We start from the raw sequence: 72,089 nt of genomic DNA, 5'->3' as shown, positions 1-72,089 counted from the left end.
TTAGAATATTAAAATATAAGACAGATGACCCTATTTCATTCATGGCTTAATAAATTTCATTTCATTCAAATAAGTTGTGGGATGGGGTCATCTAGGTTTTAAAATATCCTTGTTAATAATATTAGTGAATCTATAAAATTTGTATAATCTCTAGTTTGAAGAGCTTGTGACCATAAGAAAACATAAGTGACCATAAAACCAAATGGAGGCATGTAATCCTTCCTTGGAAATCCAGAAACCCTCAGAAGCTTGCAGAACTTTAAGTGATTGGTGGGAATATCGAAGATCATCATATAGTACTATGAAAAAAGAAGTGAGCATTTGATTCTCTCTGGTTGTTTTAATGCCTTCATTCTTTAATGTATCATTTCTTTTACAAATATAGAAATGCGCACACACACACACACACACACACACACACACACACACATATAGGCACACATATGCACACACACACAGCCAAACCTGTAAATACTCCTCTTGGAGCTCTTTATGACATTGTTTTCAGATTGACCTTTGCAAACACTTATTCAACCAAAATTAGATCAGAATGAAATGTGAAGGATGTTCCATCCCTTATTCTTTTAAATTAGCTAGGAACTGACTCTTCAATATTTATGACCGCTCGCTGAAAATACATGATTGTTCTACTGGGAAAATAAGGTTGCTTTGAGCAGAGTTGCAGGAAATCTGATTTGAAAAATCCAAGTTAATAATCTCCACAATTCTAATAGAGCAATGTTCTAAATGCAAGCTCAGTTAATAGATACAGCAAAAGAATGACCTCTGTGGATTCCAATTAGAATAAACACATCAAGGAGGACAGATGGGGGCTCTGGCTAGAGTCATGAATAGTTACCATGGCTTTTGTCAAGAATAAGAAACAAAACTAAAAGCTGAATGGAAAAAGAACTACTCCTCTCTCACTTGTTTTCTAGATCTTTATTATCTGAAGTATAAGTATTGTTGAAGGTTTAAATAATTTTTTAAACGTTTATTTATTTATTTTGAGAGAGAGTGCACACGTGCACACACACATACACGAGTGAGCATGGGGCAGAGGGAGAGGGAGAGAGAATCCCAAGCGGGGCTCTATCTCACATACCAGGAGATCATGACCTGAGCCAAAATCAAGAGTCGGACACTTAACCAACTGAACCACCCAGACACCTCTCAAAGGTTTAAATAATTTTTGAAAGAAACTCAAAATGTTAACAATTGCTAGAACGTGAGTATCCAAGATCAATAGACTCAAATATCAGCTCTGTCACTTATTAACTCAATAATCTCGCCAAATTACCATCTCTGAGCCTCCAAGCTTCTTATCTGAAAAATGGGTCTGATAAGATCCAACTTAGGCCATATGTGAAATGCTCAACACAGACTTGCTTACAGAGCGGGTGCTCAATTGTTTTATTACTCCTTCTTTCTCTTCCTTCTTAGATAGGAGAATTACCTTCAAGAGTGCCCATGTGTCCTGCAACATGAACATGTTGGACATTCTTCCAGGAGTAACTGGTAAATTTTTCCAGTATTACTACTGTCTTTTTGTGTGTAAGTCTCCTGCTAACAACGTGAGCTGGGCAGCCCTGTGAGGCAGCGTGGTCCTGCACGTCACACTTCCTGGGTTTGCACCCTCACTCTGCCACCGTGGAAGTGTTGCTTAATCATTCTCTGTTTAAGTTTTCTTAGTTACAAAATGGAGATAAGTAACAAAAAAATGCTCTTAGAGTTGTGAGAAGTAAATGACCTAATTCATGAAGGAAATTAAAACGGTGTTTTATACATGGCAACTATTTGATTGAATAGAAGCCATTATACCAAAGTTTCAACCCTAGAAAACATAAATGCAGGGTGATTTTCCACAGTGGGGGAGTACACTTCCATTATTATGGAATTCCCACCAAGATCCCTTTAGAACCTGAATCAGTTCACACTTGGTTGACTGGAAGATGTGCCTGCAGCCACAGCAGTGTGCTCAGTGTAGACATAGTTCACCCACAAGCATGCATTAATTCTTGTGGCCACCTGGGGCAAGACCCTGCCATAGTATCACAGTTCCCAACTCCTCACTTTCTGGAGAATTCCACCCAGAAACTTATGTAGCATGTTTGAACATACTCTTATACGCAGGATAGATGTTTTCTCTAGTGTGGACTTATTTTAATGTAAAATGAGTTCCTTCCTCTAATAAAGGTATCAGGTTCTATATGAAGTCAGTACATCATAATGAAGGAATAATCACACTTCTCAGAGTGGGTCTCCCTGTTGGAGCCAATTGTGAGTAGCTATTAATAGGACTCTCTAATAGTTGAATTTCAGGGAATGCTAACATTTGATTTAATCAGCCAGCACTCCTCCAGATTAGTGCAACATGCCAAAAGTGTCACCTTTACGTTTCCATCACATTCTCTCCAGGGAAGGTAGAGAAGACTCCACAAACACTGGAGGCTAGCGAGATGGCAGAGCAAGTAGATTTTAAATCTAAGTTGGCGGCGGGGGGGGGGGGGGGGGGGGAAGAGGCAGAAAAAATGGAGCTCAGAGCTCCCTCTGAGTGTGACTGTTTTGGCAGGGCTGTGCCCACCTCCTTGGCTTTAGGTTCTAGCAAACACTGAGGACCCTGTGCTTCAGGCGTGTCTCTGTTATCTTTATCATCCTCCTCACCCCTTCACGAGATAGGAAGGCAATATATATTGTTCTCATGTGTGCCAGTTAATGAAGCTGTTAACTCTCAGCTCCAATCCATGTTGCTCTGCTCTACTCTGGTGCTGGGGCTGGGATTCTGAAAGCGATGTTCTTCTTTTGCCAGCTGTTCCTGATAGGCTCTTACCAACAGGGGGCACTAGAGGGAGTCGGGGAGACTAGAAGAAAGAAGGTCTTAGTCTTCCCTTTGCTTGCTGTTTCAGTCAGCATCACTCAGCAATGGCTTTTTGCCCTGGCAAGGCAGCTGGTCCCAGGCCCCAGTGTCTTCTTTGCCATCCTCAGACCATCTCACCTTGCCCTCCTCAGAGATCTGAGTGCAATTCTGTGGGACCTCTCCTCCTGGCTTCTAGGTTCTCATCACCCAAACCTCTTCCAGTTGGTTCACCCAGGGCTAATGATATGGAGAACAAAGGCAAAAGAAATGCAGATAAAATTAAATTTCCTTACAACCTGCTGGAATTAACAAATACTTGAGGCAGGCAGAGTATAACATTCTTCGAGAACTCCCAACTGTCTTAATATCAATGCTTTGCTAGAAGGAAAAACAACCTTAGCTTGATAATAGCTAGGCCTCCAGGATCCTATAAGTCTTCTTTAGCTTCTGATAATCCTTTTGGAAACTTCCTTTGTCTTTACTGTCTCCAACTCCAAAGTGTATAATCAATTGCTCCTCATGACCCCAGTGCAGCTCTTCCTGCCCATGGGTCCTGTCCCCGTGCTTTAATAAAAACACCTTTTTGTACCAAAACCATCTCAAGAATTCTTTGCTGACCATCGACTTCAAACCACATCACTTGGGTGGGATTGTTTCCTGCAGTTACTATCTCTGTGATAATCTAGTGTCCCCTTTCCATTTTTTCAGTTTTCTGTCTTAACCGGTTTCTTAGGCTAAATTCTCTGTGTTGAAATACCTAGTGAGATGTCTGCTTCCTTGGATTGATCCACTATATCTGCTCTCAAAGACTGGGGTAAAGAGAGGCGACAGTATGAAGTAAGTGAAAACCATTCTCCATCCTTCCCCATAGCCCTATATATGCTGCCCTCCCACATGAATATACAAGTTACCCAGAGAAAGTGCTCATTTCCAATTAAGGGGTCAACTGATTATGGCTTAAAATGTAAACTCTCAAGTTACTGACATTTTTCAAAAGGCTTCTAGAGTTATGTTTTAAACCGTATGGAAATATTTAGTTAATTGCTGGATGTTTGGCACTGAGTTGGACACTATCAAGGAAAGGAAGAAGTTACAAGGATGGTATGAAATAATGTCCCTACCCTCAAGGAACTGGAGTTAAAAGCGGAAGAGCCAATGTACATATATTAATAAGAGAAATATATGAAACATAATATTATTATAAACTGAGTCGGATGGTACACACCACAAATGCATTAGGAGGTAAGAAATAGAAGAGATGATTGGGGTCGAAGTCACCTTGAGGACCTCACAGTAGATTATGAGGTAGACTTGGAAGGATTCAGAAATGGAAAGAAAATAGGGAAAAGCTGAGAAGCAGAATGAACAAGGCCAAGGAAATTAGACTTTGCTCTGCAAATCCACTGGTGCCAGTTAATGTGAGTTTGCCATTATATAGATTCTCCTAGGTTTGCCACCCAAGGAGAACCCAGACTCCAGTGAACTTGCAGTCAAACTAACTGGAATACCATCTGCCACTTAAAAGGAGCCTGTGTGAAAATCAAAGTGTCACTCAACTGTGGTCATTTAGAACCATAGATCATACATTTTTACCAACAGCTGGGGATTTGATATCTGGGATTAAAATCCTGGTAATCCTTTTGATTGACTTGGAGGTTTGTCCAAGAAGTTTCCATCCTTCACGAACGACTCAGATGCACATACCAAACACAACTGTTCTTGTTGGAGAAATCCTCAGGAACCCACAGTAGCCTGCTCAATTAGAATCAAATCTCTAGGATCAAATCTATTTAAAACAAAATACAAATTGTATCATTAAGCAACAAAACTGACCACTAAGCAGACTGTGACTCTTGATATCTAGTTAGAATCAAGTTTTAAAATGGGATTTTTAAATGCCTTTTGTAAAGTTACCTAAGGAATCAAGTAGATTGCGCCCACTTTCACCAAACACTTTCTTAAATCAGTGGATTCAAGTGAGAGCAGAACTCTTTAAATTATAAGCAAGAGGATAATAGTATTAAATCCTGGCCTTTCCCACAAAAGCAACCAACCACCTCTTCCTCACCCCTACCCTTCTCTAATTTATAGTAATGTAATCCATATGGAAGAAATCCGTGTGTTTGGGAACCAAGTCCTACACTTTCTTTTCCATCACAAAAGCCAGTTGTTCTTCAGAACCATCCATCAGGATCATATTACACTCTGAAGCATTAAAAAGGAGGCCTGAGCTCAGACCTCCTGCTGAAAAGTTAAGTTGTCAGTTGTTAGGCAGAAAATCAATCAGAAATGCATTTGGGACAATGGCCTGCTGCCTGAAATTACACCAGGCTGGAAAAAAACCAACCCAGAGGCAGAATACTAATGGTTGGAGATACCCTTTCTGTCTTAGACAAGGTGGATCAATTTATTCAGACACATTTGCTAAGAGGAAATATGCTGATGCCAAGTCTCAGATTTACATACAATTATAGCAGAACATTTGCAAACTTTTCTCAGAAGGATCAAGATACTCTGTTTCTTAACATGTGCCAGTAACTTCAAAATTGTTATGGATTGCTTTAGCTAACGCACATTCCTACCCCTAGGTCTTGCAATAGGTACAGAGACTTTGCCACAGTTTGGGTAATTTATCATCATTTTGCAAATGCTCATGGAAGACACGTGGATAGCTAGTATTACCACAAACTCACTGTGGCTCCTTGCTGAGTGGGTAGTAGGCAGGCAAAAATCTTGGGCCACACTCAGTGCGTTGATGAGTCTTATTTCTGAAGTGGTAATAGAGTTGGTTAGAATCTAATGCCAATGAAATTGGTCCTTGGCCCCCTAAGAGCAATTATACACTCATATTTAAAATAAAATAATAAAGAACAAAAATGAATGTTAAAAATAATAGCTAACATAATTTGAGCCCTTATTGTGAGCTAAGCGCTTTACATGCTCCTCTAGTCCTCCCAACAATATTACTAAGTAGGGCCTGTTATCTTCATTTTACAGACAGAGAAACTGAAGTCTGAATGAGTCATTTACTCAAGGTCACTTGGCTGATGGGAGGGACCAGAACTCGAGGTCACACGGAAGGATCCCAGGTCTCTATGCTCACCACTTGGCAATGCTACCTCCCACACATAGTGAAATATCCATGCGCAGAGAAAGACTGCTCAAAATGATTCTTAACTGCCTCAACCCCAAGCCAACCACCTCCCAAATGTTTCAGTGCCAACAGTTTCAAGGAAAACCAGAGAGCTTGGCGTTACCACGCTCAGAGTCCTACTGGGTAGGGGTTGTAGAAACTTCCTGTTTGTTATCTTGAGTAGGAAGGCCAACAAGTTATCAACAGCCTTGATTATGTGCTTAGGAAGTTTGAAGTCAGGCTGTGCTCATGTTCCAAGACTCATCAAACAATCACTGAACAACTGGCAGTCCCTGTAGTAGTAAGAAATATGCTGTTCTACATTCTCCGCTCATCTCTTCATTGTGGCCTACTTTTACCTGGTCTTCTGGAATTTATCAAACACAGACGTGCTTATCCGGGCAATCCCTTTCTTAGCACTCTCCAATGTAACTACAGTAGTCTTCCTTATCGGTGGGGGATACATTCCAAGACCCCCAACGGATGCCTGAAACCATGGATCGTACTGAACTCTATATATACTATGTTTCACCTATATATACCAACCTATGATAAAGTTTAATTTACAAATTAGGCACGTAAGAGATGAGCAACAATAACTAATAATAAAATAGAACAATTGTAACAGTACACTATAATAAGAATTATGTGAATGTGCTCTCTCTAAATATCCTGTACTGTACTCACCCCTCTTCTTGTGATGATGTGAGATGACTAAATGCCCGTGTGATGTGAGGAAGTAAGATGAACAATTTGGGGTTGTGACATAGTTAGGCTACTATTGACCCTCTGACCATTTCTCAGAAAAACTATCAGCTACTTGTGGACCTCTGTTGACCACAGTTAACAAACTGCAGAAAGCAAAACCTTCCAGTAATAAGGAACTATTGTTCTCAGGGTAATTGCTCTAAATACTATCATTATAATCTCCCAAGGCTTTCAAGCTTTTATTCCTACTAAAATATATGCCTGTGGGGAAACATAGGTATTTATCTCCACTTTACAGATGGGAAGACTGAGGCACAACACTAAAATTTTCTAAGTGCACTCTTTGAGTTAATGAACTAGAAAAGCAATGGAAGTATCTGGCCATGCTGCTTAGGCTCTCTGAACCAGGGTTTGATGCTCCTTGCTATAGGACAGATAGTTTACAGCCTTGAATGTTTAACTGTTTCTTCTTAAACTCCTTCACTCTTGCACTCCCCTAGTTAACTCATTAATCAAGTTCTTACCCTAGTGCATGCTTTACATGCAACAGCCATGTTTCCTAACATTGAATTACTGCACAGACTGGTCTGGGATTAACATGAGAAAACTTCCCTTCTTAAGAAAAGGCTACTGAGATAGCACAGTGTGGCAGTTACATGCACTGATACTGGAGACAAAATGCTTAGGCTCAAATCTCAGTTTTAGCTGTGAGTGACCTTGAGCAAATTAATTAATAACTTGGTGCCCTGTTTACCCCATCTACAAAATGAAAATCATAATGGTACCTAATTCATAGTCATTGTGAGAATTAAATGAGTTCAAGCTAGCCTCTAAACAATTCCTAATATTTGCTGTTTTTACTATTCCAAACAACCCTCCCTCTTCAATCTCCGAGCAATGACCCTTCTATGCCGACACATTCTTATTCCCTCTCAGTTTCATTCAGAAGGTTCTAATCAAATAAAATTAATCATCTACTACTTCTATATTATTTCTTCAGAAATACCCACTGTAATTTGGGGTCTTTTTTACATACAGCTTAATCTTCCTCCTAACTAAAACAGGCATCTATTTTGTATTCTTTTTAAAGGAATTTACTTATGTACTGATTTTAGATTTAGCCTTAGGTAATAGTTGTTACATTTCCTTGATTCTAATCCTTTCTGTTTTCCCTTTTAAAGTGCATGCTCAATAGTATATAAATTTCACCTTAAGTCTGTATTTTGTTATTTCATGTAAAAGTAGTGACTTCAATTGCCAAAAAATAATTTTCCCCCCAGATGTTCTATATTAATTTGATGTAGGATTTTGGACTTACCTGGCATCCATTTTCTTGATTTCCATGTACTTCATCTATGCCAGAATTCCACATTTCTGAATGATAATGATGTGTATTATGTCTGTGTTATAATCTTATTCATTCCTTTCTTATTTTCAATGATATGACTACTTAGGGATAAAACCTACGTTTGGTGAAGCAAAGTATTCATGTACATTTTCCATGTGTTATATATCTTGTTTCACCAATAAAAAATTTCATTTGCACATTTGATATATGCTATACACCTTTTAATTTTTTTAATGTTTATTTATTTTTGAGAGAGACAGAGTGTGAGCAGAGTTGGGGTAGAGAGAGAGGGAGACACAGAATATGAAGCAGGCTCCAGGCTCCAAGCTGTCAGCACAGAGCCTGATGCAGGGCTTGAACACACAAACCATGAGATCATGAGCTGAGCTGAAGTCTGATGCCTAACCGACTGAGCCATCCATGCACCCCTATGTTATACATCTTTAAATATCCTTGTAGGTATTTCAGTTCACTATTGTTAATGTTTTACTTATAATTTCACTTTTCCTTTCAAAGATAAACCTCCATAAATCTATCTATATGAGATTTATTGTAGGTATCAATGTATGAGTTTTGGGATGGTTTTTTTTGAGTTGCTACTTCAATTCAGGGTGGGGTTTTTTTCCTAATTAAAATTCAGTTTATTTTTAAATGTTTATTTATAAATGGGCAACCTTGACAGTATTATGCTATTGAGTAAGTTAAACAGAGAAAGACAAATACTGTGTGATCTCATGTATGTGTGGAATCTAAAACACCTGAACTCATAGAAGCAGAGAATAGATTGGTGGTTGCCAATAGATAGGGCTGGAGTGTGTGTGAATGGGTGAAGGTGGTCAAAAAGTACAAACTTCCGTTACAAGGTAAATAAATTCTGGGGATGGAATGTACAACATGGTAACTATAGTCAACAATATTGTAGATTTGAAAGTTGCCAAGAGAGTAGACCTTCAAGCTCTCATCACACACACAAAAATTTGACTATGAAAGATGATGACATTAAGTAAATAGATTGCGGTACTCATTATATATATATATATATATATATATATATATATATTTAATATATATATTTATATATATTTGTATATTACATTAGTTTAAGATATACAATATAATTATTTGATATATATATCATTATATTGTATATCTTAAACTAATATAATGTTATATTTCAATTAATCTCAGTAAAACTGGAAAAAAATAATAAAATAAGATAATTTTAAGAATTACTCTCAAGAAGTCAAATCAAATGTTTGATTAATCTTTGATCAACTCAATTTGTTTGGTTTCTTTTATAAACTTAAGGTCCTCTAAACATTTTTTTCCTATATTTACATTTTTAGTATAATTGTCTATTTAAAACCATCTTTTGAATGCCACAATAAGGAAAACGCTTCCAGGCACTTAAAAATTCAACTAAATTCAATATATGACATTTAAAATATGATGAATTCTAAGCTCTTGTAAATAGTGAATACTATTTATAAGCTTAGTAAAATATTTTATGCATTTCAACTTAAAAATCATATGTCTAAATCAGCTACTGAATTACATATTTTAAATTGGAATCGCAAAGCCAATGTGTTTATAATATATTCAATTCTCTTTAAATCCACATGTGTACCTATTTTAGGTAAATTAACAAAAAATTATTAATATTATGGGTCTGGCTTAAATCATTATCTCTAAGACTAATCTATGTTTCCCTTGGGTGAAATGAATTTTATATACTAACAGAAGCAAGTTGGAATTTGTTATCTCAAGTGAATTGCGGTGACTGTCTTGGCATAGTAAGGTTGCTCATTGGCCAAGGCTTTGGCTAGGATTGACTTTCCACAGGCCACAAATGGACAAGTGTAACCCTTTTATAGAACCATCTGCCAAGAGGGAATCCAAGTCCATGCCCTCCAAATAGGTCATTTTCATGGCCCCATGAATTTAAGTTACACATTTTTTATTTCTTCAATCTGATTTGAGTCTCCAAATCCCCACCAAGATTGTTTCAGCACTTAATTAGATTTAACTAATCCATTTACTGCCAATTTCCATTCTGAACACTTTTCATATTTTGCCATGGGTTCCCACCACAAATCTATAGATATTTAAATAACATCTGATTGAATTCTGCGTATTTCTCGTTTCTGTCTGACTTGACAGACCCCAGACATCATATTAATGGTAAGGAGATGAGTAAATCTGGACATCATTATTAGTTAGAACCCACTGATAACAAATACATGCTTGCAAACTGCTTTTACATTTTTTAAATTATTTTCATCAACAATTCACATTGTTAAAACTGATATTTTTGTTGTCTTTAAACTTGTGGAGTAAATATTATCCTATTTTTTTAATCATTTGGGTTTTTATTGTGAAAGCAATGTCATTTTCCCCAGTAGGCAGGGCAACCTGTCTTGAAAGCCTCAGCTTGCCTCCTGTCCACAGAATCCCCTGCCTAACCTCATGAAAGCTGCATGAACTATGGCTCCAGAGTGGACTATTTCATAAAACTGCCTCTCCACATAGCTTTTAGAGGGTAACTTAATTTTGAATAATTTCAGACTTTCAGGAAAGTTTTAAAAATACAAAGAATTCTCATGTGCAATGTGCAATACCAGGATTCCTCAAATATTATCATTTTATCACATTTGTTTTATCATTCTTTTAAATCCGTTGATATATACTCTTTTTTCTGAAACACTTGAAGGTAAGTTTTAGACAGAAGTTTTAGACATTCAAAGGTGAATGTCCCTTCACCTTTAAATGCTTCTATTGTATTTCCTAAAATAACAATATTCTTACACATTATCACACTGCAGTTACCAAAATCAGGAAATTAATATTGATGCAATACCATTACTAATACCACTCTCATTATCTAATTTATAGACAGATCATCTGCAAAGTTTGCCAAGTGTCCACTACTGTGCTTTAAATGTTTCAAGAGCTGGGGCGCCTGGGTGGCTCAGTCGGTTGGGCGTCGGACTTCAGCTCAGGTCACGATCTCGCGGTCCGTGAGTTCGAGCCCCACATCGGGCTCTGGGCTGATGGCTCAGAGCCTGGAGCCTGTTTCCGATTCTGTGTCTCCCCCTCTCCCTGCCCCTCCCCCATTCATGCTCTGTCGCTGTCTCAAAAATAAATAAAAACGTTAAAAAAAAAATAAATGTTTCAAGAGCAAACCAAGGGTCACAGATTACAGCTAGATGTTTTGTCTCCTTGGTCTTCTTTTTTTTTTTAATTGGAGTGTGGTTGACACACAATGTTACACCATTAGTTCCAGGTGTCTTCTTTAGTTTAGTCTTCTTTAGTATGAAATATTTCTTTATGCTTTTTTGCCTTTCATAACCTTGGTAGTTTGAAGAGTTCAAACTAGTTAATTTGCAGACTGTTCCTTAATTTGGGTTTGTCTGATATTCCATCATGATTAGATTCAGGAATGCACTCTTGTCAGAATATCATACAAATGCTATTATGCCCTTCTCAGGAGGCACATAATGTCTAAGTGTCCCATTACTGATGATGTTAATTTTATCACAGGGTAAAGATGATTTCTGGCAGGTTTCTCCACTGTAAAAGATACTATTTTTTTTCTTTGAAACATTTTTCTTTGCTCAAAAGATACTACTTTTTTCTCTGAATCCTGGCCAATAAGTATATTGTTGGGAGATACTTTGAAACTATGTAAGTATATCGTCTTTCATCATACTTTCACCCTCTGGTTTTAGGAGTCATTGGTGACTTTTGCCTGAAACAATTATTACTACAGTGATTGCCAGAAGGTGCTTTTCTAGCTCTACCCATCTTTCTGTCTTTTTAATTCTACTGTAAAGAAGAGCATTCTCTTCTTGCCCGTTTATTGACTTACTCATTTATTTCTATCAGTATGGATTCAAAGACTGTTATTTTATTCTTTGGGCTATAGTCCATTACTATCAAAGGTCATTATGATGTTCAGATTGTTCCATGGAAATCCCTTCAAATTGGCCTCTGTGTTCTGTACACAACCTCACCACTTCTTTGAGCACTTTCTTGCTTTTTGGCACAAAAAATGCTCCAAGTTCATGGTGTACTTTTCCTGCCCTATACCTGGAGTCAGCCACTTCCCCAAGGAGCTCTGGATTCTTTCAGTGGAGAATGATATTTAGAAGTCAAGACCAGAGCCCTACAGGTGTTCATTGCTGCAGAAGTGTTCTCAGAAAGGCTTTTCCTAACTAACAGCTATTTCAGCTGACAGATGACTTTAGGAAGTCTACAAGTTCATCACCCAACAGTCTCATACCCATTGGCTCCACCCACACAGCTATAGTTGGGTCTCCTTCACATCAACCTGTCCAAATGGTATACTCAAGGATTATTCTCAGTCACTGGGCTTCCAAAGGACCATTCCCACCTGAGTGGTGTCATTTATCCTCACTCCAAAAGCAAAGTATGTTGCAGAGGATTCCCATCTCCTCTCTTACTCCCCAAAATGGAATATATTGCTCCCTCCCTGCCTTGAAACTCTCCTTAATGTTTCCTCCTCTCACTCACCCCTTTCTTCATACAAATTTCTTTCGCCCGCTTTTTAATCCTAGTATTATTCTTACAAGTGCACAGAACTTGCTTCTTGGGCTCTTTTTATAGATTCTGGACTTTGAGACTGAAGAAAAAAAGAACTAACATAGACATCAACTCTTTCTTTTTTTTCTTCTTCTCCATCCCTAAAATTCATCATGCATACCCCAGGGAACTGGGAAAATAAAGACAAACTCATCAGATGCTGAGGATTATAAAACTTAAGTCTTGAGACTATTAGAATCAAATCATTTAGAACAGAGTGATTGCAAAAGAAAACAAAGTAAAATAAACAATATAATGGAAAACAAAATACAATGAACAAGAGACTTTCAAATATACTAGACCTAAGAAAGGATGTAAGTGGGGCTCCTACATAGAGAATGTTTAAGGTTTAGAGTTGCTCAATGAATAATGTATGCAGAGATCACATCAAGGAGTACAATTTTCTGTTCATGGGTCAGAGGTCAGACTTGGTCCATTATGGAGAAAGCCTTCAGGGAATCATTCTGAGGATGGGAAGCAGGAACTATAGTGAAAGGATTTTTGTGTAACCATGATGTATCCCAGAAACCAAAGGAAAATTGCAAGGAAAAGTACATGAGGAGTTAACTTGTACATTACTAAATATCTCATTGGTAAAACATTTCTCCTATTTATGTGGATGGACAAATTACTAAATATATATGTATACCTATTTATCTTTTCCACACGTTCACAAAAAAAGCCTTTCACTTTATAGAAAGATAATAGAAAGAAAGAAATGCATATGTTGTGCTTTTAGGTTAAAATATATCTTTTATATTATATATTATTCATATTTTATATATATATATATATATATATATATATATATATATATATATACATTCATATATATAATAAGTCTAAATCCTCAAGGGATTTATAATACTTACTGGTTGTCCAAAATGGAGTCGAGCCCAATGTTCCACATGATTTCACCTTCAGAAACCTGGTGTGCTGCTGACCTTTTACTCAGGCTGAAATTCTCGCTACTCTACCAAGATAGAAGTGAGAAACAGAATATATTCCATTTTCTTCTGTAAGCCACAACTCCTCCTACACCACGAAAATTAAATTTTATGTTCTCTACTCAAGCATAAGAAAAACCCTAGGGTCACTCCTATACATCCCAGAGTCAAGAACAAAATGTGTCCTTCCCACTGCTGCTTCTGCCTCCACATACTCTCTATACCTGCTATAGGAACCTGGGATTGTAACACAGTCCTAGATTCAGGATGAGCTCTCAGGCAGATTTCCCTGGACAGAGTTTTTCCTCAAGCCCTTCTGTCTTTCATATGGTCTTGTTGTTGTTGTTGAGCATGTTTTCACTCTTTAACTTTATAAGCCACAAATATAGTTTTAAAGAAAAGACATGCCTCACTATGAAAATTCAGAACAAAGGACTAGAGAACACTGGATTCTTGACCTTGATGTTCCTTTGTGTATATACCACTGGTCTAAGATTAAACCACACCCAAGTTGGAATACCTAAAAGGATGGGGGAGTCTTGCTGCTCTCATTTTTGTGATGGATAAGAAGGAGAAGGGTAAAAGATAGAAACATTGCAGACAAATATATTGAGGTTAAGTACTGATTACAAATTACTGTTTTATAATCTGAGAGCTCCTACCTGTGATTTATAAAGGCAAGGTATTACACTGCTTCTACTCTTCAAGATAAGGAAAAGTTCATTTCAAAAGTCTTGGGCAATGGGAAAAACTTGGGTTGGCTCCTGCTAAATTTTTACTTTCTTTCACTAATCTTGAATTTACATTAGTCTTTTCATTATTCTGTGTGTGGGCTCTAATAAAAGCCCATTTTTCTGTCCAAGGGTCAGGGGTTAGGCTTGGATATGTCACAGATGGGATTTACATCTGGGTTCAGAAGCTTTTGTCTGTCACTCATTTTCCTTCCCTCAGGAATGATGTCCCTGAGGGAGGATTCTCTTCCATAGCGAGTGGTGAAGGGTTCAAGGCTAAACTCTTTATTCTGAAACTCTGGAAACAGGAGAATCAGGACAAATATATAAGGAGAGTTAACTTAGACTTTTCATTATTAACATTTGAAATAACAAATTTCTTCCCAGTGAAAACCAAAGGCACTTTTGCTTATCTGTCTTTATTCATTTATTGTCCTAATTTGAAAACAAAACAAGATTTAAAAACAACCAAGCACTAAATTTTTGAGATCAAAATGTCATACTCAGTGTCCTAGCTTCTATCTTTCTAGGAGCTTCTACCAGTTGGAGCAAAGGGAGATCCCCTTCCACCATTTTTTCCCTGATTCTTCCCAGAAACAGCAAGGGAAGGTTTACAATCTGGGCATATCTTTCAAACACAGATCCAGAACATAAATGCAATCTATGAATAATCTATTTCCTGTGGTCCCTTTCCTATCCAAGGTCAGAAGTGATTCTCCAAAGAGGAAAGAAGAGATGCTTTCTTTCCGGTATTATGAATCATTTCCACCAAAATCCATAGGGATGATGAGGAGGGAGAAAAGAATGGTCCAAACTCCTCTTACCATCACTCCACTCTCCCACATCATCACTGATGAATGCCATACTTGGGTCTCTCCAAAATCCAGATTTCTGTCATCTACTTCTTGCTCCTGACATTTCTCTGCTCTCAGAGCCCTGGGACCAGCTCAGTTGATCCAGTTGTCGCCAACCATCTCAGACAGACTCCAACTCTGGTGACAGTCCTTAAGGAAGGCAGGGTGGCATCCCTGCACAAACCCTGGGGACTTAAGTTTGTAGCAAGGATGGAAACAAGACATTTAATGCAGACATCTGGGCACTACCCAACTAACCAAGCCAAAATGATAAAACAGTTTTGGGGTTTTTATTTTGTTTTGTTTCTTTGTTTTGTTTTGTTTTGTTTTGTTTTGTTTTGATTGAGAGAGTGAGAGAGTGGGCAGAGAGAGAAGGAGAGAGAGAATCTCAAACAGGCTCCAAGCTCAGCACGGAGCCCAATGCAGGGCTTGATCTCACAATCCTGAGACCATGACCTGAGCTGAAATCAAAAGTTGGATGCTTAACCAACTGAGCCACGCAGGTGCCCCAAAACAGTTCTTTTTTTCAATTAACCAGTACTATATACAGACATTTCTTCATAATAACCCATGGAAGTGATAGAATAGTATGAAGTAAAGGACAAAGTCCTAGGGTTTGGATAGGTTAGAGTGGTGGGGTGAAAAATGTCTAAAAACTTAATGGTTTGGCTTTAGGTTAAATTAAAATGCCCCATAGGTTATGACAAATTTGTCAAAATGACCACATAAAAAATAGATTAATTACTTTTGTAGATTAAGGGGACAGGCAGCATCAGCACAGTTTCATTGCATTTTCCCTACCCATAAACTTGGAGGAAAAAATCTCTGGGCCAATCCCTGAAAGGGGGAAATACTACCATCCAAGCCCTACTGGGTAACCTGAGCCCTAAGAACACTTCAGGCAGAGATACCAGGAATAGGGGATAACTTCAAACCCAAAACAAGCAACACATTTACCTGGGAAACATCCCACATTTTGAATGGGAGCTGGATTCTTACAGATTTTGAAGTTGCATACATGCAATCACCATTTCACACTCAAACTCTCTTCAGGATCCTAATTCTCTAATTCTCTGTACCTCCAGAGGGGAAACATCATGGACAGGGGCCCCCTGTGCAAAACTCCCTCCTTTGCTGAATTCAGGGGTTTCTCCTGCTCCACACTGTGCTGTGACGAACTCTGCAGAGCCTCAAGTGTAGGTCATCAGGGATATGTCAGGATCAACACACCAGATATTTTAATTCCAAAGTTCAAATTTATTTCCAGAATTATAAACAACCACCTTTTCAAAATAAACACGTGTTAAAGGACATATCAGTCTTGAAAAACATTAGAGAAGATAGAAAATGGGTGCAAAAGTAAAATAACTTTTAAAAGCAAAAGAAAACAATCCAAACAACAGCTTATTTGGCTCTCTGCATTTAAGAAAGTTCCTATTCTAGAGAAGAGATGAAGGAAAACATCAGGTGTCTTTTGTCCCATCCCACTCACTACAACTATCAATGAATATCTGAATTCTTATTATAAGAACAAAAAATGTTATATTCCTTCAGAATTGATATCTGATTGCAACATGTCCTTTGTCTTAGATTTAGGGCTGTAGTCCTGGCTCACTTCCCCATGGAAGGCACCCAAACCCTGCTAGCTCTTAAAACTAAAGGTTCATGTGCTGCTATCAGAGAAGAAGTCATGCAGTCCTCTGGCAAAATCAAGTCTGTTCTTTTCCAAACAAAATTCTCCCATCTCCCTTTCTTCTCTGGTCACAAACTCCACTGACCTCATGGATCTGTTTTCTCCAATGTCTCCATGCATCCAGGTGGCCCAGGACATCTCCAGCTTCTGTACAGACCTTGGGAGGAAAGTATATAATATGCATCCCACCTAGAAACAGGGATGCTATTTGGAGAGCAAGAGCTTCTTCTCATCTTCCTTTGCCACAGATGTGGGGCGCTGACACTCATCCCTCCTTCAGACAACTGGAAACATGGAATAGGAGGGAATGTCCACTTCCAAGGGATGAGCAAAATGCCCTCAGAAACATGTCTGTAAACCTGTACTAAGTGGGAAAGGGGACATTTTACATTTTTAATAAGAACAACAAAAAAAAACATGTTTTATGTTTATAAATCCCAATTATTCCTACCTTCACTTTTTGCTCAACCAACCTGAAGAAGACCAAATTTGTGTCCCTTGAGTCCAAGGTGGGTCTTGGGTATATCACAAAAAAAGAAAAAAGAAAACATAGACTCTCTCTGGGGGTATGCATGGGTCTCCTCTTCGTTGAAGCTCTAGGGGACGGATTTTCTCCCGTTCCAGATTCTAGAAGTTTTTGTGCTGCTGTCTGAGATGAAAGTAGAGAATCAAAGACGCTATTTTTTATTGGTCCTCCACTCTAGTTACACATTAGTATAGCAGGGGAGATTTTTTAAAATACTAGTAGCACAGATTCCCAGGGAAATTAAATGAGAATCTCTAGAGGTAGAAAGAACCACTGCTTTAAAACTATTGAAATATTAATTCTCACCTCCAAGATATAAGTCATTGTGCTTTTCAGTAATCTCTATTTTAAAGGACAGTAGAGAAAAAGATATATATCTTTTTAGCAACTTAAGAAAAAAATTCGCCCCAAATCATCCTACCTGATCTATCAGCTCAGTCCTTTTCCTTCTAAGGAGATACCATTCTGATGGCTATATATTTACTCCTCCTCACCTTTCTTTCACAAGTATTTTTAAGGTATATGTAGTACATGTGTAACCCCAAGCTCTTAAATTGTACTGGTAGAAGGGCTGAGACTATAAAACTTAAGGTTATAAACATCCCAGGCCCCAGACAGGTGAATTTCTATCCTTCAACCAACCACCAAAGGAAGTTGCATGACTTTCCCAGCTCTGTATCCTTCCCCAACCCCCATCCTCAGCCCCCTTTATACACTGAATTGTATTCCTCCGAAATTACATATTGAAGTCTTAACTCCCAGTACCTTGAAATATGACTATATTTAGAGAAAAAGCCTTTAAATAGGTTAATCAAGATAAAATTGAGGTCACATGGAGAGTCCTAATCTAATATAACTGATGTCCTTATAAGAAGAAAGATTAGGACACAGAAAGAGAAAACATGGGCACACTGAGAAAGGACCATATGAAGACAAAGGAAGAAGACAGCCATCTACAAGCCAAGGAGAGAGGCCTCAGAATGAAATCAACCCTGCTGACACCTTGATCTTGGACTTCCAACCTCCAGAACTGTGAAAAAATAAATTTCCATTAAGCCTCCCAGTCTATAGCATTTTGCTATGATAGCCCTAGTGGACTAATACAGCCCCTAAGAATTAAATCTCTTTTCTCTTGTGTCTGCCCCTGCCACAGCCTCTCCTGCCTGCCAGCACTTGGTTCTCCATTAGGCTGTCTGGATAGGACTCAGGAGGAAATATAAAATCCAGATATTCTAGAGAGGCAAAACAGGATTTTTCTTCCCCAATTACCTGCTTCCATTCTTCCTTTCTGTATTCCTAGTGAGGAGTAGGACTAGTTAGGACAGTGTGAAGGGATATATTTTGTTGCCATAAAAATGCATAAGAATTATGCTACAACAGAGGTAGGAAACATGGACCTGGACAAAGCAGGAGACTCAACACCCAGAGAGGAAGGATAGGAAGCAAGAAGCCTGGGACCACTAGGAAGAGTTACATTAATGACAAGAACCAAAATCAAATTATGATTTTTAATTCCACCTTTCCTTTCAATAACCCACACTGAGAAAAGACTAACTAGACATCAACCAAACTTGGAAAATATTCCCATAATCTATCAAAAATATGAGAAATAATCAAACGTTTTAGTCAAAAGGAGGCATTTAGATTAGACTCATGAAGAATTTTCCTTTCACCTTCTTAATCATATACCAGTATTAGCCCTTTCCTTTCTCTGCAGGCAAGCTCAATTAAGGAAACCAATTTTCTGCCCACAGGTTGGAGGTCAGAGGCTGATATATGTAAAGGTAGTGAAATCTGATCGTTCCATATGCAGTGTCCCCAAGGGAAAATGATCTTCCAATAGCCACAGGATAATCTAGAAATTGAGACTCAGGTAAAACAGCTCAGGATGCATTAATGTTTAACTGTCAAAATACTGAAATAATAACTTTTCTCAAAACATAGACCAAAAAATTCTTCACTACATATCTAAATTTGGTGAATTTACTGAATGTCTCCATTTGAAGTATAATAGGTAAAACATTAGCTTATTTTTAAAGCCTAATGTCAAACAGGATAATTTCTTAAAGGAAGTCACAGGACCAGTTGGGAGACATAAAAGTAACATAATTATAAGCCCTTTAACATCCTCCTCCCAACTCTCATTTACACACTTGTTTTTCCAGCTCTATCTGACTTATAGGCATGACCTCCCTACTGCCATTTTCTTCCTGGATTGGGGTCAAAGGTCCCTTCCCCAAGGGGCAGATGAAAGATGGGTAATTCTTCTCTCTTTAACCTTCCTAGTTCCACACTGCTCAAATTCAGTGGATCATGTAACCATAGTTCCTCTCCTCAGTCTGCCAAATAAACCTAAACATCACTGTATCATCCATTCCTCATTCCATTTTTTGTTTTCCAAAAAAAAAAAAAAAAAGAAAGAAAGAAAACCAGTGCCCTTCACCTGCTTCCTGCTCCTAGCTTTGTCTTATTCTCAGAGGACTCTATTCTTCTTGGAAGAGACCTGATGGCTCTAACTTTTCCAGGATCTATCAAGCTTGGGCCCTGTGTGGGCCTCTAGAGAATTTATATCCCTTAGAACAAACATTAATGGGAATAAAGCAGGAAAGAAGTGGCTGTGGAAATCTGGAAGGGTGGCAAAGTGCTCATCACTGTTCTTGTTTCTTTCCTTATACAGACTTTTTAAAAAATTATTATAGAATTACTAAACCCCTATGTAAAAGTTGGCAGGAGGGTGGGTGGGTTCCTTGGATTCTGGCCATGTGATAAAGACTGTTCAGTGAGAGCGGGAGACACTTGTCAAACACAGAATAAATGTGTCTGAATAACATTTTCAGATAGTAATTCATGTGAGTCTTTTTCTCCCTGTATTTTCCCTTCTTGTTTTATACTTGTCAGACATCAGAGAGGTTGCTCTTTGTCTCAGAAGAGGTGAGTGGTAGGGTTGGAAGCTGAAAAGTACTGGAAGACATTCTGGCTTTTGTTTTGCAAAAGCTAAATCTTTACGATATGGGAATTTATGGAAGCAGAAGGGGAAACTTGAAGAACCATGAAAGGAGGAGGATTTCTCTCCATATTTACAAGAGATATTCCCAAGCTAAAGAAGGAAAATAGACTGTGGGTCCCAGAGTAGCAGCATCCAAACCAGTCTTCTAGCAGTAAGACCAGAATTTAGAACAACTGTATGAGGTATAGAAGAAGACAAACTCAGAAGCAAGCTCATAAAGATTCCTGAGTCGCAAACATGGTATTGTCACACTGGAAAATCACAGAATTGAGCACCTGAGATTTTAATCTACTTGTAAAAACTTACAAGTTAAATGTTCGCAGTTCCACTCATGCTAGCAGAAAACAAGAGTCTCCTGGGTCAGAGGCAAATGATGTTACTACTCCCAGCACAGCAGGCAGCATGATCTTCATGTTCATTGTTTTTACCTTGTCCCTCAAGTCCTACAGGGACTACACAAAACAGCATGAGCGAATGCTGCACATGCAGGGGGGTTGCATCACAGCTGAGGATTCTCAATTTTAGGAAGCCCCCATATGTTAAAGAGACTTCAAGAAAATCTGCCCAACCTTTGTCCTGGAAGATGACATTTCCTTTATTATAGTGTGCAGCAAACAAATCTCTCTGCTTTGGGAAGAGATCCCATCTCTGACTTCCAAAGCCGCTTGCTATATAAACATCCTTGAAAAGATCATCCATTAAAAAAGCTGTTAATTCGTCTGTTCACAAGACAGTAGAATTCAAAAACCATGATTAGTAGGGAATTGTCTCCCAACACTGTGTAGACAGGAACAATGGATGTCCCACCTGTGACCTGTGTGGTCTGATTATCAGTGATCAGAAAAGAGTCCCCTACCTTCACCCTGAACTAGACATGGGAACTATAGCATAACCCAGAACAGGGTGAGTAGCTATACTAAAAAACAGACAGATTAAGTGAAGTCTGAATACAGAATATTCAGTTCTCTTCCTTCGTCAGGTTACTACATTGACAGGTTTAGCCCCAAGCAGTATATTTGAGGATGACTCTCTGGAAAAAAAAAAAAGGATAATCCTAATAGAAAAGACCTTATATATGTGGGCATTCAATACATGTACATCATCTCTCCAAGAATGGCTATATCCTTGCCCAATAACCTTGCAGTGAGTGGCTGGTCCCACCCCTCTCCCTGACATAACTTCAAGTTTTATAGTACTCGATCTTAAAAAGAATAGGCAGCCAGGGATCATATCTCTGAGGAAAGTCTTTAAAATTCAAGAAAGAAATAGAAATAAATACATAGAAATTCAGAGGAAATTGACAATGAAGAGAAATCAAATACTTTTTTTTAAGTTACAGTTAAGTTTTCCACTTCAAAGATGGAACACACATACTTTTCCCTATCCCTTCCTCTAATACCACTAAAAGTCCTAGACATTATTATTACCCATCTGTTCTTGCACGTTGTCCACTTAGAGTCCTTAGCATATTAATCATAGTTGTCTTAAATTCTAGATCTGATCATTCTAAAATTTCTGCCATACCTGAGACTGATCCTGATGCTTACTCTGTCTCTTCAAACTCTGTGTTGTTTTGGCTTTTCGTCTGTTAGTATGCCTTGTAACCTTTTGTTGCAAACTAGACATGATGTACTAAGTAAAAGGAATCATAGTAAATAGGCCTTCCATGTGATGTTTTGTTTATCTGGCTAAGAATTAATGTTTTCTGAAGCTGTAAGTTTCAGAGGCTAAAATTTCCTCTGGTATCTTTGTTTCTGTAAGCCCCTGTTGTCTTTAGATTTCCTTAGAGATTTCCTCCTAAATAATATCTGAGATGTGCAGGTCATTCCATTGAAATTCCATTATTATACATTATTATTCTGTCTTATTGAAATGTAGTAAAGTATGGTTGGGGGGGGTGGAGAAGAGAAAGCATTATATAATCCTATGATTAGGTCTTAGACTTCTTCTTAGTGAGCCTGTCCCCTTAGGCTGGGACCTTCACAAATATTTCTCAGTTTTTTTTTTTTTTCTCCCCATGGTGAGACAGCAAGGTTACAAAAGGGCTGGAATTTGCTATTTCCCTTCCCTAATCTAGTGAAATAGTTTCTCTTGATGCAGGCCTTGTTAAGAACAGAATGCTCTAAGCATATTTCAAAATGGTTATTCCTCCTACTGAAGTATAAGGAATTTCTCCTATCTTGACTGTGAGAATGTGTTTGAGGTCCTAGAGGTAAAACTCACAAAAGTATGGGGAGCCCCTAAGCCTAGATCTGGAGTTTTAACTCTCAAATTTGTCCATACCGAGCCTCCAGGAATTCACTAATTATACTTTCAATTTTCTACCCTGGTATTGGTTCATGTAGAGATTTCTATTTGTGGGTACTTCTCTGGTTAATTGTGATTCTCTATATGCATCTGTATGCCTCTCTAATTAGGGGGCAGAAGTCTGCCCTGTGACCAAAATTCTCCGTGGGGATCTAAGAAGGGTTGTTAATTTTTAGTTCCACATTTTTTTGTTGTTATAAAGATTGGAGTAACCATTTCTAAGATCCTTGCATGGTGGATGCTGGACTGGAAACCAGAAACCCATTTTTTTGAACTGTTACCATTTCATACTCTCATTCCTTTAGAAATCAGCCCAACGGCTGATTTCAGGTCTAGGTACAGATTACACAGAGGTCTCAGAACAGCAAATCTAGTCTCTTCCCTTTAATGCAATCACTTCCTCCCTTAATGTCTCAGTATAACAAGAGAAAACAGGGAGGTGACAGAAGTCTACACCATAGTACCTTTAAAAATACCAAAATTGGTGACAAAAACCCTTTGCAAATACTGTAAACCATGCTCTAAGGAGAATCCCTAGAAGAAAAGAGACAGTAAGACATCCAATTAACCTGAAGAAAAACGTTCCTAAAACTGCTTTCAGGATGAAAGGGCTTTTTCAAATGTTTTTAGCTAAGAGCAAGAGTCAGATTGGGCTCCTGTGATTTTCAAAACTCTAATCCCTTTTTAGCTCTTAATTGCTTTGTACTTGGGGTGAATTAGGAAGTTTAATTTTCTGTCCATTGGGTCTAAAGTCAGAAAGAAACCCTCGTGATTCATTTTGGGTATCTCAATTCAAGTAAAACATAGAAGAAAATGGGTAATAACTTTTCAAAGCCAAATCTCAGGTTTGGTACATCTTCAGCTCTTTTGAGGAAGACCTACCAAGTTAGGGGAGTAGAAATAACACAAGCGCACTGCCTCTTACCATGAAACAAGGAAAAGAAAATACAAGAAAAAAAAAAAAAAAAGATACACGGTGTTTGTTTTCCCAAAGCAGCCCAGGTGGAGTTCCAGAAAGTTTCCCTGTTCCTCCTGTGGCCTTCTCACAGCTACCTGCCCTACGTGAGTAGAGGAAGGGGTCTCCTGTCTTTATTTTTTGTGATCTTATACCTTCTTAAGTCCAGGGGGATAATTCATTTCAAACACACACACACACACACACACACACACACACACATACACACCTTCCCATATCATAAACCTTACTTCTAATGATTCTAAAGACAAAATTTATTTTCCTCTTCTCTCTCCCCTGACTCATTCCCTGGCTTCCTGTCAGGTTCTCTTCATGGGAGAACTACAATTCCCGCCTAAACAGGGTTTTCTAGACTCTGTCCTCTAAGTGAACCCTTAAGGATAAGATTCTTAAACTCCACAGTGTCAGAAGGAAGGAAGGAAGGAAGGAAGGAAGGAAGGAAGGAAGGAAGGAAGGAAGGAAGGAAGGAAAAGAAAGAGCGAGCAATGAACTGCGCTGATTAGAATTTGTTCATAAGTTGGGGCGTGTGGGTGGCTCAGTCGGTTAAGCGTCTCACTCTTGGTTTTGGCTCGGGTCATGGTCTCACGGTTTGTGAGTTTGAGCCCCACATCAGGCTCTGTGCTGTCAGAGCCTCTCAAAATAGGTAAATAAACCTAAAAAAATAAAGTAAAATAAAAGAATTTGTTCAAAAGGGCATATGATGCCCCTCTCATAATTCACAGGGGTTGACAACCCAAATTAACAGTTAGAAGCCAGAACCAGTGAAATGTGGATTCAAAAAAGAAGTTGATGATTGAAGGTGGGTGATTATTCACAGAAAAATAGTGATAGTAACAGGAGTTTACTGGAATTTTCCCTGGAGGGCACCCCTTGAAAGACAAGTATCTGGAAACATTTTAACCAGCCCCAAGCTTTTGCTACTTTCAATTTGTGTGTGTGTGACTAAAGATTCATGAGTAAAAAAGGACTAGTAAAAGCCATACAGGGTAGAAGGTTGGTGGGAAATGAGGGAGGCTGGAGATCTATGAGAGGTGAGGGAGGAAGAAAAATAGGGGTTAGGAATCTCTTTTCTCCTTCTGATAACACGATTTTCAGACTCCTGAAGACTGTAAGTTTCCCTTCTTGGTCTCCCCTACCAGTCTCCCTCTTTCTGAGCCTGAGGTAGGAGCAGGGGTGGGCAGGTGGCAGGAGGTGGTACAACAGGGTCAGCAGGGTCTCCATGGGGACCTCAGTGCTCTGGCTGTCCTTTTCCCATGGTATCCAAGCGACCCCCTCCCACTCCTATCTCCTACATATCCCCTATCTCCCACCCTCCTTTCACCCTCAATGAAAAGAAACAAAGTGGGGCAATTAGTTTCCTCAGGAACAAAGGCATTAAAACCATTCCCCTTTTCCTCCTGAAGTCCTGTTTAGAATAAATATTTCTATTCCCTGTACTGATTTCCTTCCAGACCAGTAGAGAATCTCCACTACAAAATGGAAAAGATTATCATTAAACCCATTTGTTATTTCATCTCATGTGAGCTTCAAAATAATTCTAAGCTATAGGAAAGAAGGTTTCACCCTCTTTTTACAGAGAAAATGTGTCACCTGCCTATCATGAAACTCATTTCACTCTTCAAATATTAATTTTATTCACAATGCCCCCCTTTTTAAAATTGTTTTAATATTTATTTATTTTTGAGGGAGAGAGAGACAGAGCATGAACAGGGTCAGAGAGAGAGGGAGACACAGAATCTGAAGGAGGCTCCAGGCTCTGAGCTTCAGCACAGAGACTGACATGGGGCTCGAACTCATGAACCATGAGATCATGACCTGAGCCGAAGTCGCAAGCTTAACCGACTGAGCCACCCAGGCTCCCAACAACGCCCCATTTTTACAAGGAAAAAGAACTAATACAGAAATCACTCTAGTTAACATTGGATTCTACCTCAAACCTTTCTAGAAGCCACAAGTTATTGAAGATGTAAAGTAGATTTGATCATGAGTAAAATAGTTTAAAAGGGGCTCCCAGCTGGAGCACCTGCAGGAGAGGAGAAATGAGAATATATATTCCCAAACAGATGAGATAAACTGACAAGAACGTTCTGCCATTGAGAAAAACCTAGGTTGTAGGGAGTGCCTTTCCTTCTCCAACACAGTGACACCTCTCACAGCTATTATTATTTTCTGCTGAGACCTACAGAGAGACAAGCAGGAGGTCTCCCAGGCAGGATGTTTGGGGAAAGCAAATGAGGGCTTTTCAAGTGATGGGACTAAACCGGCTATCCTGAAAGTGCAAATCTGTGACTAAGTTCAGAAACGTGGCTGGCTGCCTAGATCACCAACTTCTAAGGGGCATTAAAACTCCCCAGAGAATAGTCCGAAATGGAAAAGTCTCCACCTGCCACATGGCCTCTTAGGGAGGATACTGGATATGGCAAACAAAACCCATCCCTTGGAGTAGGCACAGTGAGATCCCCAGAGGGTATGCTGGAGTGAAAGATGTGTGCTAGGGAAGGTGAGTGGAACTCCAGAGCTTTGTTTCTGAATTGTTCTGGATACATCCACGGCCAGAGCTGAATTGCCTGGGATAAGAAAGGAAAGTTTGAGCCCCATTCCTGTGTTTTGTCCTTCCCACATACAGCCCTGAAGAACTCAGCCTCCCTTCTAAACACACAATAAATTTTCTTAAAAATGTCCATTTGAAGGGGAACCAAATTAATAGCCTGGACTGCTCATGTGTCTTAGTGTCACCCTGATTAAAGAAATTACTGTTTGGGGAGAATCAGGCCCCAGTGTTCAATAGTCAGTATTTACAGAACACCTACTGTGTGCCAGGCACTGTTCCAAGTACCTGGAATACCTCAATGAACAAATAGACAAAAATCCTTGTCTTTGGGACTTATACTACAGTTTGGTGGAAGGAGACACAGAATGCATTTAAAATATGTTAAAATAAATTCCAAACTATGTTAACTAAAAAGAAGAAAAGTGCTACCACAATAGTAAAACTAGAACAGAGTAAGGAGGATGGGGTGTGTGGCAGGTAAGAGTATGTGTGCAAGTTTGCTTTTTGCACAGGACAGTCAAGAGAGACCTCCTTGAGAAGATGACATCTGAACAAAGACCCAAGAGAGGTGAAAAAGTGATCTGGTTGATTTATGGTTTAATGTAATTCTAATGGCCATGGTGAAAATAGGCTGTAGAGGAGGAAGGTAAAGCAAGGAAACCAATTAGGAGTCCTCTGTAACATTCTGGAGAGGGATGATGGTGGCTAGGAAGCAGGGTTCTGGCAACTAAGATGGTGAGAATTGACCAAATTATGGATTTAATTCTAAATGTAAAGACCACAAGATTTCTGACAGACTGGATATGTAGAAGGAAGGAGGGAAGGAAAAAAGGGAGGGAGGGAGGGAGACAGAAAGGGAGAGGGTTACCAGAGAGAGGGAGAGGGAGGAAAACTCAGGGTTAACTTTAAAGTTCATGGTCTGAGCTGGAAAGATGAAGTTGCCATTAACTGATATGGGGAAGACATCAGGAAGGCGAGTTTAAGGAGAAGATGAATAATTCCATTTGGGACATGTGGATTGGAGACATCAAGACAGTCAAGCAGAGATGCTGAGAAGGCAGTTAAAAGTCTTGAACTTAATGTGTTAGAACCAACTGTTGCATCTATCATTTTGCACTCTCAATCCAAAATATCTCTTGGCAGTCTTCTTTTTCTCAGGATATGGCAATTCTATTCAACAACCAATTGCTTGAGCCAGAAAACTTCGTCATCCAGGACTCCCTCTTTCTGTCACATCCCACACCCAATTACCAACAAATATTCTCAGTTCTAGTATTTTAAATGTATTCAGAATCTATTCATTTCTCACTCTCTTCATTATCACTGTCTCAGCCCAAACCATCATAATTTTTATCTATTAAAATTAATATTCCACTAAAAACAACATAAAATGAACTCATGGGCTAAACAGTAAATATGAAACCATCTCAAAAAGTATTTTTCCTAGGGCTCCTTGGTGGCTCAGTCAGTTGAGTGTCCAACTCTTGATTTCGGCTCAGGTCATGATCCCAGGGTCATGGGAGTGAGTTCCACATCAGGCTTTGTGTTGAGTATGGAGACTGCTTAAGATTCTCTCTCCTTGAAGCAACAGAAAGAGAAATCAAGGAATCAATCCCATTTACAATTGCACCAAAACCCACAAAATACCTAGGAATAAATCTAACCAAAGAGGTGAAAAATCTATACACTGAAAACTATAGAAAGCTTATGAAAGAAATTGAAGAAGACACAAAAAAATGGAAAAAGATTCCATGCTCCTGGAGAGGAAGAACAAATATTAAAATATTGATACTACCAAAAGCAATATACATACTCAATGCTATCAAAATAACACCAGCATTCTTCTCAGAGCTAGAACAAATAATCCTAAAATTTGAATGGAACCAGAAAAGAGCCCACATAGCCAAAGCAATCTTGAAAAAGAAAACCAAAGCAGGACGCATCACAATCCCAGACTTCAAGCTACATACTACAAAGCTGTAATCATCAAGACAGTATGGTAGTGGCACAAAAACAGACATTCAAACCAATGGAACAGAACAGAGAACCCAGAAATGGACCCACAAATGTATGGCCAACTAATCTTTGACAAAACAGGAAAGAAGATCCAATGGAATAAAGACAGTCTCTTCAGCAAGTGGTGCTGGGAAAACTGGACAGCGACATGCAGAAGAATGAACCTGGACCACTTTCTTACACCATACACAAAAATAAACTCAAAATGGATGAAAGACCTCAATTTAAGACAGGAAGCCATCAAAATCCTCGAGGAGAAAGCAGGCAAAAACCTCTTTTATCTTGGCCGCAGCAACTTCTTACTCAACATGTTTCCAGAGGCAAGGGAAAGAAAGCAAAAATGAACTATTGGGATCTTCTGCACAGCAAAGGAAACAATCAGCAAAACTAAAAGGCAACTGAAAGAATGGGAGAAGATACTTGCAAACGACATATCAGATAAAGAGTTAGTATCCAAAATCTATAAAGAACTGATCAAACTCAACACTCAAAAAACAAACAATCCAGTGAAGAAATGGGCAAAAGATATGAATAGACACTTCTCCAAAGAAGACATCCAGATGGCCAACCGACACCTGAAAAAATGCTCAACATCACTCATTATCAGGGAAATACAAATCAAAACCACAATGAGATACCACGTTACACCTGTCAGAATGGCTAACATTAAGAACTCAGGCAACAACAGATGTTAGCGAGGATGCAGAGAAAGAGGATATCTTTTGCATTGTTGGTGGGAATGCAAGCTGGTGCAGCCACTCTGGAAAACAGCATGGAGGTTCCTCAAAAAACTAAAAATAGAACTACCCTACGACCCAGCAATTGCACTACTAGGTATTTATCCAAGGGATACAGGTATGCTGTTTCAAAGGGACACATGCACCCCCATGTTTATAGTAGCACTACCAACAATAGTCAAAGTATGGAAAGAGCCCAAATGTCCATCAATGGATGAATGGATAAAGAAAATGCGGTATATATATATACAATGGAGTATTACTCAGCGACCAAAAAGAATGAAATCTTGCCATTTGCAACTACGTGGATGGAACTAGAGGGTATTATGCTAAGCGAAATTAGTCAGTCAGAGAAAGACAAATATCATATGACTTCACTCATATGAGGACTTTAAGACACAGAACAGATGAGCATAAGGGAAGGCAAGCAAAAATAATATAAAAGCAGGGAGGGGGACAAAACATAAGAGCCTCTTAAATACGGAGAACAAACAGAGGGTTAGGAGAGAGGGAGAGAGGTTGTGGGAAGGTGGATGGGCTAAATGGGTAAGGGGCATTAAGAAATCTACCCCTGAAATCATTGTTGCACTATATGCTAACTAATTTGGATGTAAATTTAAAAAATAAAATTGAAAAAAATAAGATGCTCTCTCTCCCTCTGACCCTCTCCCCCACTTGTGCTCTCTTTCTCTCCAAAAAATTCTTTAAATTATTTTTTCTGTTATTAAAAAAACTAGTAGTCATGTTTTTAAAGTTTGATATTATAGTATAAGAATTATCACTTATTGGCTACTACAGCAACTGTGCTGCATATTTGTAATACTAAAGGGATCTCATTTTTAACTGAGGGTGGTATTTGAGGTCAAGCTCTTCCATTTAGGCCACTGCTGATAGCGATGTCACCACCAAGGTTTTTCTTCTTGTCTAACAGTAGCTCACATAAAGACTTACCTCAACTCCTAGACTTGAAGGTTTGGTTGAAAATGGTGACATATGTCACTGAACCAATCCTACATTGGTTGGACTCGGTATTGCCTGAGAAAGATGCTTTCTGAACAATTTCATAAGCTCTTGTAAGATTGTTGCCCTTGCTGATATCTGAACTTTCCAATATTTTTGCATGCATTCACTGTTTCACACAATCACTTTAAAATTCTGCCCTTATGGAGTGGACATTCCTAATACATAGGAACAGACACAGAGAGTTAAACAAAATGAGGAGACATAAATATGTACCAAATGAAATAACAGGACAAAATCACAGCAAAAGAGCTAAGTGGAACACAGGTAAGTAATGTGCCTGATGGAGAATTTAAATTAGTGGTCATAAAAATACTCACTGGACTTGTAAAGAGTGGAGGACCTCAGTGAGACCTTTAACAAAGAGATAGAAAACATAAAAAAGAATCAATCTGAGATGAAGAATTTAATAACTGAAATTAAAAATACATTAGAGGGAATAAATAGTAGAATAGAGGAAACAGAAGAACAAACCAGCAACCTGGAGCACAGAGTAATGGAAAGTAATGAGGCTGAACAGAAAAGAGAAAAAATAATAATAATAAAAGATTAATATAGACTTAGGGAACTCAAGAATACCATCAAGTGTAACAATATTCACATTATAGGGATCCCAGAAGAAGAAGAGAGAAAAAATGGGGCAGAAAATTTATTTGAAGAAATAATAGCTGAAAACTTCCCAAATCTGAGGAAGAAAACAGAAATCCAGATCCAGGAGGCAAAGAAAGTCCCCAGCAAAATCAACCCAAGGAGGTCTGTACCAAGACACATAGTAATTAAAATGGCAAAAAATAATGATAAAGAGAATTTTTAAAGCAGCAAGAGAAAAGAAAACAGTTACATACAAGGGAAACCCTATGAAGCTACCAGCTGATTCTTCGGCAGGAAAAAGCCTGCAGCCTACGAGACTATCCAGCAAGGCTATCCTCCAGAATAGAAGGAGAGATAAAGAGTTTTCCAGACAATGGAAAGTTAAAGGAATTCATGACCACTAAACCAGTCCTACAAGAAATGTTAAAGGGGACTCTTTCAGTGGAAAGAAAAGACCATAAGCAGGAATAAGAAAAGCGGGAAACACAAAAGTAATAAAATTAAGTGTATTTATAAAAATCAGTCAAGGGATTCACAAAATAAAAGGATGTAAAGTATGATACCATATACCTAAAATGTGGTGGGGAGAGAGTGATAATGGGTTCAAATATAAGTGACTATCAACTTAATATAGACTACTATATGCCTAAGATGTTATATACAAACCTAATGATAACTACCAACCAAAAACCAGTAACAGATATGCAAAATAAAGAGAAAATAATCTGAGTATATCACTAAAGAAAGCCAGCAAACCATGAGAAAAAAAGAGCAAGAGAAGAAAGCAACAGAGAAGAACTACAAAAATAATCATAGGAAAAGTAAGAAAATGGCAAGAAGTACATATTTATCAATAATTATTTTGAATGTACATGGACTAAATTCTCCAAAAGACATAGGGTGATGGAATGGATAAAAAAGCAAGACCCATCTATATGCTGCCTACAAAAGACTCATTTCAGACCTAAAGACACATGCAGATTGAAAGTGAAGGGATGGAAAAGCATTTATCATATTAACGGCAGTAGAAAAAAAGCTGGGGTAACAATATTTTATCTGACAAAATAGACTTTAAAACAAATACTGTAATGAGACAAATAAGGACACTATATAATAATAAAGGGAACAATCCAACAAGAAGATATAACAATTGTAGGGCCCCTGGGTGGCTCAGTCAGTTAAGCATCCAACTCTCGATTTCAGCTCAGGTCATGATCTCTTGGTTCATGAGATTGAGCCCCATGTCAGGCTCAGTGCTGATAACACAAAGGCTGCTTGGGATTCTCTTTGCCCCTCTCCCCACCAAAATAAATAAACTTAAATTATAAACATTTATGCACTGAACAGGAAAGCACCCAAATACATAAAACAGCTAATAATAAACAAAAAGGAAGTAATTGATAGTAATACAATAATAGCAGGGGACTTTTAACACCTCACTTACATCAATGGATAGATCATCCAGACAGAATACCAATAAAGAAACAGTAGCTTTAAATGACACATTGGAGCAGATGAATCTAACAGATATACTCAGAACATTCCAACCTAAAACAACAGAATACACAGTCTTCTCAGGTACACATGGAACATTCGCCAGAATAGATCACATGTTAGGCCACAAAACAAGTCTCAACAAATTCAAAGCAATCAAAGTTACACCATCCATCTTTTTTTTTTCACCATGCATCTTTTCTGACCACAACACTATGAAACTAGAAATCAACCACAAGAAAAAATCTGGAAAGAGCACAAATACATGGAAGTAAACTAACATGCTACTAAACAATGAATGGGTCAACCAGGAAATCAAAGAGGAAATCAAGAAATACATGGAGACAAGTGAAAATGAAAACACAATGGTCCAAAATTGCAAAAGTGGTCCTAAAAGGGAAGTTTATAGCAATACAGGCCTATATCAAGAAGCAAGAAAAATCTCAAATGAACAACCTAATCTTACACCTAAAGGAGTTAGATAAAGAAGAACAAACAAAACCCAAAACCAGAAGGTAGGAAATAATGAAGATTAAAGCAGAAATAGACAAAATAAAAACTAAAAAAAAAATATGAGAGAACAGATGAATGAAACCAGGAGCTGGTTAATTTAAAAGATCAACAAAATTGATAAAACTTTAGTCAGATCATCCGAGAGAGAGAGAGAGAGAGAGAGAGAGAGAGAGAGGACTCAAATAAACAAAATCAGAAATGAAAGAGAAATAACAACTAACATCACAAAAATAGAATTGTAAGAGAATATTATGAAAAATCATATGCCAACAAATTTGACAACCTAGAAGAAATGGATAAATACCTAGAAAGATACCTCACAAAACTGAATCAGGTAGGAATAGACCAATTTCCAACAATGGAATTGAATCAATAATCAAAAAACTCCCAACAAATAAAAGTCCAGAACCAGATGGCCTCACAGGTGAATTTTACATCAAACATTTAAAGAAGAATTAATACCTATTCTCAAACTATTCTTAAAAAAAGAAAAGGAAAACTTGCAAATTTATTCTCTAAGGCCAGGGTTACCCTAATACCAAACCAGACAAAGACACTACAAAAAAAAGAGAATGTGAGGCCAATATCTCTGATGAACATAGATGCAAAAATTCTCAGCAAAATATTAGCAAATTGAACCCAACAATATATTTTAAAAAATCATTCACCACAGTCAAGTGGTATTTATTCCTGAGATCCAAGGGTGGTTCAATATTCAAAAATCAATCATGTGATACATCACATCAATAAGAGAAAGGATAAAAACCATATGATCATTTCAATAGATACAGAAAAAGCATTTGACAAAGTACAACATCTGTTCATGATAAAAACTCTCAACAAAGTAGGATTAGAGGGAATGCACCTCAACATAATAAAGGCCATCTGTGAAAAATCCACAGCTAACATTATACTCAATGGTAAAAAATGGAGAGCCTTACCCCTAAGATCAGTAATAAGACAAGGATGTCTGTTCTCACCACTTTTATTCAACATAGTACAAGAATTCCTAGCCAGATAACCTGGTAACCAGGCAATCAGATAAGAAAAAGGAATAAAAGGCCTCCAAATTTGTAAGGAAGAAGCTAAACTTTCACTATTTGCAGATGACATGATACTATATATAAAAAACCCTAAAGACTCCACCAAAAAACTACTAGAACTGATCAATGAATCGGTTAAGTTTACAGGATACAAAATCAATATACAGAATTCCACTGTATTTCTATATACTATAATAATGAAGTAACAAAAAGAGAAATTAAGAAAATAAGCCCATTCACAATTGCACCAAATAGGATTGAAAAACCTAGGAATAAACTTAACCAAAGAGTTGAAAGACCTGTACTCTGAAAACTATAAAATATTGATGAAAAAACTGAAGACACAAACAAATGGAAAGATATTCCCTGTTTGTGGATTGGAAGAGCAAATATTGTCAAAATATCCATACTACCCAAAGCAATCTACAGATTAAATGCAGTCCCTATCTAAATATGAACAGCTTTTTTCACAGAGCAATAACATACTCTTGAATAGCATATTTCAAGATATACTACAAAACTGTAGTAATCAAAACAGTATGGTACTGGCACAAAAATAGACACATTGATCAATAGAACAGAATATAGAGCCCAGAAATAAACCTACAATTATACAGTCAATTAATCTTTGACAAAGGAAGCAAGAATATGCAACATGACAAAGACAGTCTGTTCAACAAATGATGCTGGGAAAACTGGACAGCTACATGCAAAAGAATGAAACTGGACCACTTTCTTACATCATACACAAAAACAAATTCAGAATGGATTAAGGATATAACCATGAGAATGGAAGCTATAAAAATCCTAGAAGACAGCACAGGGAGTAATTTCTCTGACTTTGGCCATAGCAACATTTTTCTAGATAGGTCTCCTGAGGCAAGGGAAACAAAAGCAAAAATAAACTACTGGAACTACATCAAAATAAAAAGCTTCTGCAGAGCAAAGAAAAAAATCAACAAAACTAAAAGAAAATCTACTGAATGGAAGAAGATATTTGCAAATGACATATCCACTAAGGAGTTAGAATCCAAAACATTAAAGAACTTGTACAACTCAACACTGAAAAAAAAAAAAAAACACAAATAAGTCAATTAAAAATAGGTAGAAGACATGAATAGACATTTTTCCAAAGAAGACATACAGTTAGCCAACAGACACATGAAAAGGTGCTCAACATCAGTCATTGTGAAGGAAATGCAAATCAAAACCACAATGAAATATCACCTCACACCTGTCAGAATGGCTAAAGTCAAAAACATAAGAAACAACAAGCATTGTCAAGGATGTAGAGAAAAAAAAAAAAAACCTTCATGCACTATTGATGGGAATACAAACTGATACTGTGGAAAACAATATGGAGGTTCCTCACAAACTTAAAAATAGAATTACCATATGATCCAGTAATTCAACTACTGGGTATTTACCCAAAGAATACTTTGAAAAAATATATGCACCCCATGTTTATTGCAGTATTATTTACCAAAGCCAAATTATGGAAGCAGCCCAAGTGTCCATCAATAAATGGATAAAGAAGTGGTATGGCAGTCATAAAAAAGAATGAAATCTTGCCATTTGCAACAACATGGATGGGTCTAGAGGATATAATGCTAGGTGAAATAAGTCAGAGAAAGACAAATACCAAGATTTTTCACTCATATGTGGAATTTAAGAAACACAAAGCAAGCAAACAAAGAAAAAAGAGATAAGCTTAAAAAACAGACTCTTAACTATAAAGAACAAACTGATGGTTACCAGGCAGGGGTGAAATAAGGAAAGAGGATTAAGAGTACACTTATCAGGATGAACACTGAGTAATGTATAAAATTGCTGAGTCACTACACCTGAAACTAGTATCACACTGTATTTTAACTATACTGGAATTAAATTGTTTTAAAAATGTTCTTAAACCCTGGGTCTAGAAATATGACAACAGAATAATGTAACTTTCTTTTTAGATAAACAAAATGAGCTCGGACTTTCCATTTGTATCTCGGTTTTTATTGCATGAGCACCTATATGAGCACCTTCTCTCTAGTCAAATGCTGGGAGGATTATATAAGGTATTATAGAAGAAATATTTGCACATTCAATATACTTTATATTGATAATTTCTTCCGTGGGTTCTAAAAACAAATTACTTTCTCTTCAAGCAACCCTTTGACTGCTAGCAAATGCTGTTATGTTGATATTTTTGTCTGCCAAATGTAACCGTTCCTCTTCCATCCTATTTGAATATCTTGTGCAAGTCCTTCACAAGGTAGTTCAAAAATTCCTTATAGGTCATGATGGTTGTCTTTGGCTGAACAGTGTTGACAGTGGCCCACCATTTCCTGCTTATGGTTCCGTAATCCTATTATATTCTTCAGTGCTGTAATTACTTTCTGAACACATAACTAAAGGTTATGAAGAAAACAGTGACTGAAATTCCTGAATCACACATCCCCTTCACCATGTCTGTTCTATTGTTAATGTCAATCACATAATTTCTTTTCTCGTTTTCTATTTATAAATATTTCTTCAATCAAATTCACTATGTTGTTGGCTCTGAGAGACCTGACATCTTTTGGCAAGCTAGTACAGAGAAACAAAGTTGAATTTATCATTAATCCACCAGACTGTCAAACTTTAAAAGACATCTGGTTGTCTCTGCATGCCCAAATGTATGATATATGATTTACAAAAGTAGTACATTTAATGCTGTTATTGCCTTTGTGTTCAAAGCAGATACTATAATTCAGCAAAAGAGATTTTCAGTAATATGCTTTCTAGAAGGAACTTTTATCTAAGATTTATGTGCATACCTCAAATATCCTTCATATTTAACTACTGAATATTGTAAACAGGCTATAACAATCATTTTAACAATTCTTTTATTCAAGTCTTTAGCCTTCATAGACTCATAACTGTAAGGAATCGTTTCCTGAAAGGATTCTAACAGAGTGCATTTCTAGATTAGTTATGCAAACAAAATGTTTTAGGTACCTCATTTCTCTCTAACATTTTATTTTCTTTGTATTCTTTCCTGTGTCTTAATTGAAGATTATTTTTCATGGATATTGTAAAACATGATTAGAGAGTCTTTTACCTCTGTGAAATTTTGAGGTGCCAAAGTTAATATTCTGCTTTTAACCCATCCTCACAGGATGTGAGGAATCTTAAAGAAGCCATTTTTTTTAAATACATGAAATTTATTGTCAAACTGGTTTCCATACAACACCCAGTGCTCATCCCAAAAGATTCCGTCTTCAGTGCCCATCACCCACCCTCCCCTCCCTCCCACCCCCCATCAACCCTTAGTTTGTTCTCAGTTTTTAAGAGTCTCTTACGCTTTGGCTCTCTCCCACTCTAACCTCTTTTTTTTTCTTCCCCTCCCCCATGGGTTTCTGTTAAGAAAGAAGCCATTTTTATAAAACACTCATGGCCTAAACAGAATTAACTAACTGAAACTTGAATGCAGTTCTTAAAAATTATTTTGTTTAATGTTATCAACACTAGCATACAATCTACAAGGATTAGAATAATGATATAGCCTAATCATCCTCATCATTAGTACTATTACTACTACTCTTACTGCTATGAGTCGTGTAATAATAATTTCTATTTTTATAAACATTTGTTAGCACAAATATATATAATATTATTACTAAAATTATGCAGGTACTGCATCATTTGTATTAACCATCAATCTATTTCCCTATGAAACCATTTGAAAATACTTAATGTTTGCTTTTTACAGGAAATTACCAACGTTGACCACCATCACTAATTATTTTACTCTTATAATAATAAATATACATTTATACTTCAATAAACTGATAAAAATTCAACATATAAACAAATAGTGAAATTATCGCTTCAAAAAAACACTTGCTCATATGTGGTTATGATTATCTTAACAATAAATCTGAAATTCAAATCTTCTTGAATTACTTCATTTTCCTAACTACACTTAATGGAAACATATATGATTAAGAGGTTATTCATCACACAAAATTCAGAGATGCCAGGAATGACATTGAAGCAGGGCTCCAACAAATTGGCCTTGAAGATAAAGTCCAAAGTGAAGAGAAGATCTTGGCTGTACAAAAGGGATGATCTTTGGTAAACCCTTATAGTGTACATATATCTACCTTTATGTATTTATTATATGTCTATTCTTACCCTCAACTAAGATATAAGCATCATGAACATAGGGAATCTTTTTATTCATTGCTGTATCTTTGGTGCCTAGCCCAAAGCCAAGCACATAAAATACATTCAATAAATGTTTGCTGAATGAATTTATGAATGAAGGAATGAATACTATGCAGCTATTATAAAGAACAAAACATCTACTCATATTGACATGGAAAGATGTATACAACATACTTAGAGAGTTGTATACCTTTTATATAAATAGTCACTTTGCTCACCATAGTATCTCAAGGAGCTGGCTTAAAGTCTGGTATATGGGAGAACTTAGCAAACAGGTGGTGAACAAATGAATGAAATGAAATGAAATGAATACAGTAGTTTACCTATGGTTCCACTCTCTTCTTCCGGTTTCTCAACTTTCCAAACCACCCTCTTCCACTCATTCATTCATTCATTCATCCATTTACTAATACAATTGTGTAATCAATGTCATTAGAGGATCTTTCAAACATGTAAATCCGATGACATTTTCCTGCCCCAAATTCTTTAATGGCTCCCTATGACCTCCAAGAAAAATTCTAATACCTGCAATAGGGCACCAAACACTTTTTATTATCTGATCTCAACAAGCCTATGCAGACATATCTTCTGCCACAGCCCCTTATCCATCCCTTCATGCCCTCCCCCAATACCAAGTGCTTATAATTCCTTAAACGTAATAATATTATATTCCTTTGCTGTTTCTGATAAGTAATCTGCTGCCACTCTTATCTTTGTTCCTCTATATTTAACATGTCTTTTTCTCTGTCTGCTTTTAAGACTTTGACTTTATCATCGTTTTTCAGCAATTTGATTACATACCTTCATGTAGCTTTCTGCATATTTCTTGTGCTTAGATTTTTCTTATAGTTTTTACTAAATTTGGAAATGTTTCAGCAATTATTTCTTCAAATATTTTTGTTCCCCACCCCCAACCCCTTCTTTCCTATGGGACTCCCAATTGCATGTACATTAGCATGTACATTAGTTGAAGTTCTCCCACAGCTCACTAATACTCTACATTTAAAACAAAATAATTTTTTCTCTCTGGTTTCATTTTGGATAGTTTCTATTGCTGAGTCTTCACATTTACTTAATTTTTTTTCATGTATAATCTACCAATAAATACACTGTATTATTTTTTATCTCAAGCCTTATACTTTTCATCTAGAAATTCAATTGGGGTCTTTCTTATATCTTCCATGTCTCTGCTTAACTTTTTGAACATATGTAATATAATTATAATTTTTAAATGTACTTGTCTGCTAATTCTATTATTTAGAATTAGAATTAGTCAGTTCCAGATTCGTTTAGATTGATTAATTATTTTCCTCATTATAGGTCATATTTTCTTCCTTCTTTGTATGCCTGGTAATCTTTGTTTTAATGACAGACATTGTGAATTTTAATTTGCTGGGTGCTGGGTATTTTTGTACTCATATAAATATTCATTAATTGTGTCTAGGATACAGTTTAGTTACCAGGAATAGTTTGATCTTATTGCATCTTGCTTTCATGATTTGCTATGCAGCTCCCAAGTGGTACTCCCATCTAGGACCAAATTACTCCCCACTATGAGTATTCAACACAATGTTCCCATAAGCCATGAATTTTTCCAGTCTGGCTTGTGGGAATATACAACATTTCTGGAACTGTGTTAGTGCCAGGCACTGTTTCTTAATCCTTTTGGATTGCTTCCCCTTCCAACCACCTTGAGTAGTTTTCTCACACACGTGAACTGATCAGTAATCTACTGCCTATTCAAAGAGAAGCTCCTGTGAATATCCAGGTTCTCCCTCTGTGTAGATATTTCCCTTTGTTACTTTGTTTTACAAATTCTACCCTCCTTGGTCTCCCCAGACTCTCAATTCCATCTCCTCAACTTAGGAAGTCTGTCAACCTCTGCCAGGGTTCCTTCTCTGTTATGTTTTAAATATTCATCTTTATTAATGCTGTTCTTAATGCACATTGAGGCTTTTGGATCAGAAACATATTCCTTATTACACTCACAGCAAGATCAATAGAGTAACATTGCAGTGTCACTCCCCCAGGTCTCCAAACCAACATGATGAGAACTAGATATGAAAATCTGTCCTGTGTGAATGGCAAGCTCACCCCGTAGGTGAGGGAAACAGAAAAATTAATTTCCTATACTTGCATACAGGAGAAAGAGGCTGCTGCCTCCCCTCCACATCTGAGAATCTCCTTGGAAATATCCTGCTCTAACCTTTTAGAATGTAAATAAATCTCTCCAGGGAAAAAATAATCCAGTGTCTCCAGATTTACAGTTCAGAGATGTTTCCAAGTTCCAGGTTTAATCTCCTCTTGATATATAAATATGTATCTCTGGTATTAGGTAAATCTCTCAGGAGTTCTTACTCTCTATACAGTTATAAATTAACTTTTAAGACTTGCTCTAGGGTCAGATTCCAAGTTTCATCAAAATCTGTTCAGAAATCCCTAACCGTGCAGAAACATGAAAATATTTTCTCTGTAATCCTACATCCTCCCTGTGCCATGACCTGGAAACTCTCTCAAAACAGTAAACGGAACAATTGCATGAGCAATTTTGTTGGCTTCCAATTTCTCAGGGATCACTATCCTTTGTTGCCTGGTGTTCAGTGTCTTGAAAACTGTAGTTTTATATATTTTCTCTGGTTTTATTAGTTGCTCTAAATGGGAAAGTAAATCTAGTTCCTATTACTCTGTCCTGGGAGGAAGTAAAGGTCCCATACTACTTCATGTTTCCTCACCCTTGCAATTATTCCTCCCTCTGTCTAGCATACTCTTTACTGTCCAAAACAATCCACTCCTCATTATCTACCTGTCAACGTTTACATCTTTCAAGTCTCAGTTCAGGGTACTAACTCAAAGGCAAAAATATGTCAGTTTTCCTTCACTTCCGCATGCACATCTGGGTGCCTCCAGAGAACATGGTTGGCTCCTGACAAACATGCATCCTGTCCCTCACTTCTAACATAGCCTTCATTTGATTCAGGTCTCCACCCTTCCCCATGCATCATGTGCTTTGAGAGAGGCTAATGTCATCCCTGCTCCAGATTCTAAGGGTAATCTCATTCTTCTTGGCAGCAACCTGTGCAGGACGGGCACATAACACATGTCTGTACAATGAGATGAGACAAGTTGGCTGGTGGAATTCCAGGAAAAGTTTCTTCACTCATAAAAAGATACGGAATGAAATATTTTCTTCTGTACATTATAATTTTTATATGCTTGGATATTGTGCCTTACTGACGGTCTTAGAATGAAAGCAATGTTGTTGAAGCAGAGAGATGGAAGGAATCTGGGTTCTTGATGCCATCACTGGGCAGCTGACCTTAACATCAGTAGCATGCAATAATAAAATTTCAAATTATTAACGACAGTTTGAGTTGGGTTTTGACTTCTTTCAGCCAAAACATCCTCACCAATGAACTGCCTTTACCCTCAAAAGTTCTTGTGTCATCTTGTACATACTTCCTTTTCAGTTGGGCCACATCTGTCTTCCCTCTAGACTCCCAGCCTCTGTGAGAGTCAAGAGAACACATGCATATTATTTCTCTACAGCCAGAGCCTGATACATAGTAGATACAAAAGGCATGTTGAAAGATTGTTCAATGGCTGAATCAATCAATGAGTGATTGTTCACAGTTGAATCTCCCCAGAAGGCTGTGAGATTCTTACGTAATAGTATATATTATAATATCATTTATTAAAAGCCTCACTGTATGCAGGCCACAAGCATCATCTCATATAGTCTTCCCAACAATCCTCTGGAATAGGTGTTATTACAGTATTACATTTATTTTACAGCAGGAAAACTGAAGACTGGGAAAGAAGTTCAGTAACTTGCCCAATCTTACATAGCTAGGAAGTGGTGGAATATGGATGGATTAGTACCTGTCAGGAGCTCAGGTGAGCCACCAGGTGTCAAAGAAGCCAATTAAAGCAACAAGCCAAAGAGAATGTAATGGTGAAGTCCTTAATCAGATAATATAAGAGGTTAAAATGAGAGAAAGTACCACCTCCCCCATACCACTTTCCCCCATGAAATGCCACACCCATCCAGAGTCAGGTGAATCAGTGCAGATATAGGGGTTGCCTCACTGTTGAGAGACCCCAAACAAAAGACTTTTGCAGTTTTATGGGCCATAGGGACCCTGGGGGGAGGTAAGGAGAGCTAGGAATATGAAAATACTGAATACAGGCAGAGTGGGAAAAAGTGTCTTGTAAGTTTCCTCCTCCCCTGACTTCCACCCATAAGAACCCTTGACAGAGGCATTTGAAGAAGACTTCAGCCAAAGTCCCAGTTAAAGAGACCTAGGAATGAAGGTACCTGGGCCAAGAAGGGAAATATGCAAAGAACATGATCAGCCCAGAAGAACCTGAATCCTTGACTGCATTTCCCTTCAGACACTTCAACTCACTATGCACTGAGTCTGGCATAGGGAGCACATGTGAGGCTTGTCAAGTAAGCAAAGAATATCACAGCTTTTGGGGGTTGTGGGGGGGGGAAGGGGGCAGGAGCCAGACTCCTCAAGAATCAAGTCTCTTAACTACTAGATCTTTTCTTTGAGAAAATGATCTTATTTTATTAATTTCTATCTTCCCAACAAAAATCTAGCACTGGACTTTGGTAGATGATACATATAACATAGGTAAATTAAATTGAATTGAATTATAGAGAGCAGAGAGGGGGTAGTTGCTGACATTCAAATACTAGTCAAAGATTCTGCAATAGTTTATAGATATTTCTTTTTTTTCAATATATGAAATTTATTGTCAAATTGGTTTCCATACAACACCCAGTGCTCATCCCAAAAGGTGCCCTCCTCAATACCCATCACCCACCCTCCCTTCCTCCCACCCCCCATCAACCCTCAGTTTGTTCTCAGTTTTTAAGAGTCTCTTATGCTTTGGCTCTCTCCCACTCTAACCTCTTTTTTTTTTTCCCTTCCCCTCCCCCATAGTCTTCTGGTAAGTTTCTCAGGATTTACATAAGAGTGAAAACATATGGTATCTGTCTTTCTCTGTATGGCTTATTTCACTTAGCATCACACTCTCCAGTTCCATCCATGTTGCTACAAAGGGCCATATTTCATTCTTTCTCATTGCCCGTAGTATTCCATTGTGTATATAAACCACAATTTCTTTATCCATTCATCAGTTGATGGACATTTAGGCTCTTTCCATAATTTGGCTATTGTTGAGAGTGCTGCTATAAACATTGGGGTACAAGTGCCCCTATGCATCAGTACTCCTGTATCCCTTGAGTAAATTCCTAGCAGTGCTATTGCTGGGTCATAGGGTAGGTCTATTTTTAATTTTCTGAGGAACCTCCACACTGTTTCCAGAGTGGCTGCACCAATTTGCATTCCCACCAACAGTGCAAGAGGGTTCCCGTTTCTCCATATCCTCTCCAGCATCTATAGTCTCCTGATTTCTTCATTTTGGCCACTCTGACTGGCGTGAGGTGATATCTGAGTGTGGTTTTGATTTGTATTTCCCTGATAAGGAGCGACGTTGAGCATCTTTTCATGTGCCTGTTGGCCATCTGGATGTCTTCTTTAGAGAAGTGTCTATTCATGTTTTCTGCCCATTTCTTCACTGGGTTATTTGTTTTTCGGGTGTGGAGTTTGGTGAGCTCTTTATAGATTTTGGATACTAGCCCTTTGTCTGATATGTCATTTGCAAATATCTTTTCCCATTCCGTTGGTTGCCTTATTTGTTGGTTGTTTCCTTTGCTGTGCAGAAGCTTTTTATCTTCATAAGGTCTCAGTAATTCACTTTTGCTTTTAATTCCCTTGCCTTTGGGGATGTGTCGAGTAAGAGACTGCTATCTTTTCCTGCTTTCTCCTCTAGGGTTTTGATGATTTCCTGTCTCACATTCAGGTCCTTTATCCATTTGGAGTTTATTTTTGTGAATGGTGTGAGAAAGTGTTCTAGTTTCAACTTTCTGCATGTTGCTGTCCAGTTCTCCCAGCACCATTTGTTAAAGAGACTTTTTTCCATTGGATGTTCTTTCCTGCTTTGTCAAAGATGAGTTGGCCATACGTTTGTGGGTCTAGTTCTGGGGTTTCTATTCTATTCCATTGGTCTATGTGTCTGTTTCTGTGCCAATACCATGCTGTCTTGATGATGACAGCTTTGTAGTAGAGGCTAAAGTCTGGGATTGTGATGCCTCCTGCTTTGGTCTTCTTCTTCAAAATTACTTTGGCTATTCGGGGCCTTTTGTGGTTCCATATAAATTTTAGAATTGCTTGTTTTAGTTTCGAGAAGAATGCTGGTGCAATTTTGATTGGGATTGCATTGAATGTGTAGATAGCTTTGGGTAGTATTGACATTTTGACAATATTTATTCTTCCAATCCATGAGCAGGGAATGTCTTTCCATTTCTTTATATCTTCTTCAATTTCCTTCATAAGCTTTCTATAGTTTTCAGCATACAGATCTTTTACATCTTTGGTTAGATTTATCCCTAGGTATTTTATGTTTCTTGGTGCAATTGTGAATGGGATCAGTTTCTTTATTTGTCTTTCTGTTGCTTCATTGTTAGTGTATAAGAATGCAACTGATTTCTGTACATTGATTTTGTATCCTGCAACTTTGCTGAATTCATGTATCAGTTCTAGCAGACTTTTGGTGGAGTCTATCGGATTTTCCAAGTATAATATCATGTCATCTGCAAAAAGTGAAAGCTTGACTTCATCTTTGCCAAATTTGATGCCTTTGATTTCCTTTTGCTGTCTGATTGCTGATGCTAGAACTTCCAACACTATGTTAAACAACAGCGGTGAGAGTGGGCATCCCTGTCGTGTTCCTGATCTCAGGGAAAAAGCTCTCAGTTTTTCCCCATTGAGGATGATGTTAGCTGTGGGCTTTTCATAAATGGCTTTTATGATGTGTAAGTATGTTCCTTCTATCCCGACTTTCTCAAGGGTTTTTATTAAGAAAGGGTGCTGGATTTTGTCAAAGGCCTTTTCTGCATCGATTGACAGGATCATATGGTTCTTCTCTTTTCTTTTAGTAATGTGATGCATCACGTTGATTGATTTGCGAATGTTGAACCAGCCCTGCATCCCAGGAATGAATCCCACTTGATCATGGTGAATAATTCTTTTTATATGCTGTTGAATTCGATTTGCTAGTATCTTATTGAGAATTTTTGCATCCATATTCATCAGGGATATTGGCCTGTAGTTCTCTTTTTTTACTGGGTCTCTGTCTGGTTTAGGAATCAAAGTAATACTGGCTTCATAGAATGAGTCTGGAAGTTTTCCTTCCCTTTCTATTTCTTGGAATAGCTTGAGAAGGATAGGTATTATCTCTGCTTTAAACGTCTGGTAGAACTCCCCTGGGAAGCCATCTGGTCCTGGACTCTTATTTGTTGGGAGATTTTTGATAACCGATTCAATTTCTTCTAGATATTTCTTCTTAAAGGAGTAAATTGATACATTAGAAGCATAACCTATTAGTTCTGAGAAGATATATTCAGGATCCTGCTAATGAGGTCTCAACAAATTTCAAAATTCTTCAAATGGTTCATATTATGCTCAAATGGTTCATTTATTCCCTTTCCTACCATGTCACTGAGCTCATAAGTATTTTATCAACTATCATAAAATTCCGGATTCTTTTCCTTTTTCAACACCAAGCAAGATGTCTAGGCACCCCATAAATATTAATTAGTGAAGATGATGAAGGTCAACTTGATATGTTTCTTTAATTGCGTTTGAAGACCCTCTACATCATTTGGCATTTAATTTCAAACCTTCAGAAGAGGATCTTTCAAATCTATACTTAATTAACATTGCCAGGTATTGCCATCTTTCTTTGTTGAAAAGACTTTGCAGTCATTAATTACATATCATACTAAAGCATGGTTCTGAAAATCAGCTTGCAATGCCAGTTAGAAGATACTCCTTTTATAGCTGCAGAACAAAGAGCAACAAAATAAAACCCTATCCATCAGTGTCTGGTTTCTCATTCTCTACATACTAACACATCCTTAGAGAGAGAGACCCCGGGAAGTTATTAAATGAGAACACAAATTTACACATGTATTTTTTAAGTAATCTGTCCTTTATAGAAGTGAACTGCTCTCTGGGATTTGTTTCCTGAGGTCCCACTTGACTAGGCCTCTCTGACCTTTTCCTACCTCCACCCCCTGCCCCTTTTAGTGTGAGCCAGCCTACACACACACACACACACACACACACACACACTCACACACCAGGATCTTTAGGTCTTTAAGATTGTCCAATGTGTGGACATGACACCTTCTACACCTGTTCAAACTTGTTCTAACCTGTTCAGGTCACCAGAGTGAAGGTATTACAATTACTGACCAGCCATTCTCTCTGGTACAGCGTCCTCACTCTATGTTTTCCCAACGTTAGACAATAATTCCAGCAGATATTTATCCTAGTCTTGGGTTTCTAGCTCCACTTGAGTTTTTAAGCTTCAGGCCCAGCTTCCTTAACAGGTACTTACAGTAAGATTTTGCAAAGCAAGTTTCTGGTTTCTCCTCCCATCAGGCTTATTCATCAGTTAAAAAGTTCTCCTCCTCACTGTGGCTTCTTTTCTTCCTCGTCTGCCCTTCTTTCCAGCATGCACTAGCTCCTCGTCCCCAAATATTGTCTTCTCAAGTGTTATGGATCATGGCTTTGTTATCTCATGATCATACAAGCAAGATAAAAATAGGTGACAGTGGATTTAAAGTAACTGAAGCAGCCACTGGCATTTTGCTTTTAATCAGAAAAGCTCGCACTCAGGCACCAGGGTCAGGGCAATACCCTGAGAAGAGGGGAGATGGAAAGTTCAGGGGAAGAGAGTATTTTTGGTTCATAAAGGAGACCCTCCTAGAATTTCTCCAAAGATAAAGTCTACGGTTTTCTTTTTTTAAATTGGTCGACTGTCTAAAGCAAATCACAAATTCCAAAGAGATTCGAAAAAAGGAAATATATAAGATTAGCACTAGAAGTCTGCATTTAATTTGGGCAGATAAACTTCAGATCTGTAAAGAGGGAGAACTAAGTCCTTTGATATGCAAAATAGCTCAAAACTATCTTCTGCTTTTCTCTCTCTGGGCAGGGGTTTACAGATATTAGTGCTACTTTAGATGATAAAGAACATCCCTTCATATTCTCAAATTCCAATGAAAAAGGTGTCCAAAAAGCCTGAGTTCTACTTTACAGCCACTGTGGGTCTGCTGCTGTGGATAGCCAGGCTTTCTGAGCCACAGTTTCTCGTTTGCAAAGTGAGTATAAGGGCACCTTTATTTATAAGGCTAGCGGCTGGTGTGTATAGCCCTTTGTAAACTCTAAAAGGTTATATAAATATAAGGGACCATTAGTATGATGATCCAGGCATGGTTCCAAAATGCTATCGTCACCGTCACAAAGTTGGAACTATGGGTTGGTAAGCCATGGTCAAAGCTACCAATATAAGGAAGGAAGATAATTTCTGCATATGAGGCATGTGTGGTGCTACCCTGCAAAGATAGTAAGAAGTCTGTACTAAGAACTGAGACTTGCCCTCACCGTTGCTTTGGAAGGTATGAACTCTGGCAGGATTCACTGCCTGAATCTCCTAAGCAAAAGCATCATTTGGACCAAAAACACCATGGAATTGTTTTCACATATACAATAGTTATATTACTTCCTAACATTTATGAAATGCTTGGTATGTGCCAGGCCCTGTTGTAAGCACTTTTTACTAGCTTTATCTAATTTAATCCTCCCTGAAAAGTATGACTTCATTTTACAGATGAGACTTACAAAAGCTAAGTAACTTGCCCAAGGCAATATGGGATAGCAACAGGGATTTGAATTCACACTCTTAGCCACTTCTTTACCTTTTTTAAAGATTTAGATAAAATTAATCTTTCCAGAGAATTGTGTAAAGTCCAAACTCCTGGGGCTGGGGACAGGGCATGGGGAGTGAAGGCCACCTCTTCATTCAAGTTTCCCTCTGGCTCTTATCTGCTGCTCATGATTCCCCTGTTTGGGGCTATATCAACCCAGAAGTGGACTCAAGCTGCCCATATTTCCACCCAAAGATTTTTTTTTTGAAGGTTTCCAGAAATAGGGCTACAGTCCAGTAGTGGAAACAACTTGAAACTTAGTTTGAAATAATTCTGCTTCCACGAGTCCCAAGAAAGTTTCTCTAACTTGGGCCCTAGCCTTCTGCCCTGTTGCTCAGCCCTCCCCTCTCTACCCTCCCCACCCCCCTTCTCATCTCAGTCTCTACCCTCCCTTCCTCAAACTTCTGGTCAATTCTGCATGCTTTTTTGTTCCTGCCATCCGGTTTTCACAGGATCTCACTTTGCCCCCAAGTAATTTATCAAAGATATTTTCCTAATCAAAGTTTGTTCCCTCCCTATGAGAAATTATGATGCTAGTTTTTAAAATGAGGACATTTTCACCTTGATATATATTCACTTAATAAACATTTATTCCTAGGAAGTAAAAAGAGGGGGGTGGTAATACACAATAGCAGAGTGATTTTTGATATCTTGAACTCTTGTACTGTTAAACCACTGAAGAATAATTAATAGAGGAGATCATAAACTCAAAGTCACTGTAATTATGATGATCACATTTGCATAACTCATCTTAATCTATTATAAATTCATTATAGCAGGAGGAGTACTCTGGCCCCCAAAACATTAAAATATTCTGTTATTAGGAAAGAAAACAACCTGGTGACATGACAATGTGCCATGTTTTTTAAAAACTACTTTCTTCACCCAAACATCCTGGCAGCTCCTAAGGCCCATGAGCTCTCCAATTAGAAGTTAATTCACTCCAGATGTCAAGACAGTCAGCTTTACCAGCAGCATTTCTGGGCTGTAGACTTAGACTTTTCTCTAAGTTTTCTAACAAAATCAATTAACTTGCTCCCACTACACTCCCACTTTGTTAATGAGTTCACAAAATTATAATGTAATCATAAACATATCAGCAAATTAGCTCTGCCATCTCTTTAACTTACCCACTCTTAACCACTTTTCATCCATTCTCTACTTTGTTCATAAATCAAGTATTTATGGAGCACTTTCTATGGGCAAAGCCTCGAAGATTCAAGTGGGAAGCATGGTGCTTGCTCTTAAGGAGCACTGAGTCTAGGGCAGGAGTCAAGCTTCACAAATACTTTTAATAGAGAATTATAAATGTTCTTATTCATTCAGTGAACTCCTGTTTTGAGGATCACCATCTGTTCTAGGCAACTACATTATCTCATTTAATCTTTGCAACACCACCACTTCCGGGGAGCATTATCAGCCTCATATTACAGAATGTAACTGGTGAGCAGAGAGATCAAGTAACTTACCTAGGTCAATGGTAAGTAACTGGTAAGGGGCAGAGTCCAGATCTGTGAACTGGGGTCTATGTTGCTCCAAGTACTGTGGAAATAAAGAAAAAGAGGTTGCTAACTCTGTCTGGGTTAGCCATGAAGGCATTCAGAAAAGCAGTGGCTTAACCTGATCTATAAGAAGTTCACCACCTAATGAGGAAAAGGGATGGTGTTTATGGTAGAGAGAATCACACTAAGGCATTATTACATATTGTGCCCAGCCCTGATTCAATCTTATCGATCCACTGCAATGCAACAAGTGATTCATGAAGACCAGTGGCTCTACCTCCAATGCTCCTCAAAGTAGACAGGGTGCTCCTTGAAGGCAGGGATCATGCCCTACTTATTTGGTAGTCCTCCCAGAGACCAGCACAATATCTTACAGAGATGGTACTCAATTATTCTTTTAAGAAGTGAGTTAAAGAGTGCGAAGTGAGATGGCAGGCAGCCAGACAGGCAAGAAGGAAAGAAGGCAGGCAGAAAGGAAGGGGAAAATACAACTTTTATTACTAAATTTTTATCACAGGGGATCTTACAGTGTTTGTTTTCTAAAACGTTCTCAGATGGTTCTTGGCATGCTGAGTTAATTCTCTTATCAATCTCCCTTCAAGAGGTAATTGCTGGTGTACAATCCTTAGCAACATGATTCTACCTTTTTGTTATGATCCAATATCCACAAGACTTGGCATGTACTTCAGTCATGATAGATACAGTTTTGCGTATAAAGTCCTGGCTAAGATGGTGTGTGTAGGTCCTTGATATCAGCCTTTGTTAGTTATTAATTGTAGTATTTCACTTCTGTAATAATAGCAACGATAGCTTGCAGTATTTATCAACTTTACTTTCAAGGCAGTTATGCCCCTGTTATCACCTTACAATAACCCATGAGGTCATTCACAGCTTATGGAGCTAAGGTTTGGGTCAGTGAGCAATAGGCTCAGAGAGACCAAGCTCCACTCCCAGACCCAAGTCACTTAATTCCTGGTCCAACATTCTTTCCATTTATTCAGTCTTTTTCTCCAGAAAGAAAACAACTGCCTTCAGGAAATATATTTCCATTTTTCTCCTTATTAATCTCCATTTCTCTATTTCTTTTACACACACACACACACACACACACACACACACACACACACATTTTTCTCTTGGTTTGCAAGAATCTGAATTTGTTCTGAGGTACAAGGTGTTCCTGGCCAGTTTTAACCCTATTCATGTCGACTTAAATGGTCTCCTTATCTTGGTGATAATGGTTTTTAAAGTGGGTCCTGAGGTTCAGAGGTGTCTCAAAGAGGTCACCCTGGCACTCATGCTATTATTTTTTTAAGTTTGTTTATTTATTTTTGAGAGAGACAGAGAGCAAGTGGGAGAGGGGGAGAGTGAGAGGGAAAGAGGGAATCCCAAGCAGGCTCCGAACTGTCAGCACAGAGCCCGATGCGGGACTCGAACCCGTGAACCGCGAGATCATGACCTGAGCCGAAACCAAGAATCAGGCACTTAATCAACTGAGCCACCCAGGTGCCTCCACTCCCACTAGTATTAATTTTTAGGATGCAGCAGCCTCGACACCTTCATTTCTGACATGAATTCACTTTTACTGTACCTTAACGGTACTGCTTACAGTCACTTTTCTCATTCACCTGACTGGGTTTTGGCTTAAGGCCCTACTTCCACACCCCCAAATGAAAACCACTGCCCTGAGAAGTTTCTGGCCTAGAAACTACCCATCCCCACCCTCACTACAAGACCCTGGAATTGAAAGGAATATTTTATTATACATGGAAGCCTTCTCGGTGTTAAAAGACCATATGCAGGAATTTTCAACAAGTCGAACAAGATGGGATTTTGTATCATTCCTCAATTACATTTTGAAAACCATCTTGCAATTTCTACTATCCTCCAGCTCTACAGGGGTTGTGGAAGATAAAGAGCCCCCATGCTGTCTGCCACCTTTGAATTAATCACATGTTGGAGATGGTTGGGAGGGAGCGGAAGTGGAGGAAAGAGGCAAAAAGGGAACTGTGACAGTTCATATGTCATTAAGCAGCAGCAGATGACCTGTTTGCATTGCTAAACATTTCAAAGGAGCCAAATAATAAATGCCTCCCAAAGCAAACCTCCATAGTCTGAGAGTGAATGCCCTGATTGTGATGAAAAGCTGTTGGGAAAACTGCTATAGGCTTGAGTACATGGTTGGAGGTACTCATGTGGATATGACTCGAGGTAGAGGCTCACAGCCACCTTCCTCCCTAGACAAAGCTCCTCCATATGACTTGTTTTGAGAGGTCCAGCCAAAAGGTGGCCAGCTTTTGTGTAACACCTCAAGTCTACCATGACACCTCAAGATCCCACAATTTATTCTGGTTCATCAAAAACTTATGGAGAGTCTACCATCTGTTAAGCATGGTCTTAACCCACTGGTTATCAAGAAAGCACAATCTCTGCCCTTGGGAACTCTCAATCCAACATTATAAATGTAACATTTATAATCATGGGGCTATTCAAAATACATAACTACCTCATACTATGGACACCAACCAGTCACAGAAGTGATGGTGGCCAGTGCACATGGGCATGCTGGCTACAGACTAGTCCTGTATAACAAAATGCATGATAAGAGTGAGGCAGAGGTCTCTAGAAGATGCTCAGAAAAAGCTCAATTATCACTTAGCTCAAGCTGCTACATGATCAGAATCTTGGCCCTTTGAGGAGGATGGTTTTAGACTAGTAAGGGAAATAATAATGAAGATAATGACAAAATTACCATATTTAGCACATACCAAGTGCCAGCTCTGCATTAAGAACTCCCAAGAGTCCTTTATTTGACCCTCACTATATCCCTTTTTAACAAATGAGGAAACTGTGACTTATAGTCCAAGCGATTCCACAGATTCACAGGTTTGAACAAGGTTTGATCCCTAACAACCTGACTCCAGAGTGTGCACATACACCTGAAATTTGAGGTATTGATTCTTCTGAAGAAAAGGAGGCTCTAAGATTTAAGGACACAGAGAGATTTAAAGAGCTGTTTGGAAGAAAAGGAGAGTTTCTTGTCATTTATTTATTGTAAGGGTGAACTGGAAACGTTTTATGTAAAGACAGATGGTGAAGTCCTTATTCAAAAAGTCAAACCCAGGTCAATACAAGTAAAAGTAAATATCATGTAGGACAAGGCTTACAGTCACTATTCTTAAGAATCCTTACAGAATAAAAGACAGGTGCAACAGCCATCAGGCAGACATCGTTCAAAGTGCCTCAAGAGGTGAGCAGTGGGCACATGGGACCCTCGTTACAACTCTGAAGAACACTGTTGAAATGTGAAAAGAAAATTGTCTATTAGAACGTGTTTTTGGACCATAGAAATGTTCCCCTTGTCTGTCTTTTATCAGTTCCATGGAAACAGCCTTTTTGAATCTAAACGGTCTGTTCTCACTGCCTGATTTACATGTAAACTCATATAATTTCCTCCTGGAGGCCCTCATAACCAACAATGGGAAATGGCTATGATGTCCACCCAAGAGGACTATAGCTTCACTTGCAGGCAAAGTAGCAGAATAGAAAAAAAAATTTTTTTCTGGGAGAATTTCTAAGAGATCTTTTCATAGTGAACTTTCTAAATAATAAGAGAAAGGTGGAAATGTCACCAACAGAACTGATTTTTCATGGTTCCCTCCCAAGAGTCCTGTTCTCAGGATCCCAGGTCACAGGAAATTCGTATCTGTGGATTTAATGAAAATATAAAAGTGAGGGACAAACAGCCTCTCTCATTTTCTCTATCAAATTGCAAATATTTGTTTTAAAAAGTTCTGCCTCTCTCCTGCTCACTCTCTCTCTCAAAATGAATAAATAAACTTAAAAACAAAAAACTTTTTTAAAGAGTAAATTCCAAATGCTGAGGTTGAGGGTATCACAGAGGAAAAACCTACTGCTCTAAAGACAAAAAAAAAAAAAAAAGGTAGAATTACCCAGAGTAGCCAACACATTATTAAGAAGAAAGTTGGAGAACTGGCTCTGCTTGACTTTTACACTAGAGGAAATCTGGTTGTTTTGTACCAAGAATCTGTTTGAAACAGTGATCTTATTAGGTCTATGATGAAACCACGTTATGTGTTGGTGACTCAAAAATTTATACTGTCCCCTAAGTGTCAGACCCATGTTTTCAACTGCTTACTCAGCACCTTCACTGTGATATCTCATGGACATCCCCAGCTTAACATGCCTAAAACAGTGCTCCTAACTTCATTCCCAAATCCGTTCCTTTCCCAGTCTCCCCATCTCAAGAAAATGGTGTGAAATAGTCCTTGAATTATTTCTTCCTTTCAGCCTCCACTTATCATCAGTTGCCTCTCCTGAACATATTAAAGATTTCTGTTTACTACTATTCTGCTTGAAACAACTGTCTTTTTTATGTAGTCTACTGCAAAAGCATCATATCTGGCGTCCTGACGTCTCTTGCCCCACAGGACTCCATACTATAAGATGATTTCTTTTGTATAAAGTTTTTCAAATTGTTATTTTGAACAGTCTCAAATTTATAGAAAAATTTCAAGTATAGTACAAATAATTTTTTTTCCTAGACCATTTTAGAGTAAGTTGCCAATATAATGCCTGTCTTCCCTAAATACCTTAGTGTACATTTCCTACAAACAAGGGAATTAGCTAATATCTAAATCTAAATATCTAAAATACACCTATCAAAACCTAGAAACTAACACTGATATATTGCTACCATCTAATCTGCAGACTCCTTTCATGTTTCACCTTTTTTGTCAGTAAGTCATTTACAGCAAAAAGATCCAATCTGGAACGATGTATTGCTTTTCTTTGTCATGTCTCTTTATTTTCTTTCAGTCTGGAATGGTTCCTCAGTCTTTCCTTGACTTTCATGACCTTGACACTTTTTTTTAATTTGTTTTTTTTTAATGTTTATTTATTTTTGAGAGATAGAGACACACACACAAAACATGAGTGGGAGAGGAGCAGCAGAAGAGGGACACAGAATCCGAAACAGACTCCAGGCCACAGGGCCTGAACTCATGAACCACCAGATCATGACCTGAGCTGAAGTCGGACATTTAGCCAACTGAGCCACCCAGGCACCCCATGACCTTGACACTTTTTAAGACTATAGGCCAGTTTGTGGGTGTCTGGGTGGCTCAGTTCAGCATCCAACTTCAGCTCAGGTCATGATCTCAGGGTTCGTGGGCTTGAGCTCTGCATGGGGCTCTGTGGTGACAGCTCAGGGCCTGGAACCTTATTCCCATTCTGTGTCTCCGTCCCTCTCTGCCCCTCCCCTGCTTGGTCTCTGTCTCTCAAAAATAAATAAACATTAAAAAAAATTTTTTTTGTAAAGACGATAGGCCAGTTTGTTTGTTTTTGTTCTTTTAAAAGAATGTCCCTTAGGGGCACCTGAGTGGCTTAGTCAGTTAAGCATCTGACTTAGCTCAGGTCATGATTTCACTGTTCGTGGGTTCGATCTCCCCATCAGGCTCTGTGCTGACAGCTCAGAGCCTGGATGGGGCCTGCTTCAGATTCTGTGTCTCCTCTCTCTACCCCTCGCCAGCTCATGTTCTGTCACTCTCTGTCTCTCAAAAATAATAAACATTAAAAAATAAGTAAAAAATAAAAGAATGTCCCTTAATTTTGCACTGTCTGATGTTTTCATGTGATTAGATTAAAGTTACATATCTTTGGCAGGAATATCAGAAATACTTGTCATCACACCCTATCAAATGTCACACGCTCTTAATTTGTTCTCATGATGGTGATGTTCACTTAGATCATTTGATGAAGGTGGTGTTTGTCAGGCTTTTCCACCTGAGGTTATTTTCTTTTCCCCTATAATTACTAGGTATTTTGTGGGGAGGTACTTTGAAACTATGTAAATACCCTGTTTTAATACAACTTCCCATTTATATCTATTTATTCACTTATTTATATCAATGTGGACTCATGGATTTTATTCAGTGGATTGGAAATTTTTCTAACATTACTTATTCCCAGTGGCTGTAATTGTCACCCAAAGAGGAGATTTATGGTAGGTTTATTCTTGATCTCTCTCCTAACAATAGAGGCTACCCCAAAGAGGAAATTTATGGCAATTCTCACTTCTCAGAATTGCCTACTTTTAGCCAAATAAAGGAAGTTCCAAGAAGGCTTCTTTCTGCATCTGTTGAATCCCAAATATCTCCAACTTAAAATAATCTTTATACCAACTTTGGGGTTCCAAGTGGGTCACCATACTGCCAACCTATTTTCCAAAGTGGCTATACTATTTTACATTCTCGCCAGCAGTGAATAAAAGTTCTGGGAGCTCCACATCCCTGCCAACATTCGGTATGGTCCATCTTTGTAATTTTAGCCATTCTAGTGGCTAAATGTGTAGTGGTATCACATTGTGGTTTCAGTCTGCATTTCCATAGTAACTACTGATGCTGAGCATCTTGTCATGTGCTTATTAGCCATCCATAGATTGTCTTTGGTTAAGTGTTTGTTCACATCCTTTCCCCATTTTTATTGGGTCATTTGTCATCTTATTATTGAGTTATAGGATTCTTCATATATTCTAGATACAAGTCTGTGCTTTATGTTTTATGGTAAGTTTCCTTTTGAAGAGTAAATGTTTTCAATTTTAGTGCTACAAATTTTCCTCTCTACACTGTATCCCACAAATTTTGATACATCGTGATGTCAATGAAATTCACTTCAAAATATTTTCTGAATTCTAAGTATCCCATTTTTAGACCCATTACTCTCCTCTTTCTTCAATCAAAGACAGAAACAAAGACAGAATACCAACTTGGCTGATGGCAATTAACAGTTTACAAAACATCTCCTCACTTCATTTAAACCTAACAATACTATTAGTTCCATTTCACAAATAAGGAAACTATAATTTAATCAGGAAATTGAAAAAACTTGCCCAAGGTTGAAATATCAGCAAAGATCGACTCAAGTTGTAATCAGGTCATCTGACTCCAAATCTCATCCTCTTTTCTCTGTACTTTACCCAAATCTCTGACAATCTAAGTTAAGACCAGTTCATAAGCTTCTAAGATAGTTTGTATTTTAAAAGGAGATTTTCAAGAGTATTGGAAGGATTCTCAGATTTCTAAATTTCTAAAGGAAATAGCACACACAACTGCCACAGACAGCAAGCAATACCGCTGCCCCACCAGACCTCTCTCACCTTTGAAATCATCCTCTTATATAGCTGACCTGGCTAATGAAGCAGAGTTTGCCCACTGTAATCCAGGCGGCTTCAATTCACATTCACCCCTTTAATGGCCTAGCAAATGTTTCTTAGATTGGTATTTAGGAGCCTCCTCTTGGGAGCTCCCTGGGATTCTGGTCCCACCAGTACTGGATGGAATGCAGGGATCTGGATTTCTTTCTTAACGAGCATCTTAGGGTAATTCTGAAGAAGGAGGTTAGTGGATCTCCCTAAACCGGTAGGGAGATGGGAGGGGGTAGGTATTAGGTGAGAGAAGTGACAGAGGCAGGCAGAGGATGGGTTATCCAGTGCTTTGTAAGCCCACTTGGAGATTTAAATTTTATCCTAAGAGTAGTGAGGAATAATGGAGGTTTTTAAGCAGGGGAATTACATAATAGATTTAGGCTTAAGAAAGATCGTGATGGTGGAATGTAGAGAATGGACTAGAAGGGTAAAGACAGGCAGGGAGAACAGTAGGAGCTAGTACAGCAATCTGGGCAGGAGAGTCTGGTAGTCTGAACTGCAAGAGTGGTGGTAGGGATGGAAAGATTTTAAGAAAAGAAATAAATAACATGCATGAAGAGACAACACACAGCAAAAGGGTTCAATGAAACGGGAAAATACCAAAAAGCAGACTTCAGGGGTGCCTGGGTGGGTCAGTCAGTTGAGCATCTGACTTTTGCCTTCGGCTCAGGTCATGATCCCAGGGTGATGGGATAGAGCCCCACATTAGGCAACACGCTTAGCATGGAAAGATTCTCTCTTTCTCCCTTTGCCCCTCTCCCCTGCTCCTGCTCCCTCTCTCTAAAAAACAAAAAATAAAAAAATAAAAACCAGAATGTAAACTGCTGTAAGAGTCTATAAACAAAAAATCAGCATAACCCCAGAAATGGTGATCTGGGGAAGGGAGAAAGCCTCACCCAGAGGACCTCTCGTGTTCTGAAGCTTCCTTAACTCTGTCCTTTTGGGAGACTCATTGTTTGTGTTAATAAAGGGAATTTAATGCCTCAGATCATAAAAGGCTGCTGTTCAGCCCGAAATCTGGGCAACAACCATGCCAACAGCAGCCATATTTTTTAGCAGAGGCTTCTCAAAAGCAGTTTTATGATTCTCTCCCGTGCAAGTCCTTCTTAACCAGTCCTATATCCCTATGTTGCACCCTGTTTATGGGTTCAGGTGCTCTGCCCTTCATGATAGCACTATCACTCAGTCTGCTATAAAGCTTGGGAATGAACTTCGTCCTGAGTACAACAGGAAATATATTCAGAGAAACCTTGGCATGGATGGTATATTTTAGTCCTGGGATTTGCTAACAGCCTCTCATGAGCAACGTAAATCCAGAATTGTGTATTTATGTATACATACTATATATTTATTCTGTCCAATAATATTTTTAATCATATCATATGCCATCTCCCTGAGGCTGGTATAAAAGGTTAGGGGCTCAGATCCCACAGAGGTTGCCATCTGATTAAGTCCATTATATTTTTAACCTACATGTGCTCATATGACTATTATTTTTCTAAGCAACCTCAATTACAGTCCAATAAAGGGATAATTTCCTTTGTATCCAGTTGAAAGAAGAGAATTGCAAGAAAAATAAAGAGATGACACCTGCCAAAAAATACTGAAAAAGAAAAGGTGGGTGAAACTCACAGAAATTTCCAAATAAGAGAGAAAAGTGGCCAGTTTTATAGAGCAAGGAGCCACTGAAGCAACAGTTCTCACCCCTGACCTCACACTAGAATCACCTGGGAGCCCTATAGACTTAAGAGCCCCACCCAGACCAATTAACTCATATCTCTGGGGTGGGGCACCAGGCAAAGGTATGTTGTAAAAACTCTGTAAGTATTTATAATGTGCACCATGGGGAACCACTGCTATAGGAAACATAAGAGGACTAATGTGGAGTTTTTAATGTCCAAGAATCTATATTTGACACATTGTAAGACAAGTATTATTCCAAGCTACCTATGTCTTCTTCTCCATACTAAAAGTGTCTAACTTCTCTCTAAGCTGAACTTCCAAGGAAAAAAATTGATGAAGGAAAGTTTCTTTTCAAATTGTGTTTCAGAAATAAATACAGCTTTATTGTTTATCTTTTAAAAACATAAATCAGATGTCACTTTTAGAAATGAGTTTAGCTTTCCACTTCTTTTTACCCTTTAGAAACATGAATCAGATCATGTCACTTCCCTGAAGGCCCACTCCTTATATATGCAGGGCCTGGGTAGAGAGACAAATGGAAGCCACATACTGTTTATTTAAATGTTTAAATTCATCAATGAAACTAAAAACCCATTAAATAAAAAATATTCCATCCTCCTACTTTGACAAGTGTATCTATATGTATAAAAACAAAAATCGAGGTGCCTGGGTGGCTCAGTGGGGTTGAGCGGCCAACTTCGGCTCAGGTCACATTCTCATGGTTCATGGGCTCAAGCCCCACGTGGGGCTCTGTGCTGACAGCTCAGAGCCTGGAGCCTGCTTCAATTTCTGTGTCTCCCTCTCTCTGTCTCCTTTCTCTCTCTCTCTCTGTCTCTCAAAAATAAACATTAAATTTTTTTTAAATAAATAAAAATAAAAAAATAAAAACAGAAATCAAAACATACGCATGCTGTTTTTACATGATTAACAATTGGCAAAATATAGGGGTGCCTGTGTGGCTCAGTCAGTTAAGTGTCTGACTTCGGCTCAGGTCATGATCTTGTGGTTCAGGAGTTCAAGCCCCGCATCAGGCTCTGTCCTGATAGCCTGGAGCCTGCTTCAGATTCTAAGTCTCCCTCTTTCTCTGTCCCCCACTCATGCTCTGTCTTTTGCTTTCTCAAAAATAAACATTGAAAATAATAAAAATTTAATTTTAAAAATTGGCAAAATAACCAAGATGACTGAATTTAATTATTATTACACACATCTGAGTATTCTGTTGTTGGGCCAGCATTGTTTGGATGAGGGATAAAATAAGGATATAGATAGCTCATAAATTATTATTTATGGAATAAGACATTTTTCTTGCCTTCACTCCAGTAAAATCTATAATTATATTATTATAATCAATATTTTTCACGTGTGTATTCTATTCACAGTAATACTGAATTAGATCTCCTTTACTGAGTTATTAATTTTTTTTAATTAATTTCAACTTAATGAAATTTTCCCCAGATAACAACCAGAACTGTTCAGTTTAAACCAACATTTAGATTCAGAAACAAACCTCAAAATGTATATATCATGTTTAAATATTTTAGTGGCGTTGCATATAATTATTGTTATTGCAGAAAACATTACAAAACACTTTAATTTTACCATATAAACTATTACTATTTATATCACTATTTTCACCACAGAGCAATACCTCAAAGTTGAAGACTCTGGTGTGTGTTTGTGTGTGTGTGTGTGTGCGTGCACGAGCTTATATGTGTATGTGCCATATGTGAGACCCACTAAAGCACAAAGCCCAGGAAAGGAACCACTCTTACTCGGTCTAAAGGCAGGACTCCCTTCGTATAGCCCTTTAATGGCTTCCTTTAGAATTAAATCTAATTCCTCACCAAGAGGAGGAGCTTACAAGGCTTTATAAGTTCTGGTTTCTGTGCAGCTCTGAGCCCCTGTTACCACCACTTCTTCCCTTGTTCGCTCTGCTTCAGCTACATTGGTCTCTGGTCTGCATCTCAGATGGCACAAACTCTTCCTGCTAAAGAACTTGCACTTGCTGTTCCCTCTGCCTAGCAGAGCTGCTTCCAACTCTTTATGTGGCTGGCAGATAGGATCTAGTAATTGAAGGCACAGAACTCCCCGGGTTCAAATTTGGCTCTACCACTTACCATCTGTGTGGTCCTGGGCAAGCCTCCAAATGGCTGTGTCCTTCAGTTTCCTCATTTTTAGAAAGAAGATGATTATACTTTTTTGTAGGGTTATTGTGTGGATTGAATGAGTTAATATAAACAAAACCTGTAGGACAGACCTAGCATAGAAAGCATCCAATAATCCATAGTTTAAGAAGGGAAAAGCCACCTCTGCAGAGAGCCTTTCCCTAACCACCCCACCTAAAGTAGCCTTCATTTTCTCAAGGTATTTATCCACTATCTAAAACAGAATTGTTTAATTTTTTTAAGTTTATTTATTTATTTTGAGAGAGAGAAAGAGAGATACAGAGAGACAGAGACAAAGGGAACACAGGGGAGGGGGCAGGGAGAGAAGGAGAGACAGAATCCCAAGCAGACTCTGCACTGACAGTACAGAAACCAATACAGGGCTCCATCTCACAAACCGTGAGATCATGACCTGAACTGAAATCAAGAGTCAGACGCTTAATGGACTGAGCCACCCAGGTACTCAGCACTGTTTATTTTTATAACTGCTTCTTATCTGTCTCCTTCCTCTAGATTGTAAGTTTTATGTCAACTGAGCCTTCATCTGAAAATTCACTGCTATATCTTCTCATTACTGGCACATAGCAGGACTCAAACATTCATTAAATAAATTAAATAAATTTATCAAACATTCATTAAATAAATTATTCTTTTTTCCAAAGCCTGCCAAGTTTAAACCAAGTCAGAAATTACTGATTTAGGAAGCAAAAACTTCCTCTCCTTTTCCTAACTTTTTAAATCATGCCAGGGCTGAAAAGTAGGTGATGAAAGCAATCTGGAGGTCATGGTGCTGAAGACAGCCAATGACTCTCCAACGATGAGAGAGTTCTCTTTTAATAACTCCAGGAGCAGTGAAGTATTTGCAATTATCCAGCTAATTTAGTCAATGTGGACTTTCCACATACTCAATGTAAGCTGTTGTTTGTTGTCAATGAGCAAATTAACCAGTAAATAACTAACTTGTGCCCTATACAGTGGAGAGAATCATAAAGTATAGAGGGAACTACCCCCTGAAGAAAAGGCAAGAAACATGGACGTTAATAGATCATTCTCAAAATTTGTGAATGAACACAAATTATACCTGAAATTATACTTTCCAAATAAGAATCCTGTTGTGCCAGCTAGGGTGTCAGAATGGATAAAAAAAAAAACAAAAAACAAGACCCATCTCTATGCGGTCTATAAGAGACTCACTTTAGACCTAATGATGCCTGCAGATTGAAAGTGAGGGGATAGAGAAACATTTATCAGGCAAATGGATGTCAAAAGAAAACTGGAGGAGCAATACTTGTATCAGACAAAATAAACTCTACAACAAAGACTCTAACAAGAGACAAAGAAGGTCACTATATAATGATAAAGGGGACAATCCAACAAGGAGATATAGCAATTGTAAATATGTACCCAACATGAAGCACCCAAATATATAAAACAATAACAAACAAAAAAGAACTAATTGATAATAATACAATAATAATAGGAGACTTTATGCCCCCACTTACATCAATGGACAGATCATCTAAACAAAAACAAAGGCTTTGAATGACATACTGGACAGATACAATTAACAGATATATTTAGAATATTCCATCCTAAAACAGAAGAATATACATTCTTTTCAAGTGCACATGGAACATTCTCCAAAATAAATTACATACTGGGTCATAAAACAGGCCTCAACAGATACAAGAAGACTGTAGTCACCATGTACCTTTTCTGATCCCAACACTATGAAACTAGAAGTCAACCATAAGAAAAAATCTGGAAAGACCACAAATAAATGGAGGTTAAGTAACATGCTACTAAATAATGAAAGGGTCAACTAGGAAATGAAAGAAGAAATTTAAAAAAATACATGGAAACAAAGAAAATAAAAACAACAATTCGAAACGTTTGGGATATAGCAAAAGTGGTCCTAAGAGGGAAGTTTAGATAGCAATACAGGCCCTACCCAAAGAAGCAAGAAAAATCTCAGATACACCTTTACACCTAAAGGAGCTAGAAAAAGAACAACAAATGAAACCTAAAGCCAGAAAAAGAGAGGAAATAACAAAGACTAGAGCAGAAATAAATGATAGAGACACTAAAAAAACAATAGAACGGATCAATGAAACCAGGAGCTGGTTCTTTGAAAAAAATTAATAAAATTGAGAAACCTCTAGCCAGATGTACCAAAAAGAAAAGATAAAGGACCCCAATAAATAAAATTACAAATGAGAGAGGAGAAATAACAACCAACACCACAAAAATACAAACAATTATAAGAGAATATTATGAAAAATATATGCCAACAAATTGGACAACCTAGAAGAAACTGATAAATTCCTACAAACTTATAAATTACCAAAACTTAAACAGGAAGAAATAGAAAACTTGAATAGATGGATAACCAGAAAAGAAATTGAATCAGTAATCAAAACCCCCAACAAACAAAAGTCCAGAACCAGATGGCTTCACAGGTGAATTCTATCAAACATTTGAAGAAGAGTTAATACCTATTCTCAAACTATTCCAAAAAATAGAAAAGGAAGGAAAACTTCCAAATTCATTCTACAAAGCCAGCATTATCCTGATACCAAAACAGATAAAGACACTACAAAAAAAAGAGAACTATAGGCCAACATCTCTGATGAACACAGATACAAAAATCCTCAACAAAATAATAACAATACATTCAAAAAAAATCATTCACCACAAGCAAGTGGGATATATTCCCAAGATGCAAGAGTGGTTCAATATTTGCAAATCAATTAATGATATGTCACATCAATAAGGGAAAGGATAAGAACCATGTGATCATTTCAACAGATGCAGAAAGTGCATTTGACAAAGTACAACATCCATTTATGATAAAAACCCTCAACAAAGTAGGATTAGAGGGAATATACCTCAACATAATAAAGGCCATTTATAAGGGATGCCTGGGTGGCTCAGTCAAATGAGCATCCAACTCTTGATTTCAGTTCAGGTCATGACCTCACAGTTCATGAGATGGAGCCCTGCATCAGGCTCTGCCCTGACAGTGTGAAGCCTGCTTGAGATTCTCTCTCTCCCTTTCTCTCTGCCTCTCCCCTGCATGCACATATGCTCTCTCTCATTCTCAAAATAAATACATAATCTTTGAAAAAAATAATAAGGGTGCCTGGGTGGCTTGGTCAGTTGAGCACCCGACTTTGGCTCAGGTCATGATCTCACAGTTTGTGAGTTCAAGCCCCACATCAGGCTCTCTGCTATCAGTGCAGAGTCCACTTTGGATCCTCTGTCTCCCTCTCTCTCCGCCCTTACCCCTGGTCTTGTGAATGTTTGCGCACACTCTCTCTCTCTCTCTCAGAAATAAACATTAAAAATAATAAATTTATTAAACAAATAAATAAATATAAATTAAAAAATAAAACCCATCTATGAAAATCCCATACCTAATACCATTCTCAATAAGGAAAAATTGAGAGCTTTTCCTCTATGGTCAGGAACAAGACAGGAATGTCTGCTTTCACCACTTTTCCAACATAGTACTAGAAGTCCTAGCCACAGCGATCAGACAACAAAAAAATAAATAAAAGGCATCCAAATTGACAAGAAAGGAGTAAAACTTTCACTATTTGCAGATTACATGATACTACATATACAAAACCCAAAAGACTCCACCAAAAAACTAACAGAACTGATAAACAAATTCAGTAAAGTCATAGGATACAAAATCAATGCACAGGGGAAAAATCAGTATACAGAAATCAGCTGCATTTCTATAAACCAATAATGAAACAGCAGAAAGAGAAATTAAGCAATCAATCCCATTTGCAGTTTCACCAAAAACAGTAAGATACCAAGGAATAAACAAACCTAACCAAAGAGGTAAAAGACCTGTAGTCTGAAAACTATAAAACACTGATGAAAGAAATTGAAGATGACACAAAGAAATAGAAAGACATTCCATGCTCATGGATTAGAAGAACAAATACTGTTATTATGTCTATACCACCCAAAGTAATCTACACGCTTAATGCAATCCTTACCAAAATACCAACTGCATTTTTCATAGAGCTAGAACAAACAATACTAAAATTTATATGGAACCACAAAAAACTCAAATAGCCAAAGTAATGTTGAAAAAGAAAACCAAATCTGGAGGCATCATAATCCCAGACTTAAAGTTATATTACAAAACTGTAGGAACCAAAACAGGATGGTACTGGCACAAAAATAGACACATAAATCTATGGAAGAGAATAGATGACCCAGAAATGAACCCACAATTATATAGTCAATTAATCTTCAAAAAGCTGAAAAGAATACCCAATGGGAAAAAGACTGTCTCTTAAATGGTATTGGAAAAACTGGACAGCAATATGCAAAAGAATGAAACTGGACCACTTTCTTACACCCTACACAAAAATAAATTTAAAATGGATTAGAGACCTAAATATGAGACCTGAAATCATAAAAATCCTAGAAGAAAACACAGGCAGTAACTTCTCTGACATCAACCATAGCAGCTTCTGCACAGTGAAGAAAACAATCAACAAAACTAAAAAGCAACTGATGGAATGGGAGAAGATATTTTAAAATGGCATATACAATAAAGGGTCAGAATTCAAAATATATACAGAACTTATAAAACTCAACACCCCAAAACTGAATAATCCAACTAAAAAATTGGCAGAATGAACAGACATTTTTCCAAAAAAGAAATCCAGATGGCCAACAGACACATGAAAAGATGATCAACATCACTTATCATTAAGGAAATGCAAATCAAAACTACAATGAGATATCACCTCACACCTGTCAGAATGGGTAAAATTAACAACATAGGAAATAACAGGTGTTGGCAAAGATGTGTAGAAAGGAAAACCCTCTTGCACTGTTGGTGGGAATGCAAACTGGTGAAGCCATTCTAGAAAACAGTATGGAGGTTCCTCAAAAAGTTAAAAATAGAATTACCCCATGATCCAGCAATCACACTACTAGATATTTACCCAAAGAATACAAAAATATTAATTCAAAGGGATACAGGCACCCTGATGTTTATAGCAGCATTATCTACAATCGTCAAATTATGGAAACAGCCCATGTGTCCAGTGACTGATGCATGGATAAAGAAGATGTGGTATACACACACAATGGAATATCACCCAGCCATAAAAAAAGAATGAAATCTTGCAATTTGTAATGGAGCTAGAGAATACTATGCTAAGCGAAATAAGTCAGTCAGAGAAAGAAAAATACCATAGGATTTCACTCATATGTAGAATTTATGAAACAAAACAAATGACCAAAGGGAAAAAGAGAGGGTGGGAGGCAAACCGAGAAAGAGACTCCTAAGTATAGAGAACAAACTGATGATTACCAGTGGGGAGACTGGTGGGGGCATGGGTGAAATAAATGATGGGGATTCAGGAATGCACTTGCTGTGATGAGCACAGGATGATATATGGAGGTGTTGAATCACTATACTGTACACCTGAAACTAATATTACATTGTATGTTAGCTAACTGGAATTTAAATAAAAACTTTAAAAAAAAAAAAAAGAATCTGTTGTCCCAGATTTGAATCCATTTGTTCACTGAGCATTGTCTTGCTTTCCCCAAACAGATTTTTTGAGCATGCATGACACTGACATCAAACCAGTGACGGTGAGATAGCAATAAATTTTAGCATAATTTGGGTAATTTTATAGACAGCTAAGTCTCAAGAGTCCATGTGACTTTCCCACAAGAAAGTTGTTGTCACTGCAGCCTATAGTGATAATCTTCACATCTCTCTCCCCTGTTTCTACAGTCCTCACTTGTTACCAACCCATCCCTACTCCTGAGGCTGGAAAGCTGATTTGGATCCTTTAGAGTTCTTTTAAATAAAAATAAAATTGAGGGGCACTTGGGTGGCTCAGTTGTCCAGCTCTTGATTTTGGCTCAGGTCATGATCTCGTGGTTCATGGGATCCAGCACCACATTGGGCTCTGCTCTGACAGTGTGGAGCCTGCTTGGGATTCTTTCTCTCCTCTGTCTCTGCCCCTCTCCCACTTGTGCATATGCTCTCCCTTGCTCTCGCTCTCTCTCTCTCAAAATAAATAAACTTTTAAAGATAAAAATAAAATAGAAATAAAAAATTAAGACAATGATTATTGGCACCATATAGAAGCAAGCCAGGCATAGGGTTCTGTATCATATTTTGTATTGTATTTTATAATGTAACATATTTTATAATGTAACAAATGAGTTTCAAAAGTGGATACCAGACTCTTGCTGCTGCAAATATAGTGAAATGTGTAAGGGAGGACTCTTCCAATTTCACATGGTGTTTTTGTTCCCTGACCAGGCCACCACAAAGGGTGCTATTAATTTACATCAGCTAAGAATTTCCCCAATATTCAACACTAACATACTGCAAAATAAAATAATGGGAGACTACATCTCACTGAAGTTACTCACAAACAACTGTAGGGGCTGGTTTTTTGGTTGTGGGTTTTTGTTTGTTTTTTGTTTTTTGTTTTTTGTTTTTTTTTACCTCTAGCACAAATTTCCAACGAAACCCTGTCAATAAGTCCTTATATTATATGCTTTTGCCTGATGGTTTGTTGTCAATAAACAATACAATACAATACAATACAATACAATAAAGGCAACAAATATCATAGTTACTGTATAGGAAATTTGCAAATGTGTATCATTGTATGACCTATGGTGGGAAGACAAGGAAAAGAGAGGGGGTTCAGTTTATTTATAACCTGCTGGAACACCTATAAAGCAGTAAGAATAATAATATACCACTGGTCAATACCACCTGGCTCCAAAACTTTTTTGACTCCTGGTTTTAGTTTAACTTTGTCTCCCTAAGCAAGGGAGGGAATTTAACTGGTAACAGTTTGACCAACCCAAACACCCATGCATCTACTTCTCTAGTTGGGTATTAGACTAAATCAATGAAGGGAAGCCCTAACTCTGATGTAGCAGTCGTTGGAACATTACAGCTGAGGGAGAGGGCTGCCCCATAAGGGTAGGCAATCTGAAGGATGCATAAAGGCTCCTAGCCAACAAGGTAAAAACCAGCCTAAATCTCAGTCACCAATCACACGTCTGGCTCAAGACTGTGTCTGGCTGGAGGGGGCACCTTTGCCTTCTCTGTCTGCTCAGACAGAGTGCCTTTTTCTATTTCATTAAAAGGGGCCATAAGGGGAGCCTCTGCTCTGTTATGAATCTAAGCTCCAGCATTACCTTTCCTACACTATTAAAGGTTAGGCCTTTCTTTCTCCATGATGATCTTTATATGCATATTTATAATTAACACTTATCACATAGCATTAGTTTATTTGCATATCTGTCTTCTTGTAAGACTGCAAGCTTCCTGAAAATAGTCCTATTCCTCTATTTATACTCAAGTTCTTAGCACAGAACCTTGTACAAAATAATTTATGCCAATGCTTGAAAAGCATATGCTTGTTGTATGAATGTTTGGAAAGATGTATGTATGTATGGATGGATGGATGGATGGATGGATGGATGGATGGATGGATGAGTGGAATCCAGAAAAGGTTTATCAAGAACATGAGAGTGGGGCGCCTGGGTGGCTCAGTCAGTTGAGCAGCTGACTTCGGCTCAGGTCATGATCTCACAGTCCGTGAGTTCGAGCCCCGTATTGGGCTCTGTGCTGACAGCTCAGAGCTGGAGGCTGCTTCGGATTCTGTGTCTCCCTCTCTCTCTGCCCCTCCCCTGCTTGCACTCTGTCTCTCTCTCTCTCTCAAAAATAAATAAACATTTAAAAAAATTAAAAAAAAAAAAAAAAGAAGAACATGAGAATGGGCTTGGAGCCAGGGAAGAGGACTCCTCTTCTTGTTCTATCCTTTAATACTTTAATACTATGAATGAGTAAGAGAACAGAGAACAAAGGTCAAAACTGACCAGGGAAGATTTGTTAATAACATTCCTCTCTCAGTAAGCCCACACAACTATCTGTGACTAACACTGTCTTGTATTTTTAGAGACTGTGCTGGGTACCTTCCATTTGCCCCTCCAAATCAAATATCCACCCCTCCTCCAACTCGGTGCCTGGGAAGGCTGAATTACGTGGACTATATCCACGTATAAGGACTATATCCTTATACCCTTAAGGGACTTAAGGAACACTGCAACAGGCTAGTCTGAGATACCTTACACTGGCTCTCCCCTCCCCTTTCCTTAAAACATTTTCCTCGTATGTTCCTTTAAGTGAGAGAACATAGAAGTAAATATTATCCTTCCCAAAATTCCCCTGTACATCTGGTGAGACTTTCGGTAATCATGAACCCTTAGATAAGCGCTCTAACACTTGTGTGGAAAGCAGCTTTAATGGAGCCTTCATTTCCTTGGAAACCAGCCCCTGGTGCAGAGCACTGACTACTTGAACATCAACAGCAGCAAATCCACTCTAAGCACATCAGAACAAACGAATGTCTCAAATTTAACAAATTTGAATGCTTTGATCCTTGTGATGTATTATCCTCACTGGAGGCAAGCTGAGAGTCCTTTCTTTTAAAACTTGTTCTCTAATCCATTGCTTCCAAATCTTTTCAAAATAAAGCATACATAGAAAAGTATGTCATGTGTAGTGCACAGCAGAACCAATAGCTAAGGCTGTTTGCTGCTACCAACTACCAGCTTGGGGGCTTCAGACCCAGAATCATCTGTAACACTAAACGCTGAGGGGATCAGTATCTTAGCACATTGGCATCCATTTGTGAGACACAGAGAAGACACCAGGGCTGAACACAGACACATGGCATCTACTACCTATTAACCCCTGACACTGAACCCTGGACACAGGAGGCTGCACTAGAACCACAACCTTCATGCCTCTAGAAACTGGACGTCATTGTGGCTACCATTGCTGCTATCCCAGAATGAACTTGGCACAGCTTATCTCACAGAGCTGGCAGAGTGATTTGGTCTCTTGTTTCCAAAGATTAGCCTCTGAGCCTGGTTATCTAGGACCTGTAGGAAATTACATCATCTTTTTATTCAATATTCTAAATTCATTCACATTGTTCTAAATTCGAAGCAATACAACGAGGTAGGCAAAAATGCTTCACTTCCTTTTCCTTTGCACCCTGCTACCCCTCACAACCTTTAGGTAACCATTTTTAAGTTCATGTATCCTCCTAGCATTTCTTTTTGTAAACATAATAAATACAAATAAGTATTCCTATCATGTTCTTTTCTTACACAAAAGGTAGCATGCTATGCCCATATACACAATGTGCGCATATATGTGCATTCTGTTGCACTTTGGTTTTTTTCATTTAGTAAAATATCTATATGAATATATAGAAGTCTTTCTCATCCTCTTTTATGGTGGCATAGATTTCCATTGTGCAGATGTACCACAGTTTATTTTAATCAGTATCTATTGATGTTTATTTGGCTTGTCCCCAATTTTTTTTTTTTTTTTTTTTGCTATTGTAAACAGCATGGCATATGTCATTTTTATGTATGAAGAGATGCCTTTAGAAGAAATTCCCAGAAATGGGATTGTTGAGTCCAAGGATATGTGCATTTGTAATTTTGATAAATATTGTCAACTTTCCCTCCATTGAGGTTTATCACTTTGCACCCCTACCGGCAATGTCTTTTTCCCCAAAGCCTTGCCAACAAAATATGTTGTCCAACTTCTGGATTTTGTCAGTCTGATAAGGTGAAAATTATATCTTAGTGTAGTTTTAAATTTTATTTACTTTATTATAAGGGAAGTTTATTATCTTTTCATTTGTTTACAACCATCTGCATTCCCTAACAATAAACCCTCTTTCTGCTGGAATTAGCTAAAGGTGGTTTCTGTTGCTACATACTGTTAACACTGTTTAAAAAGCCTTTCTCCTGAAAGCCAGTGTGTTTCTCCATGCATTTATTTTGATATTGGTCCTTGAAGGTCCAAACTGGAAGAGCTAGATTTTACCCTAAGTATCTATCCTTCTAGAGATAAAGGAAATGGAGTCCAAAGTGACCATAAGTGGCCTCTACCTCCAGCATTGGTTCCAGCTTCTGAAGCTTTATCAGGTTTTGCTGCTAAGTGCTTGAGGTGAGAATAAACATGGTAGCCACTCAATACACCATTTTTTGAAGTTCTAACTCCATTTCGTTCTAACTCCACTGGTTCAATAACTTCAAAACATCCACAGATGTTACATTCCTATATCTTATTCCTGTTTGCTTTCTTCTCTTCCTGCCTTCTTCTTATGCTTTCTTCCTTCGTTATTATTCCTGAAGAAGTCAATCATTATAAATTGAAGAGGTGAATGGAGTTGATCAACAATTTTCTCAATTCTCCTCTAGTGTAAACTGTTTTTTCCCAATGGGTTTCAAAAACTTTTGCAAAGTCTTGATATTTAACCTGACATATGGAGTCCTCCAAGTCAATATCTCCACTTGGAGAAAATCAGGACTGGGAGAAGTCCATGCTGAAGGCACAAAGCTGGAGGGAAGTCTCCTGGCCCCAGAGGCCAACTCCAACCAAGCAGGTTGGCGAAATCTCAGCACAAAGCAAGCACTGGATATTCCCGAAAGGTTCGAACCAGTGGACAGGGCTCAACACCAGAAAACCGAACCAGATACAGCACTGTTGATTACAGGGAAGCTCCAGAAAATCTACCCAGACATGGTAGGATCCTACTAGAGGACATAGGCAGGGGTAAATATAGGATATGGGAATTAGTGTCAAGTAGAACCAGGGGGTGCTAATATGGGGTTCGGCGTTACATAGTGGTGCCAGATAGAATTATGTAAATAGACAGAAAAGAACTACTGAGTGAGAAGTCAAGGAAAAAGGTCAGTCCTCCAGCCCAAAACCAATTTTTAGAAGAAAGAAATGCTATCAAGAGCTACATGGAAACCTAAAGCTGGGCCCACATTTTCATTTGGTTGTTCTGATGAAATAGTTTAACACGGCCTATAAAACAAGCCAGTCCTACAAAACAATGTCAATCTTTAAAGTGACATCAGCAAGATAGCAGTGCAGGAAGCCCTGGACCCTCCATTCTCCCACAAACACATTGATTCAGCACCATTTCACAGACAAATTCTCTTTGGGAGAAATCCAGAAACTAAGTGAAAGGATCCTGTACACTGTGCCAATGCAAAACCGTACTCACCAAAGCTGGTAGGGAGATTTGGGACACCTGCTCAACCAAATCCCTACTTGCAGAGTGTCATACAATTAGGAAGAGATCCCCTAGATCTATTCCCAGGAGAGAGAAAAAGTTGGTGTATATGTCCAACCCCCAAATCTTCTGAGGAGGCTCCACAAAGGACTCTGTCTTGCCAATCATGAAGCTCTGATGGGTCCAGCATAGTCTAACCACCCAGAGAAGAATGGACATATCAGCTTAAGCTGGTAAATTCCATAGCTCTTCCTTTGGCCCAGCAAAGAAGAAGCAGACAAAAAGCACAGCTCCCAGTTTCTCCTTAGGGAGGGAAAGAGTTGGTCTAGGCACCCAATGCAACAAATTTTCCCTGCCAAAAGATTTGCTTCTCACTTGCCTGTCTCAAAATGCTGATGGGACTTGGCATTATCTAGCTCCCTGTGAGCTAGTGAGAACAGAGGCAGAGAGTTAGGCAGGGATTGTCCTAGCATTCCCTCCCAGTTCAACCGAGAATGAGTGGAAGAAAAACTTGGGTTGGATGGAGCATCCAATGAGCCAAATCTTTGGGAGGCTACCCAAAGAACTGGCTTTGGTCTCATCTGTCCCAGTGTCCAGATGGAACTGCATATACACCAGATACCTGGGGCCTGCAAAGAACAAAGAAAGTGAGTTGGGCTATTTGGGAGATTAGAAAGGCCCCAGAAATCTCTG

At 38.2% G+C, this 72,089-nt stretch overlaps 1 long non-coding RNA gene across 1 annotated transcript; it reads right to left on the bottom strand.

The window, feature by feature from the left end:
• Positions 1-17,359: 17,359 nt before the first annotated feature.
• On the bottom strand, positions 17,360-49,947 carry LOC109275344 (uncharacterized). The gene is made up of 3 exons (XR_002084079.2): positions 49,725-49,947; positions 49,165-49,237; positions 17,360-17,522 (listed from the first exon to the last, which is right to left on the bottom strand). It is a non-coding gene; the product is annotated as an uncharacterized LOC109275344 (long non-coding RNA).
• Between the last annotated feature and the right edge of the window lie 22,142 nt (positions 49,948-72,089).

This window comes from Panthera pardus, unplaced genomic scaffold, assembly GCF_024362965.1.
Source record: "Panthera pardus isolate Hobbes unplaced genomic scaffold, ASM2436296v1 HiC_scaffold_13, whole genome shotgun sequence".
Lineage (NCBI taxonomy): Eukaryota > Metazoa > Chordata > Mammalia > Carnivora > Felidae > Panthera > Panthera pardus.
The sequence above is the reverse complement of the archived record's forward strand: the minus strand, read 5'-3'. Positions and strand labels throughout refer to the sequence as shown.